The 72089-nt window shown below is 40.5% G+C and overlaps 1 protein-coding gene across 1 annotated transcript; it reads right to left on the bottom strand.

Moving 5' to 3' along the window:
* Positions 1–519: 519 nt before the first annotated feature.
* Positions 520–52468, bottom strand: irak1 (interleukin-1 receptor-associated kinase 1). The gene is given in 14 exon segments (XM_034171835.1): positions 520–2374; positions 4047–4145; positions 11073–11784; positions 12010–12104; positions 12175–12262; positions 13078–13146; positions 16727–16934; positions 29208–29320; positions 33431–33516; positions 33519–33541; positions 33626–33690; positions 39261–39424; positions 42839–42927; positions 52437–52468. Coding segments are annotated over 12 exon segments (1755 nt in total). The 5' UTR covers positions 39399–39424; positions 42839–42927; positions 52437–52468; the 3' UTR covers positions 520–2315.
* Positions 52469–72089: the final 19621 nt, after the last annotated feature.

Genomic DNA, 72089 nt, shown 5'->3' on the forward strand with positions numbered 1-72089 from the left:
CCTCGTTCAGATTGAACAATACCTCTGAATCCTTGCAGTGGTTTTCCAGAAGTTTTGAGCTGCAGCCAATATGGTCTGGTTCCAATTCTGGAAATTTCCAACTTTCTTGTGCAGGATGAGTCCTTTAATCCATTTGGTGTTTCTATTTTTAACATCCATACTGTAATTTTTAAAACAAAAATTTCTCCAATAAATAACAATTTTAATAAAATTTGAGATTGAAATGACACAAAAGCCATTTAAACAGACACCCTGAGTGCTCTACACACGATATAAATGTACCAGTTAATGTTCATCTGTCTATGACAATCAATCCCTTATATTTTACTGATCAATATGTGCTTTTGGTCATCCATCTTGGCTTCTTGGTTGTTGAGACATTCACAGAAAAAGGTGTTTTCTTGACCTCTGATCAAACTACAAAATCTCATCACTTCTGGATATTTGTCCTGTCTAAATTGCCAGATTACTGCTGATTTAAAGATAACGGATCACATGGACAATAAATATCAACAAAGACTCTTTTAAACATTGTATTTGGCATTTGTGACATCATCAGTCATCCACGACACATTTTAAACATAGTGAAAAAAATTCCTACAATATGAGAGCTTAAATAAAAAACAAAATAATGACAAGACAAAATCATGGAATGCGGACCCATTAAATAAACGTTAAACGTCACATGTGTCCATGGTGGAACAGGGAAGGATTTTCACGCAAAACAGTTCAAATCTATGCTGGATTCTCCCATGTGCCTTCTGACAACCTATAGCTGAAATTTCCCTTGGTGATGGCCTGGAGTCTCAGCCAGGGGGAACCATAGAGCCTCATCCGTTTCAGAACATGACTCCAGAGATCAGCACCGGCACCACTGGACCTCCAGCCTGTGCAGGAGTAACTCCTTAAAGAGCATCATCTTAGAAATTTAACAGTTTAACATCATCAAATAAAGTGTAAAAGGCTGAGAGGTGACATACGTATGTTCAAGCACCATTGGACATGTGACAAAGCAGGACTAAGGAAAACCGCACTGACGATGTCACCCACTGGCGTACCTGCTAACTCTGTTTTATCTGATGAACAGAGTTTGTGTGTTGTCAGGAGAAAAATCCAGATGGGTGCATTCTCAGCTACAAAAAGACCTTATTTTCACTGGCTTGTTAACCCCCAAAACATTAATCATCTGCAAATCGTGAAATATCCACAAATGGTGAATACTGAAAAATATTTACAAAAACGTAAACATATCTCTTGCAAAATGTGACTTTCTTCAGAATTTGGTCTCTGTGCTTGTCTGAGGAGGTCAACAGTGGGAAGCGACCATCTGTGGGATTCTGAGTGTATATATATATATATATATATATATATAAATAAATAAATAATATATCATGAATGATATTCACGTTTTGCAACTTACATTTTGTGAGACCTGTGTTCAGGTTTTGTGGAATATTTTATTCACGGTTTGCAGAAAAATTATTCATGTTTTGTGCATATTCATGGTTTGCGTAAATTTTCATTAATCATTTGTGGATAACTCAAGAATTGCAGCAGATTCATGTTTTGGGGGTTAACAGGCTTTACATGACACAAAAACTCTTAAATGAGCTTTAATCAGGTTAAACTAGAGATAACGTGCTTTACAAATGTTATTAAAAAAAAGAAACTTTTTATGCAATGGATTTTAAAACCAGGTAACAACTGCTTTTTAAAAAATGATTCAAAATAGCGTTTAAGAAAATATTTAAAATAAGCATATCTGTGAAAAAAAAAAATAAAAAAAAAAATGGTTTGGTCCAGATGTCAAAAACTGAACAAATTAAAAAGGACCATTTTCTAAAAACAAGTTCTTTGAATTCATCTCATTTATCATCATGGAGTTTTTATTTTTGTTTTGTTTGTTTTTGCCAGTGATGTCATCTAATGTATTAAGTGATTAATGGTAGAAATACTGAGTGTATTTTGTCATTCAGGTCTGTTTTTCGAGGTGTAGATGTTAAGTTCTCATGAGTTTGTGGCACGATGCATTGTGACCCTTTTTCACAGAGCATCAACACTGTAAGGCTCAGCTGGAGACAGTTAATGGATTCTACAAAAATCAGACTTTCTGCACAAACCCTTCAGGAAGCAGGAACACTGAGGCGTGTTTTCACCAGCACAGAGTCTCAATGTTCCTCTGGAGCTCACAAACTGTGCATTTAAAAAAAACACTGCAAGGCAAGAAGATTGCCACCTGGGGGCGCTGTGTGTCAGACAGCAAAACTTTGGTCTCATCTTCAGTCCAAACGGCCTGATGCATGTGGAGGATCAGCTCAGGTGGGTTTGGCAGGACGGAAGTCCAGCTCGTCACTCTCTTCTGGTCCTCTCACATCTGACAAACACAGGAGACAAAACATGCAGTTAAATTATAGATGAGACCCAATGAGATCAAACAAAATTGACCCCATTCCATTCTGGCCGTGATTCCTTGCACACCTCCATACTGTCGGGCAGAAAATGTAAACATAGTGTCTGTGCACCGTGAAGCGTCAGTTATCGCTAAAGGGAAATGGTGGTTAGTTTGTGCACACAAGCCGTTGAAATGGCGGCAGGAGGTCAGTAAGATTTGTGGCGTCCAGACAGTCAGTAAACATCCAGGATTACAGAGGAGCTTCATAGTGAGCGGCACCGGCTGCAGTTAGCCCGCCCCCACTTTCAATTTCAATTTCAACCCTGGCCGGAGTAAACAGCGTGACAAAGTGTGTCTGAGTGTTTTGTGGATTTCATGGATAATTCTGGGATGAGTAAAGTTATGCAAGATGCAATAATACAGCGACTGTGAACTCTAAAAATAGTGAAATCTGGCCATTTGTCTCTTTGTTTCCCATTACATTTCGCATACCCTGATTTGTTTTTTTAATTCACCCATTTACGACCATCAGAAACATTAGTGAAATTGTGACATTCTGCTGTTTAATTTAAAGAAGCCCAAATACAGCGTAGTGAAGGTGTCGCTAACTCGGCTAACAGGTCCACAGCGGAGTCCAAACATTAACCATCAAATTTCATCGTATAAAAAAAAATATACGGCTGAAGTGACTTCGGTCCTCAGACTGTAGCTTCTCCTTGTAGTGAGCAAATATTGCTTCATTCAAAGAACCGCTGTTGTGTGCGCGGTCTCATCAAAACTGAGGCTTACAGTAGATAAAGAATTTTCCTGCTTTGGCTTTTGTCTGCAGCGGGTTGCCTGACAAATGATGGTGTGCAATGCATCATGGGAAATGGAAAGGGGTCTATATGGTGAGATGGGATGAGAGAGCGTCAAATGAGGTGATGTGGTTAAATTATAGATGAGTCTCTCACACACACACACACACACACACACACACACACACACACACACACACACACACACACACACACACACACACACACACACACACACACACACACACACACACACACACACACACACACACACACACACCTTCAAACACTTACTCCAGTTAATGGTCACCAAGTGGGGGGGGAGGCTATCCCAGCAGTCACAGGGCATGAGGCAAGTTCACCCTGGACACCTCACAATATTTAGTTTTATCTCATTCTTATCTATAAGGGCAGCACATGGATTAGTGATTAGCAGTGTTGCCTCACAGCCAGGTCATGGGTTCGATTCCCACCTGTGGTCTTTTTGTGTGGAGTTTATGTGTTATCTCCGTGTTTGTGTGGGGTCCCTCAGGGAGCTCCGGCTTCCTCCCACATCCAAAGACAGGCTGGTTAGGTGGACTGGAGACTTTAAACAGTCCATAGGTGTGTCTGTGTTTGTCTATCTGTATGTGACCCTGCGACAGACTGGTGTCCTGTCCTGGGTGAATCCGCCTCACGCCCTGTGACTGCTGGGATAGGCTACAGCCTTCGCGGCCCTTAAGTGGAGTAAGCGGTTAAGATGATGAGTGAGTGAGTTTGATAACATAATACTGAAATGTAAAAACACGTGGAAACGATAAAATTTGACATAAAATAGAATGAAATGTGACGTGAGATTCTGGCTGTGTTTTACGTACAGAGATCATTAGAGGACAAGAGCTCAGGGGTTTGAATCCGCCCCTCCTCGTACAAAGTCTTCTTCAACAGCAAACGTTGTTTACTGGAGTTCACGTGCACTGGACAGACAGAGATGTTTCACATTTAAAGAATAATAATAGTGTTTAAACGTGTGCTTCAGCTGCCACGTTCCAAACCCTGGCAGCGGTCTTTAGACTGGTTTGACCACAGTCAGTCACAGTCACTTTATATCGCTGAAGGCAGAGAAGATTCAGTCTGATCACTGACAACGAGGAGCAGAGGTTTTAGGATGTCTGTCTGTCTGCCCGTCTGTCCATGTACACGTCTGCTCAAAAACCAGCGGGTGGACTTAATAGAGATAATTAGAGAGATATACATTGCACAAATGTGGTATAGCTGGAACTTTGAATTGTTGGACTCAAGATTTTTTTAAAGAGACAGAAGCAATGTGCAAGTGTTAACGGAACCTTGTCTACACGGCCGCACGTCACTAGTGGCATCCTCCAAGGGTCAGTCATCGACTCATACATCAGTGGCCCCATTTACATGACCATGATATTCTAATAACTGTAATAATTTGATGTCTCACTTTAACATGCACTTCAGTAATCCAATAATCTGAAAAAAAAAAACCCTCCCGGTTTATGATTTCAGTTCATTAGTTGGATTTCTTTGTAAGCGGAGAAAGAAGAAAGGGCAGTTCTTGAGGAAAAAGCCTAGACTGAAAAATAGAGAGCACAATCTCTCTCACTATCTTTCCGTCTCTCCGTCCGTCCCTCTTCCCTCTCTGTCTCTCTCTCACACACACACACACACACACACACACACACACACACACACACACACACACACACACACACACACACACACACACACACACACACTGAGGAGGCGCACAGAGTTGATGTCCTCACACCGGAAATATAACATCACGGTTTTAGGAAACTCCGCTCAACTTTAATATATTTGTGTGCAAACCAAGACATTGCCAAAACATTTGCTCTTTAGAACACTGAAACAACACACACGGCCGTTCAAAGATGCTTGGGTGCCCTGTCAAAATTTTTATTTTTTTTTTGGACACACAACAGACTCTCTGAACTTTGTGATCTGATGAAGGCTGTTCTGAGGCCTGACGTCACGGACTGAGATCACCCGTGTACCACATTTGTATATTGGCTATGTGTGCAGGCGGGATATTTTTCCTGTTGAACCTCTGGAAATGTGAGTGCTGTTTTCTTTTACAAATGCGCAAATGTAAAAGAATGAAATAAATCTGATTAATGATTGACATGTACTCAAGAAATCGGAATATTGGGGAGAAATCCAGGTGGGTTAATCGAATTTCTGATAATCAGATAACAGTTGTTATCTGATAAAGCATACATGTCCACTTAATAATCAGACAACGGGCAATAAGAGAGCAACTGGATTTTTATGTGCATGTAATGTGCCATTGATTTTCCATCGGTAATTTCAAGAAAGTGTAAAATTTTTGCAGGTGACACTAAGATTTATCATCATCTCTAATAGACAAAGAGAAAACTGATGAAGGTTTGATAGTTTATTGATATGGTCAGCAGAGTGGCAAAATGTGGAAAAATGTAAAGCTATGCATGTAGCTAGCAAAAAAAAAAAAAAAGAAGAAAAAAGCCATATTATAGTATGGAATGCATGGAAAATCACTTGATGCTGTAAGAGAAAGATTTGGGAATTTTAGCCACTGATACTTCGTCATTCTCTAAATACAGAAATAAGTAATGGAAAAAGTTTTAATCAGACATACAGATGAGCAGAACTTTATTAGCCCCCCCCCCCCCCATGAAATTTAACATGTACTTCAAAGTCTTAAGTGCTTTTTTAACAGAGAAATGAATTTTCAACAGAATTTCAAAGCATCCTAGTTTTATTTTGGACATTATCTTACTTTGCACACAGAAATAAAATTATTTCACAAAAACCAAAAACCACCAGGGACAAAATTATTAGCCCCCTTAAGAACGGACCATTTTGCTGAACCACATCACAAAGCTCTGCTGTGCAATGATGAGCTTTAACTTTGTAACATTCAAAGCTTGGAAAAAAAAAAATCAAATTAAAAATTTTTGTTAAAATAATTATTAACTAGACCCATCAGACACACTTTAAAGATTTAATCTTGTACAAGATTAAATCATTAAAAGTGCATCTGGCGGGTCTCCGGTCTGTTCTTTGCATAATTATTTTAACATTTCATTGGCGCCCAAATAGGGACCCAATACCTGTCTCCACCCACCAGGCTGCACATGACCCAATTGCTGATTTACTTGATAATTTTAATTTAATTTAACCTTTATTTAATCAGGTTAGTCCCATTTAGACCGAGATCTCTTTTGCAAGGGAGACCTGGACAATTACAAAGTTTCCAATTCACCTAACCTGCATCTCTTTAAATGTGGGAGGAAGCCAGAGCACCCGGAGGAAACCCACGCAAACACGGGAAGAACACAAACTCTACACAGAAAAACCACAGGTGGGAATCAAACCCATGACTTTATTGCTGTGAGGAAACAGTGCTAACCACTAATCCACTGTGCTGCCCAGTAAAGTAAATCAGCAATGATTCAGCTTAGTTTGTCACACAACAGCTCATTCAAGGATGAATGAGTACTCAATATTCTTAAAACACATATAGATAATAAAATCCTTATAACAATTTTGACCCTGGTAGTTTTTATGAAATTATTTTGTTTCTGCATGAAAAGTAAAATAATGTAAGCATCCAAAATAAAACTAGAATGTTTAGAAATGCTGTGTTGAAAATTTCTTGCTCTGTTAAGAAAAAGCACGGGGCAGGAGAAGCTCCAGCATTTTATCTTTTTCAAATACTATTGCAGCTGTTTGCTGCAACTTCAGATTCGCATCTGATCTAAAATTACTCAAGCGCCAGAAAAAAAGTCAAGCCTCAAATTTTCATATAAACTATGCACAGGCACAGACATGAAGCATGTTCAAGGACATGCACATTATGTGAATCAAGTTTAACTATCCAATAAAAGCCTTTATTGGGGTGATTCTTATTGAATTCGGTCAGAGTTTTCATTTATTCGTCAAGAGGGTGCACAACGGATTTATTAATGTGGCTTTTGTAGAAAAGCTGCACTCCACAGCGCCTCCACGAGGCTGTTTATCACAGGCTATGTTCACGTGCACACACATCTCCTCCACTGACTGAGGATTTTACTCTGAAACTTGTAATGACACAAAAATAATTACCCAGAAAAACAGAGAGGAAACACCCTAAATTTGAAAATCTGCGTGCTTGCACAGAGATCCTGACATGACGGCGCGGAGATCCTGACATGACGGCACAGAGATTCTAACATGATGGTGCTGAGAGCCAATAACTTCTTCTGGGTGTCTTGGTGGCTTTCCTCACTCTTTTCCTTCTTGTACAGTCACTGAGTTTTTGAGAACTGTCTACTCCACACAGATTTACCACAGAGTGCAAAACTGTATTTCTTCATAACTGATGTAAATAAAGTCTAAGACATATTCAGTGACTTGGAAATGTTCATGTATCCATCCCCTGATTTGTCTGAAGAAAAGTGGCAATAAAACTTTTTATTTACAGGTATTGTAGAGTTTGGGCTTAGTGGTTAGCACTGTTGCCCAACAGCAAGAAGGTCATGGGTTCGATTCCGACCTGTGGCCTTTCTGTGTGTAGTTTGTGTGGGTTTCCTCCGCGTGCTCCAGTTTCCTCCCATATTTTTAAAAGACATGCAGGTTAGGTGAAATGGAAACTTTATATCAATCAATCAATCCAGTTTTATTTCTAAAGCACTTTACAACAACCAAAGTTGATCAAAGTGCTGCACACAGTTAAAAACAACCATAAGATGAAACATATACTCGTACATCTAAAATATATTACAGTTGTTGGTTTCCAGGGAGTCACAGCTCTATGTGTCAAAGGCCAATTGAAACAAATGGGTTTTCAGCCTGACTTTGAACAGAAGCAGGGATGAGATGGAGCGTAACTCCACAGGAAGAGAGTTCCAGAGTTATAATTGTCAGGTCTCCCTTGCAAAAGAGACCTTGATCTCAATAGGACTAACCTGGTTAAATAAAGGTTAAATTAAAGTTAAATTAAATTATACCAAATTATACCATTACTTATGCAACCCAGCATCTTTGCTTTTATATTTTTAATTCATTTATACGAAGTTACAGAGGTTAAACTCAGTCTGAAAGACTGAGTTTAAGGATGATAATATTAGAAATTGTTACATTAAGATAAGAAGCCTGATTTACTTTTTGTATTTGAAATAGCATAAACAAATTAAAATATGTGAAATATGAAGCGGCTCAATAGTTTTGGAGGGCACTGTAAACATATTATGTATGAATTAAATTCCAAATTACCGTATCCAGCATATAAGTTGTACCTTTTCTGTAATATCAGCTCTTTAATTTATGATTTTTGTGCATTGTTATTGTGTACTTCTTATTACTGGGTACTAAGTTGGGACGTTGTGTAAAATGTAAATAAAACAGAATACTACAATGATTTGCAAATCCTCTTCAACCTATATTGAATTGAATACACCACAAAGACAATATATTTAATGTTCAAACTAATAAACTTTATTGTTTTTAAGTAAATATTTGCTCATTTTGAAATGGATGCCTGCAACACATTTCAAAAAAGTTGGGACGGGGCAACAAAAGACTGGGAAAGTTGATGAATGCTCAAAGAACACCTAATTGGAAACAGGTGAGTGTCATGATTATGTATAAAAGGAGCATCTCCAAAATGCTCAACCGTTCACAAGCAAAGATGGGGCGAGGATCACCACTTTGTGAACAACTTCGTGAAAAAATAGTCCAACAGTTTACGAACAATGTTTCTCAACGTTCAATTGCAAGGAATTTAGGGATTCCATCATCTACAGTCCATAATACAATCAGAAGATTCAGAGACTCTGGAGAACTTTCTACACATAAGCAGCAAGGCCGAAAACCAGCACTGAATGCCGGTGATCTTCGATCCCTCAGACGGGAATGCATTAAAAACCCAACATCATTGTGTAAAGGATCTTACTGCGTGGGCTCAGGAACACTTCAGAAAACCATTGTCAGTTAACACAGTTCGTCACAAATTTAAGTGCAAATTTAAAACTCTACCATGCAAAGTTAAAACCATACATCAACATCCAGAAACAGCGCCGCCTTCTCTGGGCCAGAGCTCATTTGAAATGGACAGATGCAAAGTGGAAAAGTGTGCTGTGGTCTGACGAGTCCACATTTCAAATTGTTTTTGGAAATCATGGACGTTGTGTCCTCCACACAAAAGAGGAAAAAGACCATCCAGACAGTTACCAGCACAAAGTTCAAAAGCCAGCATCTGTGATGGTATGGTGGTGTGTTAGTGGCCATGACACGGGCAACTTACACATCTGTGATGGTACCATCAATGCTGAAAGGTACATCCAGGTTTTGGAGCAATACATGCTGCCATCCAAGCAGCGTCTTTTTCAGGGACGTCCCTGCTTATTTCAGCAAGACAATGCCAAGCCACATTCTGTACGTGTTACAACAGCATGGCTTCGTAGTAAAAGAGTGCGGGTACCAGATTGGCCTGCCTGCAGTCCAGACCTGTCACCCATTGAAAATGTGTGGCGCATTATGAAGCGCAAAATATGACAACAGAGACCCCGGACTGTTGAACAACTGAAGTCATACACTAAGCAAGAATGGAAAGAATTCCACCTACAAAGCTTCAACAATTAGTGTCCTCAGTTCCCAAACGCTTATTGAGTGTTGTTAGAAGGAAAGTAAAGTTTAGCAGTTTTAACATTAAATATCTTGTCTTTGTGGTGTATTTAATTGAATATAGGTTGAAGAGGATTTGTAAATCATTGTATTCTGTTTTTATTTACATTTTACACAATGTCTCAACTTCATAAGAATTGGGGTTGTAGAACTTTGAGTCCTGGGAAAGTCTGATATAAAGAGTGACTATAATTACTATTTTGAATAACGAGTGTTTGATTTTATGGTATATAGGTTGCAGGACTTCCCAAAATATTAAAAAAAATAGAAAGAAAAAAGTGACCTATACTGTGGATAATATAGTATTGTCTCAAAATCTCATCTTTTTTCGACAACTGTATATTCCTGTCTTGTTCCGTCCTTCCAGCAAACTTTCGTATCTTAAAACTCAAGAAGTGCAAAACTCTCAAAATCAAAATTTTTATACAATATTGGGAGGTCAAAGCTCTGCCTGCAAAAAACAAAACAAAAAAAAACAAAAAAAACCACATGCATTTCTGACATTTATAACTGCTTTTTTTTTTCTTTTATGAATTTTGGGTTTCAAGTAGGATATGTACTCGATGGCCTGAAATGCTCACATCGCTCGCTAGATGGCGACTAAAGCTGCTCAAAAGGGCGGCAAGGTCTCGACTGGTTTATTAATTTGAGAATTTACCTTTTGGTGAAAATAAGACGGGCTGACAGACAATAATCAACTTGCAGTTGTGTCTTATAGACAACTTACCTGCCTGGTATTTTCAGACTGCCTTATGGCATCACAAAGACTCATATGAATGCTGCTTAGGATTCTGAGGTTTTACAGGCAGAAGCTCGGTGCTGTTCAAGCTAGACTGCTTTCACAACATCTGTATGTGTGACTTCGTTTGTTTTTCCCCGTTGTTAATCCCTCATGTGACTGCAGCAAGAATCAAACCCTAGACCATGAAGGGTTACTGCCCAACGTGAAAGGTTTCTTACCCACCACAATGAATGTGTACAGACTTAGATTTTTGGAAACTCTTTCTGATCCCCACTGGTGTCAGTATGCAAAAAAAAAAAAAAAAAACTTGCTAATTAACAGCATAATTGTAAATGTTAAGAGTCGATTTTTGGTTTCTGGAGGAAAACGTGTTTTAAACGCAGCGAGCTAAGCTAGCCACCCCCCCCAAATGGTTCAGCTAACAAGGAGTCACTACATTCTGGGTTCCTGGGATGTGGACTGAACGTACCTGGTGGTCCACAGGAAGACTGTAGTGACTCAGCAGGAGAGAGGCATGCCGGGATACTGTAGTTATCAGCTGTGGCCCCTGCTGCGATCTGCCCTCTAGTGTCCAAACTTGAAACAGCTCCATTGCGAGCGTGGGTCAGAGAAGCTGTGAGCACGTTCAGACCAATCTGTCCAGCAGAGGGTGCACTGCTCGTGGCCTGGAATGTACCACACCTGTTACTGTGCTGGGGAGGAAAGTTATACTGGTCCTCAGTGGGAACAGACGGTTGTCTGAACGGGGGCTCCGTAGGCCCGCTAGGACTGTGAGAGCAGAGCGTACCATTCGATTTGCACTGGGCTCCAGATAATCCTGATAACGGGGTGCGAACTTGGTACTGGGAGAATCCTTGACTCTCATCAGTTTCACACGGACCAGCCAATGAAGAAGAGGAAGAAGACTGGACTGACGAAGAAGAGGAGGAAGAAGAGTGGAGGGGATGAGGAGGTGTGAGGCAGCAGGAGGATAAGGAGGATGAGGAGGAAGACAGGCGGTCATACGTGGCCTCCACAGGTCCCAGTGTGGACATCTGCTGGGCCAGAGCTCCCACAGTGGACTCCAGGGAGCAGGGGGGTCTGGGGAAGGAATGAGCTTGATGTGAAGGGTTCTGGAGGGATGAGAAGGGGCCAACAAGTCCCATGGCAACACTGTATACGTCCTTGAGTTTATCAAACACCTGCAAGAAACATGAACATGAAGAATGTCTTGAACAGGAGCCCCGAGGAACATCAGACTGCCAGGATGGTCACACAGACTCAACCTGGACTCAGTAAAAACGAAGAGGACTTTTTTAACCCAAGAAGGTTTCAAGCATCAGTAAATTGATTTTAAGAGTGAACCAGAATGGACTCAGCAGAGGAAGGACAACCAGTGAGTTGAAGTTAAAAACACTGTGAATGACCTCTTTCATTGCTGGTCTGTTCTTTCTCTTGGCGTTGAGACACCTGCAGGCCAGAGCAACCACCTCCATGCACCCAGTGGGCTCTGCAGCGCCCCCTGTCACACAGCACACGTTAATGCTTCAGCTCACCTGCAGCAAGGGTACGTTCAGGCTACAAGCACAGACCTGAAAGCAGCCGACGGTCCAGGTGTGTCCTCCAGGTGGCAGCACAGGAACCGCTCGGACTCTCCTGAACCTCTTCCACCAAATCTTTCTGCATAACCAAAACAAACCCAAGTCTCAGGCAGACAAACATTTAAAACAGTCAGGCCATGCGTTCTCACCCTGACATTTCTCGACATACTCACGTTTCTAAAACTGTCTCAGATCTCTTTGAAAACATGAAAAATACAGCCAAACTCCCCCCATCATACAAAATCACATTACACAGTAACCAAATTTTAATCAGAGCCTTTTTTTTGCAGTTAGCTGAAACAGGGCCAGTCGTAGCTGTCACTGTAATTCCATTACCATAGAATTGCCCATGAGCTCGTGAAACAAAGCTGGCAGTGAAGTAATATGCTGGGTTGGAGTTTTGTAGGTGGATGGTCACTGAAAACGCAGCACTAACTACGAACAAGCTAACAGCGAGCACGCTAAGCTAATGCTCTGGGTTAACAGGTTCACTTGAAGGTTTAAAACATTTCTTAATCTGATCATGATGGATTTTCTTTCTCACGTTCCGTGCGCATAAACTACTCTGAACTGTCTGCTTTTGTTTTGTGACCGGCTGTAAATGCTGTGAAATGCTGAGCTAGCATAACAGACCTCTGCTGTATACTGGCACAATCAAGCTGGCCTGTGATTGGACGTTTCACTGAGGAAAAAAAAAAAAAAAAAAGCCATTGCTCCGTCCCTGCATTTCAAATGTACAAAATCCATTTTTAAATAACCATCGTTAATGGTGGCTCCAGTATTAGCTGGATTTAGAGGCAGAGTTACACATGTACAGAGACGGTAATTAACTTTTAACTTTTTAAAATCCTGACTGCTAAAAATACTGAGTATGAAATAGTTGATTGTTCTGACCAGGTACTTCTCTCTGAGCTTCACATCTTTCTCCAGAGCTCGACGACCAGTCAGGACCTCCAACAACACCTGAAAGACAAACACCCACAAACGGACATGACCAAAAAACTTAAATCTGTTCCACTTTCATTCATTGCTAAAGTCTGAGTCTGTTAGTTAAGCTTAGGGCTAGTGGCCAGCGATCACCTTAAGGCCCAGTCTCACAGCACTTAAAGGGCAACAAAGCCCAAGCGAAACAAGAAATCTGGACTTTCGTTGACTTTCGTTGGCATGGTTTAACCTTCGCGTAGCTTCGTTCCTGCGCCTGGCGCTTCGTCAGGATTTTTCAACTGTTGAAAAATTTGAACAAATGCCACCAATTCATCCATATTTCGTTTTGCTGTAGTTCTTGATGGTTTATCATTTGCTTACTTTTTGTAATGTTCCTCTTTCATCGCTTTTGCGCTCTTGATTCGCAGGCTATTCAGTGATAAAGATCGTTCACCACCTTTTCTCAACGATTTGTGACTTTTTTACTTTTTTCCCTTCTATCAGGAATTGTTGTAGGCCATTAGTTTTTCTTCTGCTTTCCTGTTGCTTAATGCTGAGGAATTATACCGTAAGTGCAGTTTTTCTGGCTGACTGATTCCGTTTTCTTTCTCTCTCTGAGATGCGGATTCTGCTGCAGGAACAGATCCACTGAATGGCTCGATGATGGTCTGTTCTGCCTTAATATTTTAAGTTAGCTGGACTTAAAAAGATCAGATGAGGTAACTTTTATATTTTTTCTAATATGTATATGTCACAGACATGAACAAGCGAAGCTCTTCAGCATCTATCATGTCATTTAGGGCCATCTGCACTGTAGACCGTTTGTCAGAATTCTTAACTTTCATGACCCACAGCGAGTAAATAATACATTTTCAAATAATACTGCCCAAATACATATTTGAAAGCATACTATGTAACTTGGCATCTAAGAATTCCCACAGCGAGTAATAATACATTTTCAAATAATATGCCCAAAACATATTTGAAGCTACTATGTACTTGGCAATCTAAGAATCCCACAGCGAGTAAATAATACATTTTCAAATAATACTGCCCAAAAACATATTTGAAAGCATACTATGTAACTTGGCAACCTAAGAATCCCACCATTACTTTAAAAAGTGCATAAAAATTAGAAAACGGGAGCATTAGCATGGCATGGCTAGAGCCCCCCCCCCCAAGCATTTTTCTTTTTTTTTTTTTGGCCTTTCAGCTTCTATGGGGGACCCCACTCCACAGACCGCCTAATTACAGCCCTCTTAACCCCCTGCCACTTTAAGCATTTATTTTTAATGTAGATGTAAATTAATATTCAAGGTTTTTAGCTAGTTGACAGTAGGGCTGTACAATATGGCCAAATTATCATATATTAATATTGTCACATCAGTACAATATACAATATGACTATGATTTGACTATGACTGACACAAAGTACAGCAACAGTGAAAATTAAACATTCTTAAACAAAAAAGTAATAATACTACACTCATTTTGCACTCATCATAAGGTTAGGATACTGTGCCGTCCAAAAGTACTGGAACACTTGGTATTTCACACATTGTACTTTGTTTATGCCATTTCAAATACAAGAAATATAAAGAATAAAAATTTCTAAAATTATCTTCCCAAAACTCAAACTGAAAGCAAATCTCTAAAACTTGATAATACCTGTAAATAATAATCAGTGTTACTGCTAGTTTTCTTTAGACAAACGGGATGGAAACATGAATATGTTTTGGACTTTATTTACAAACAGTTATGAAGAAATACAAAAGTTTCTTTCACCACAACATCAAATCTAGGCTTGCATTTCAAATGTACTTTCTAGCAAATTGTAGTTGAACTATCAGATCTTCTTTTTAAGAAAATCCTCCTCTACACCACTTCATCAGAAAGCTGGATTTTATAATTTTAATTAATTTATATCAAGTTATAGATATTTGCTTTCAGTTTGAGTTTAAGGAAGATTTAGATTTATTTATTTAAAGTTGTGTCACTGGTGTGTCACTCAAACAGCAAAATTAAGAGATTTAAAAATAAGTCCTTCAGAGAGCAAAAATAAGAGGTTACACAGGTTTTATACAGAACAGAGGAGGAGTAAATTACCTGTATTTCTTTCAGCCTGAGCGTCTTCACGTTATATCTCATAAATCAACACCTGCCTGCTCATTTAAAAATCACTGGAGAAACGAGTATATATAAGGCAACCCGAATTAAAGCAGAAATACCGCTTTTAACAACCTGGATCTCATTTCTGACATAAAATACAGTCGTTTACTATCCAATGTAAGTTTGGTGTCATTATTAGTCCATGGGTTCAGATGATGTGTTCAGTTAAAATCTGAGTCAAACATTTTTATTCTTCTGCTAAGGCGGATTAGAACTTTCTGTGGTACATAGCACCAACTACTGTACAGGAACCTAGCAGTCAATATGTGTCACTGATTTCAAAATGCAGCTGTTTTCAACCAGAAGTGCGGTGCCGTGACATGTCAGTCATCTGTGTTCAAAAAGATTTCAGGGGAGTCCAGTGCAACCTTAGCCTCTGCTCTAGCTCCACCCATGCCAGGGAGTGTCCAACATTTGACATTTCCTGTTTCACTGTGGACTCAAAATTTGGCACATCCTGTTTGGGACTCGCTGTACCATGAGTGAGCTTCACGCCGCTGCTCGTCACGTTGCTCGTATTATAGCCAACACAACATGACATCTTTTCATGGCTTAGTCAGAAATGATAAATCTACAGATGTGCAGTGAACAACATGTATTCCAGGAAAAAACAAACCTTTATTTGAAATTTCTTTTAACCTATTTGTAATCATAACTTTGTTGCTGATTACAGACGAGTCTGCAGAACCAGTTCACAGAAATTAAACTTTCTTCTTCTTTTATGGCTTATGACATCATAACTGTCATACTGCACTAAAGATTCTCTTGAGTTCTCTTGTGGTTGTGCTGTTTTCCATGGAGGTGCAGGACTTGCAGGTGCAGTGAAAAAGGAGCCAAAAGTGAATTAAAAAAAGTTCAGAAACTCTTCGGGTTCAGAGAGTTAATGATCAAATCTTTACATACAGAAACTCAGTCAGACATATTGTTTTGGTTTTATAACAACCATTTTCATGGTGGAGAGATATTTGCGTAAATGTGACAGTAACCTTTGACCTTAAAAAACGCAGCCCACCGTAAAAAGTTGTGAGGGTCTTGTTGCCAGATTTTTCTCTTTGGTCATTCCACATCAATTAGCAGCCAAGTTATAAGCTGCAAAATTCTAGTTTTGCAGCTTGTAGAATAGTATTTTTCTGGGATAAGAGAATACTTTTTAAAAATAATATCACCTTCCATAGGGCTTAAGATAACGTGTCAAGTACACAATTGGTATGAGTATTTTTGAAGTTATGGACATAACTTTCATTTAAATGCTGTAGTACAGAATTAGACCAATTAAAAAAAGAAACCATTGATGATGGTAATGAATTCACACGTGCATCATCATGACTTCACTGTGACAACCATCATCATATTGTAAAAGAATCCCTTTTTTACATTTTTACATTATTTAATGTGTTGACAAAGTAAAAAAAAAACACTACATTTCCCATCAGCCCATGCGGTATCTCACCACTCCAAAGCTGTAGACATCCACAGGGCGTCCCAGCTGCCCGTTCCTTATGTATTCATCTGGAAGGTACGCCAGCGTTCCTCTGATTGTGGCTGTCTTCATCGTCGTCGTCTGAACCGCTGTGCATCCAGATGAGACACGTGCGAACTGAGCCAGACCAAAATCTGCTAACTTGGCCTCTAGGTGGTGGTCCAACAGGATGTTTGAGCTGCACAGAGAAATAAAATGCTACTGCTGTTTGTCCTGAAAATGCAGAAAGTCAGTTTGCTTTCAGCAATTTATCAAGTAAAAATTAATTCAAACTTTGCCGATTTACTCGGTTTCTTTATTTTGTGTCTGTGCATGTTCTGTTTGTTATTTTAGTTGTCTATGACAACATGTTGGTGCTCACAGAGCAAACATCAGCATCAAGAGGAATCTAACTGTCATCAAGGAAACAGATGAGCTCCTCTGTTTTCCATTTGGCAGCACGTTTTCTCTGTGACCTCTATTAATGTGAGATGATGTTTGATGTTTAGGCGAAGGCATGGATGGATGAGATTTAGTGTCATTATCATTACAAGTGCAACAACGAGATTACTTCCAAACTCACACTTCCATAGACAAACAGCAAGTAATGGCACACATCAGAATTAAGACAACGCATATACATTTGACATTGTTTATGTGCACTAAACTTGAAACAGTCCGTTTTCCAAATTGAGGCGATGTGAGTGTGTGGTAGCCGCTGCAACAGGAGTCGCGCCGCCGCTAGCTTGGGGGGAACGGGGACCTGCCGCAGCTAAAACCGCACAGCCCCCAGAGGGGAAAGGGGTGGTGTGAGCAGTGGCTGGGATGGGGTGTGTGGTGGGGGACAGGAGGGGAGGTAGGAGGGAAAGTGGGAGATGGAGGAGAGAGGAGGAGATGCGACCGCCCTCGCCGGAGTCCCAAGCCGGTAAGAAGTAGCTGAAATGTTTATGAAGAGGGATGTTTCATTTAGGGATGGCAGAGGGCTATGTGTGTGTGTGTGTGTGTCTGGGGTGGGGGTGAGGTGGGGGGTTGCCTACACACTCAAGAGCACTGTCACACTTGACGATTTATTGGACATATGCTGACAACCCCGTTTCCACAGAGTGGTTCGGGTCAGTACTGCACAGTGTGGTTTGGGTCAGAACAGTTAAGTCTGGCTTCGTTTGCGTTTTTTTCCCACCGGCAGAACCCTTTCGTTTGGCAGGTGGAACACTTAATTGATGAGCACGTCATGGAGTGCGTGTACACTGTTGTGCGGCCTCTCCACTCCACACAGAGGCCAAAAAGAGTAATTTAAGTTTTTTAAATTTAATAAAATTTTTTGTCTTTGTTTTCATTGCGTGCAGAATGCTGAAGAATAAACTGATGTCTGTGATAAATGCTGCCGTGGCTGAATGAGGCGCTGTGACTCTTTCAATCTTTAAAGCGCCAGTGACAGTCTGATCAGGCTGAGACACCGGCATCCTCAGGCTCAATAATGCACCTGGAGTCAAGAAACCACAGCGGGACTTGCTTTAAAACGCTACGTTTCTTCAGCCACAAGGAAAAACCACTGAGGGACTTACTAATGAACGAGAAGCTGCTACTCTTTCAACTTTTAAAATGAGTTAATTATAAAAATAAATAATAATAATAATAATAATAAGTTAAAACAGAAAACATAAAAAGTAGAACAGTTAGAAAACAATTAATAAAATTTAAAAATTATTAAAACTGATTGGCGACATGTTCACTAAACAGTATCTGGGGAAATTGTTGGCTAAAAAGGAAATTATTACCATACTCATTTTATTCAGTCAGACTTAAAACATGCATAATAACAGTCTATAGAGTTTTGTGCACAGCCTCATCCTTGCTGGTTTGGAGGTGGTCACCCTAATATATGTGTATGTGTGTGTGTGTGTATTTTCAGATAACACTGTGAGTAGACTTGGTGTCCAACTTACATGGTTATTTCAGCTTTTCGTAAAGTTACAGCTTGCAGTTATTCTCATCATATAATATTAGTGAAACATTTCTTTGCTGAAATAGATTATTTTTTATTGGCAGGTAACCAGAGAAATAACACTCGTGACATTAATGTTCCTCTCTAGTCAAGCCAGACTGTTGAAATGGGAGTGGAGAAGTCACAGGGAGATCAGGCACCTTCAGACTATTTTAGCCGCCCTCATTCCACAAAGAGGCAGGAATTCTTTAAGTTTCACCCACAACAGGATGCCACAAACCCTGTCGGCCAGAGAGTCTTCACTTGAACGGACGACACGGCGTGGAAATGGCCAGAGGTGTCAAGTAACGAAGTACAAATACTTCGTTACTGTACTTAAGTACACTTTTTAGGTATCTATACTTTACTCCATTACTTATTTTTCTGCCTACTTCTGACTTCTACTCATTACATTTTCACCCAAGTATCTGTACTTTCTATTCCTTACATTTTTAAAACAAACAGCCTCGTTACTCTTGGCTTCAGTTTAATGTTTATATACATATATATTTCACATCATGTGCGCCTGTAATCAACTTTTCTGCAGCGCGGCTTTGCTTTGAACCGTGAACCAATCGAAGCAGTGGTTCGCAGATTGAAGCAATGCTTCGACCATTGCTTTGTTTATTCTTTCTTTTTTCGCTTAATTTTCCCCCGCTAAAACCCTAAAAAGCATACTTCTGTGAGTATTATTTACCTTTTCTATGTTAAACCGACCTGTTATGGTCTTCTGAAACAGTTGATAGATGTATTTTATAACTTAAAAACGGGAGCGACGCTAACGCATTAGCATGTCTATGGCATTTTCAATGTTAAAACTTAGCACTAACCAGTTGCAGCTGTCATCACGTTCGGGTGCATTTGTTTTCAAATTGTAATATTTCTTAAATTTATTTTTGTTTATATATTAATAATCTAATGATTATTATATACAATTCTAGAGAAAGAGGCAAAAAGAACCTGAATAGAAACACAACAGAAAATATAAAAGCAACTAACAATGAACATACGTAAATAAATCAAATCAAATCAATTTTATTTATATAGCACCAAATCACAACAAACAGCTGCCCCAAGGCGCTTTATATTGTAAGGCAAGGCCATACAATAATTACGGAAAAACCCCAACGGTCAAAACCACCCCCTGTGAGCAAGCACGACAGTGGGAAGGAAAAACTCCCTTTTAACAGGAAGAAACCTCCAGCAGAACCAGGCTCAGGGAGAGGCAGTCTTCTGCTGGGACTGGTTGGGGCTGAGGGAGAGAACCAGGAAAAAGACATGCTGTGGAAGAGCAGAGATCAATCACTAATGATTAAATGCAGAGTGGTGCATACAGAGCAAAAAGAGAAAGAAACACTCAGTGCATCATGGGAACCCCCCAGCAGTCTAAGTCTATAGCAGCATAACTAAGGGATGGTTCAGGGTCACCTGATCCAGCCCTAACTATAAGCTTTAGCAAAAAGGAAAGTTTTAAGCCTAATCTTAAAAGTAGAGAGGGTGTCTGTCTCCCTGATCTGAATTGGGAGCTGGTTCCACAGGAGAGGAGCCTGAAAGCTGAAGGCTCTGCCTCCCATTCTACTCTTACAAACCCTAGGAACTACAAGTAAGCCTGCAGTCTGAGAGCGAAGCGCTCTATTGGGGTGATATGGTACTATGAGGTCCCTAAGATATGATGGGACCTGATTATTCAAAACCTTATAAGTAAGAAGAAGAATTTTAAATTCTATTCTAGAATTAACAGGAAGCCAATGAAGAGAGGCCAATATGGGTGAGATATGCTCTCTCCTTCTAGTCCCTGTCAGTACTCTAGCTGCAGCATTTTGAATTAACTGAAGGCTTTTCAGGGAACTTTTAGGACAACCTGATAATAATGAATTACAATAGTCCAGCCTAGAGGAAATAAATGCATGAATTAGTTTTTCAGCATCACTCTGAGACAAGACCTTTGTAATTTTAGAGATATTGCACAAATGCAAAAAAGCAGTCCTACATATTTGTTTAATATGCACATTGAATGACATATCCTGATCAAAAATGACTCCAAGATTTCTCACAGTATTACTAGAGGTCAGGGTAATGTCATCCAGAGTAAGGATCTGGTTAGACACCATGTTTCTAAGATTTGTGGGGCCAAGTACAATAACTTCAGTTTTATCTGAGTTTAAAAGCAGGAAATTAGAGGTCATCCATGTCTTTATGTCTGTAAGACAATCCTGCAGTTTAGCTAATTGGTGTGTGTCCTCTGGCTTCATGGATAGATAAAGCTGGGTATCATCTGCATAACAATGAAAATTTAAGCAATGCTGTCTAATAATACTGCCTAAGGGAAACATGTATAAAGTGAATAAAATTGGTCCTAGCACAGAACCTTGTGGAACTCCATAATTAACCTTAGTCTGTGAAGAAGATTCCCCATTTACATGAACAAATTGTAATCTGTTAAATAAATATGATTCAAACCACCGCAGCGCAGTGCCTTTAATACCTATGGCATGCTCTAATCTCAATAATAAATTTTTATGGTCAACAGTATCAAAAGCAGCACTGAGGTCTAACAGAACAAGCACAGAGATGAGTCCACTGTCTGAGGCCATAAGAAGATCATTTGTAACCTTCACTAATGCTGTTTCTGTACTATGATGGATTCTAAAACCTGACTGAAACTCTTCAAATAGACCATTCCTCTGCAGATGATCAGTTAGCTGTTTTACAACTACCCTTTCAAGAATTTTTGAGAGAAAAGGAAGGTTGGAGATTGGCCTATAATTAGCTAAGATAGCTGGGTCAAGTGATGGCTTTTTAAGTAATGGTTTAATTACTGCCACCTTAAAAGCCTGTGGTACATAGCCAACTAATAAAGATAGATTGATCATATTTAAGATCGAAGCATTAATTAATGGTAGGGCTTCCTTGAGCAGCCTGGTAGGAATGGGGTCTAATAGACATGTTGATGGTTTGAAGGAAGTAACTAATGAAAATAACTCAGACAGAACAATCGGAGAGAAAGAGTCTAACCAAATACCGGCATCACTGAAAGCAGCCAAAGATAACGATATGTCTTTGGGATGGTTATGAGTAATTTTTTCTCTAATAGTTAGAATTTTATTAGCAAAGAAAGTCATGAAGTCATTACTAGTTAAAGTTTAAGGAATACCCGGCTCAATAGAGCTCTGACTCTTTGTCAGCCTGGCTACAGTGCTGAAAAGAAACCTGGGGTTGTTCTTATTTTCTTCAATTAGTGATGAGTAGTAAGATGTCCTAGCTTTACGGAGGGCTTTTTTTATAGAGCAACAGACTCTTTTTCCAGGCTAAGTGAAGATCTTCTAAATTAGTGAGACGCCATTTCCCATCCAACTTACGGGTTATCTGCTTTAAGCTGCGAGTTTGTGAGTTATACCACGGAGTCAGGCACTTCTGATTTAAGGCTCTCTTTTTCAGAGGAGCTACAGCATCCAAAGTTGTCTTCAATGAGGATGTAAAACTATTGACGAGATACTCTATCTCACTCACAGAGTTTAGGTAGCTACTCTGCACTGTGTTGGTATATGGCATTAGAGAACATAAAGAAGGAATCATATCCTTAAACCTAGTTACAGCGCTTTCTGAAAGACTTCTAGTGTAATGAAACTTATTCCCCACTGCTGGGTAGTCCATCAGAGTAAATGTAAATGTTATTAAGAAATGATCAGACAGAAGGGAGTTTTCAGGGAATACTGTTAAGTCTTCAATTTCCATACCATAAGTCAGAACAAGATCTAAGACATGATTAAAGTGGTGGGTGGACTCATTTACATTTTGAGCAAAGCCAATTGAGTCTAATAATAGATTAAATGCAGTGTTGAGGCTGTCATTCTCAGCATCTGTGTGGATGTTAAAATCGCCCACTATAATTATCTGAGCTAAGCACTAAGTCAGACAAAAGGTCTGAAAATTCACAGAGAAACTCACAGTAACGACCAGGTGGACGAGAGATAATAAATAAAACTGGTTTTTGGGACTTCCAATTTGGATGGACAAGACTAAGAGTCAAGCTTTCAAATGAATTAAAGCTCTGTCTGGGTTTTGGATTAATTAATAAGCTGGAATGGAATAATGCTGCTAATCCTCCACCTCGGCCCGTGCTACGAGCGTTCTGGCAGTTAGTGTGACTCGGGGGTGCTGACTCATTTAAACTAACATATTCATCCTGCTGTAACCAGGTTTCTGTAAGGCAGAATAAATCAATATGTTGATCAATTATTATATAATTTACTAACAGGGACTTAGAAGAGAACAGGTGACTTAGAAGAGAAAATACATACATAAATAAATAATTGTTTCCTGTGAACACCTAGTGACTCTCACACCTCCACTTCATCCCTGTCTTATTTAATGACAGTTTGTTTCGGTCAAACCATATTTTCAATGTGTTAATTTCTTCAGTGATTTTCTCCAGAACTATCTGCCAAACTAGAAAACTGCTGCATCCTAGTAAGAGCAGAATACTACTGGAATGAATTTGAATAAGGAAAGTTGTGTTTTTTTTTGTTTTTTTTTCCTTCACTAAATGGATGCTGTATTCACTGCAGTTTATTGTCTGGAATAGTCCCAGATTGCATTTCAGAGCTTCTAGCATTGAAACATTTTCGTGCAGGTGGTGTTGGGTGTAATTTTGGGTTTTGGGTCTTGGGCCACATGTAGAATGAATCAGTTTTTAAATTAAGCTTTCAATTCATATAGTGTCATGTACCTTCTTTTTTTTTTTTTAAAGGTTACTTTATACTTTTATACTTTAAGTAGGTTTTGGAGCACATACTTTTTCACTTTTACTTGAGTAAAGAGGTCAAGTTGATACTTCAACTTTTACCAGAGTGTTTTTAAGCTGCAGTATCTATACTTCTACTTAAGTAACAAATGTGTGTACTTTTGACACCACTGGAAATGGCCGACTTATTGTGGTCAATGCCACGTTTTATTTTGTCTTGTTTGTGTTGCTTTTCACAAGCTCAATGATCCACGTACTTTGATTAGAAGCCTGACAGACTGGAGGCATGTGCACCAAAGAATAGAGGAGCATGAGAGAGGCATGGCACATAGACAGTGTGCTGAGGCATATTTTTTAAACTGCTCCAGAGCAAAGATTGGTGACCTCCTTGAGAGAAAACAGCTGACACTACAAACGAAAAGACGTCTCCAGCAGTGTTTCTTTGATATCCACTTTCACTTCAAGATGGCAGTTGTGACACTGTGGCCACCTCTCCCTTATTGAAAGTGTCTGTGTGTACAGAAAGAGCGTATCAATTTTTTAACATGGTTTTTTAAGATGGGGAGGTGATGGTTTAGTGATTAAAGTGGATATGACACCTAAAAAATTAGGTAAAACTAATATAAATATCAAAATATACATACAGTATCGTCAGTTGAAAGTGGTTTTAATCATTATCACTGAGAAATAATGTTTGTACAGTTTCTCAAAAGTGTGTTTCTTGGATCCTGAGGATGTCACAGCAGTGATTAGACCCTACAGATTGGAGCTGTATGTTTCGGACGAACATTCAAATCAGGAGCATTCTGGCAGCAAAAATAACGCTGACGGTGTTTATGGCGGAGCCGAAGCAGAGGCAAGAGACGTGCCAATTCCGATGGATTTTGAAAGGCTGGAGAAAACGGAATAGTAAGGGAGGCTTTGATTTTTGTTGCTGCTGTTTATAACACTATAATTACTGTATAGCATTTTCGATTCGAGCATCTGTTTATTGCCTTTGTTATTTTTACGGAGCTGCAATAGTGTAGCTGCTTCTTGCGGACCACCATCATTACCTTCGGGTTTTTGCCGTTTGAGTGCCTGGCATTGCATTCATCTGTGTTTAGTTATGTTATTTTCATGAAAGAATAGGAAATAAATGGCGAAAATTTCGAAAAAGATTGCCGAAAACAACAGTGAACATGACGCCGCCGTGTTTACTACGTAAGTTCCTTGACCATTTCAAGATTATTGTGAACATATTATTTGGGGTTGACATTTTATGTGTACCTGTGAGCAGTGCAAGAACATGGAGACGGTAGAGGAAAGTGCCTGCTGTCTGGAGCAAATGTGTGTGTGCACGAGCAGAGCGAGCTGCAGCCGGACATTTCGTGTATCACACCACACCGCGGCTTTCTATCAATCTGCCTGGACTTGAAAAGGCTAAAACCTTTCACCCTTGTGTTTGTGCAATATGCTGCGGCACACTGGTCAGGCATATCGACAAACAAGTCCCTGAGAGCTGTGTTTAATCAATGTTTCTGCCGCTAAAAAAGTGTAAACAACGGCCGCCAGGTGCACAAGCCGATACGGTCTACACGTAGTGACGTATTTTAGGCTTGGTGCTCAGCAGGAAGCTGGTCACGGGGCGTGCACATTTTTCAGTGGCGGGATGTTCAAATGTTGTATATAACGGGAGAATCCGTCCATTTTCCCAAAACGCTTAGGTTGACCGAATTATATAACCTTTGTTACATGTAATAAGACTATGTTGTCTTTAAGTGTCATATCCACTTTAAGCGCTGGGCTTCAGACCAAAGGATCATCGGTTCAAAACCCAGCCTGACTGGAAAATTACTAAGGGCCCTTGGGAAAGGTCCTTAATGCCCTAGTTGCTCCCGGGGTGTTGTGAGCGCGTTGCATGGCAGCATCCTGACATCCGTGTGTGAGTGCGTCTGTGTGAATGGGTGAATGTGAGGCATCATTGTAAAGTGCTTTGAGCATCTGATGCAGATTGAAAAGCGCAATATAAATGCAGTGTATTTACCATTTACTCTCTTCCATGTAGGCTGCTGCACTTTAATTTTTGAAATAACATAATGTGCACATAAATACTTTGGTATGTTGTGTACCTTCACATATTGTATAAATAATCATTGTGGGCCCCCATGGCCAAAAATGCCAAGGCCGTTTTTTGGTCCCAGCCCAGCCGTGGTGATGACATTACATTTTGCCAATGATGTGTGATGTTCTGGTGATGACCTGTGACTAGAGGTGTAACGATACACAAAAATCACGGTTCGGTACGTACCTCGATTCTGAGGTCACAGTTCGTTTCATTTTCGGTACAGTATAGGAACAAAATGCAAAACTTAAATTTGCTTGTTGTTTAAACCAACAATTTATTGTAACATTAGACAAACAGTTAAATAAAATAATTGCAAAGTGCTGCCTGGTAATAAGTTCAATAAAATGTTCTCAAATAAACAACAAATGTATGAAATATTATAAAAAATACATTCCTAGTAAACACCTTTTAACAAAACCTTTCCACAAGTAAAACACAGCACGGTTCCAGCATGAAGCCTGTTCAATTTTATTCAACCTTCATATTTTTTTTTGCCAGAAATTTAAAAAAATAAGTTGACCAAAACTGTCACACTCTTTAAGGAATTTTTTTTTTAAGAGAATTAATGTTAAAGAATCCCTTTACTTTTGTAGAATTTATTTTCTTTTCTATCTCTTCCCATTCTCTTTCTAATCATGTTCATTTAATGTTTATTAATATACCTTTTGAAATAAAGTTTTGAAAACAAAAACATTGTGGAAGAGGCATAAAAGTGAGTAAAACCACCTTTAAAATATTCAGAACCACAAATAAACTTGATTCTTGCTTTATTTATTCTGCCATTAAAATTGGCCATCATTTATTAAAATAAAATAACTTCTCAAGGCCAGGGATTCTCAAAGTCTGGGGACTATTTAATCAGAGCGCAGCAAACGAGGTCAGTAGGCTGAGGGAGTCCGAGTCCCTCTTCTCAGTGCTTGCAAGCTGCTGCAGCAGTGGAAGAGGAGGGGGAGACCCTCTGCCGCTCAGTGACAACAAAGACTTTCACTTTCAGTCGCCAAACATCAGAAAAATCTCCGGCAACGCCAGGAAAAGTAGTCAGATTTGTCGCTCGTCGCTTTTGAGAAAATAAGTTGTCAAGAGGGTTTGGAAAGTGGCCAGATTTAGCAAGAAAGTTGCTAAGCTGGCAACAATGAATGTAACGCGAACACGCAATGCGAACTCACCCGTGCACAGCCCTGCAGTGAACCGAATGTCCGGTACCGAAATGGTTCAATACGAATACATGTACCGTTACACCCTTACCTGTGACGCTTGGCAATGACACGTTTTGGAAATGAGATGTCATGTTATGGCGATGACGTGTCATGTTATGGCGATGACGTGTCATGTTATGGCGATGACGTGTCATGTTTTGGCGATGACGTGTCATGTTTTGGCGATGACGTGTCATGTTATGGTGATGAGATGTGACGTTTTGGAGATGACATTTGATGGTTTGGTAATGATGTCATGTTTTGGCGATGACGTGCGATGTTTTGGTGATGACACAATGGTTTTGCTATGAGATGTGATGTTTAGGCGATGGTGTGACGTTTTGGCGATGACGTGTGATGTTTTGGCAATGACGTGTGATGTTTTGGCAATGACATGCGATGTTTTGGCGATGATGTGATGGTTTTGCTATGAGATGTGATGTTTAGGTGATGGCATGGTGTTTTAGCGATGTCGTCATGTTTTGGCGATGACGTGTGATGTTTTGGCTATGACGTTATGGTTTTGGAAGTGAGATGTGATGTTTTGGAAATGAGATGTGATGGTTTGGCGATGACGTGCGATGTTTTGGCGATGACGTTATGGTTTTGGAAGTGAGATGTGATGTTTTGGAAATGAGATGTGATGGTTTGGCGATGACGTGCGATGTTTTGGCGATGACGTTATGGTTTTGGAAGTGAGATGTGATGTTTTGGAAATGAGATGTGATGTTTTGGCAATGAGATGTGATGTTTTGGCAATGACGTACAATATTTTGTCGACATGCAATGTTTTGGTGATGACGTGATGGTTTTGCTATGAGATGTGATGGTTTGGCAATGATGTGTGATGGCTTGGTGTGTCATGTTTTGGTGATGACATCAGGTTTTGGCAATGAAATTTGATGTTTTGGAGACGACATTTGATGGTTTGGTAATGATGTCATGTTTTGCCGATGACGTGCGATGTCTTGGTGATGATGGTTTTGCGATGAGATGTGATGTTTTGGCAATGATGCCCCCCCCAGAAACTTTTGAGAATACAAGTGCCCTGTGGTGCATTCTGGTGCATTCTTTGGTCTAAATTTGGACCTGAAACAGCTGTTAAATTTCTCTTGTGATCTCATGCAGGATGGCACAACATGTGGCTTTTGAATGCATGTTGTGCATCCTGTAGGAGCATGTACAGAATATAACACAACAGTTTACAAATATAGCTAAATCTTCATGAAAACTTTATTTAGACTGTTTGTGATTGGGCTCAAAGACTAGGCAATTAAAAATCATAACTCTCAACTAAAATGTTATAAGTAACTTCATAACTGCTTTCAGACGAGGTAAAGAGATATCATATCATAATATCATACCATAATACTGAAGCCACTCGATTACTACTATTCATGCAATAATGCACAACAATAAAATGTTAAACTTGTTTAAATTATCCATCTCAGTCTGAGCCCAAACACCTCCAAGAATCTGAACCTGAATTAATTTATTTTTTATTTTATACAGAAATGTATTTATTGATTAACATACCTTATAGTAAAAAAGCCACATATTCTTGTGTAAATTCCTGTAAATCCACTCAAAGCCACTGTCTTTTTCCCATGAAAAACGTCTACATTAATAAAAACTCATTTACATTCTTGTGTAAATTCATGCAGCCTAAATCCATTCAAAGCCAGTCTTTTTTCCCCAATGAAAGAGTCTAGATTAATGAAAAAAGTCACATAATCTTGTCTAAAATCCTGTTTGAACAGCACAATGTTTATTTTCCAGAGAGAGAAAAATTCTTACCGTGTTTCCTGAGAGGGCACAGTTTACTTTTCCCATTTCTTTTATCTTTCAGGTGTGTTGATGAAGCCAGCGACAATTCCACAGATTCTTGTCCTTATCATCTCCCGCGGTCTTATAAAACTTGCACGATGTCGTTAAAAAAAGAACACTTTGCGATAGACATTTTAAAAACTCAGTAACAATCATGATTACAGAGTAAAACACTAACACCTCCCCACGATGAATCCGCGGAATTTCGTGGATCCATGGATTTTTCACAGTCCTGCATTTCTTTTAGACGGCAAGAATTTACAAAAAGATGGAAAACCGTCCAAAGACGGCGAACAAGCATCCCTGCAGACTGATCAATTCTGTCAGGTCTGCAGCAACCTCACAGACTTTTATTTTGAAATACAGGCTTTTATTATGGAACTGTGATATGACCAGGCTTGATGTTTTAAAAAATTACTGATTTCGCAAAAAATATTGGTCCGATCACTTTGCTGTTTTCACGACTTGAATCCTCATGAAGAAAATACACAAGAATGCCAAAGGACGAAAGTCAGCTCTTTCTATATTTTAACTGATGCTCTGGATATGCAAACACATAGAGGCCACACTCCTTTAATTATATGAATGTTCTGGAGATGAGATGTGATGCTGACCTTTTGACATCTCCGTGGATCAATGGTGTGTTGCCAAAGTGCAGGAACTGCAGCGCTGCAGACGCTCCTTTAACTACATTGACTCTCTGCCACCAGGAGAGGGTGCCTCTGTCCTACACACACACACACACACACACACACACACACACACACACACACACACACACACACACACACATTGTGCAGAAATGTTCCAGGTCATACAGGCACTTCCAATAAAGGTCAAAACATTCCACAAGAGTTTTATGGCCTGAGTGGGAAATTTTATCTTCATGCACATGAACAAATATGAGATTTTAAAGTCAGCTGCAGTGAATTTGAAAGTTACCAATTTATTAACAATGGGAAAGTGTTAGCACATGCAGCAGCAAAAGATGGAGAAGTGACATATTTCATCATGAGGCTGAAAAAAAGCATCACAGTATAAAAATACATTTTGGCTTCAAGGCCACAATGTAATTTTAGCAACTGTTCCATGTATATTATAATAGCCAAGTGGCCTCTGTGTGTGTGTGTGTGTGTGTGTGTGTGTGTGTGTGTGTGTGTGTGTGTGTGTGTGTGTGTGTGTGTGTGTGTGTGTGTGTGTGTGTGTGTGTGTCTTTGATCATGCAAAAACCGGGAAAAGCTGATATTTGCCATTTGGTTACTTATGTATTTTGGGTGAAGGATGAACGCTGCGAAAACGGAAAGATCAGACAAATATTTTTGGAGAAATGAGCCATTTTATCTCACCAGTAAACAATGGACATTGTGGTTTAGTTTAATGAGTTGTCTCTGAGAAAATCAGGCAGGTGGTCATGTAGGTGTTCGGATGGCCCAACTCAGATTTTGATGACATTTTCACCACTTACCCTTCAAATAGACTGATCCGGCACAGTAAAGTTTGTTGTTGTTGTTTTTTTGTTTTTTTTTTTATGTCAAAACACGCAGAGAATCCATTACATTAAAACATATCGTAAAAATGGGGACTGTCCGCAGAGGAAAAGATGAAAAGGCGAGAAGTGTGTTTTGGTCCCAATACGGATATTCTGGATGATTTTCTCATAGATAGTACGACAATGAACAGCAGCTAAAGCAGCCAGCTTGAGGACGCACTGCCGAATTTGGAGAGCAGCGCGCGCGCCAACTGAGACAACAAAAGTTAAGTGAGCCAACTTTTTATGTACGTGTTACGTGTTGTGTATCTCAGTAAAAAGTGATAACGACAGATATTCGCCCGAGTTATATCTCATTTTGGGCGACTGGGCATGAATGTCGGACCTCTGAAAATGCATACCGCCCTCCAAAAGCATGTTATTGTATTAATATTTTGTCTATTTCAGTAAATAAGGCATCGTTTGATGTGTTTTCCGATATGGGGAGTTCATTTATGCAATTAGTTTTATGATCAGAGGTCAAGGTCATTGACAAAGGTCAAAGCCAAGATTCTGCAATTTTTTTTGCCAATTTTTCATATTCACCAGTTTGTATTACCACCAGAATTGATAAAAGCAAGCTTTTAGTGAATCAATGTGATAGAAGAGATTATTGCCTTTATATTAATATGCAATATGACTGGTGTTTAACAGATTTCCAGTCTTTAAGGTTGGCAAAGTAAGGTTCTTTGAAACTGCGCTCTATTTTATCAAATTTGAATCTCATTATTCCAGTCAATACTTTACCTACTTCAGCAACCAGCAAATCAATTTATATGTTTTCAATTTACCTTAAAAAAAACTGTTTACCTGGCCTTGTTTGGTGTCATTTTTTTCAGCACAACCTCACCTGTGTGACTTTACAGTTTTTCTTTCATTCTGACATTCTGCATTAAAACAGTGATGCAATATTCACCCCAAAACCTAAAATTCGAATCAGAAAAAGTTAGTTTTTTTACTGTGAAAACCATATTTTTAACGAACCACTTTCAGAACTTAGAATGTAAATATAAATTAGAAAATTTATGTAAATATATGAAATATATGAAAATATATGTAAAAATGTAACAAACAGTTTATATACACAATTCACATTAAAATGCAGGAAATGCTTCAGGCGTTTTTTTGTTTTGTTTTGTTTTTTTGTGGCTATTACATGCAATAAGTTGCCACACTATTATCTTTGTGCCACTCAGGAAAAACAGTTCCTGTCCAGTGCACATCAGAAGCTCCAAAAATTTGTACAGATATTCCACCTCAATATCCATGTGTATTTTTTCCCTAATTCCTTGTTTTTGAAGCATTTTTTATTGGTGTTGGTGCAGACTGTCCTGACTGTGTTAGTGGCCAAAAAACAAAAATGAAACAAAACAAAAACACTCATGTGAAAAAGGTGTTTTGGACTTGGGGGGGGGGGGGGGGTTGTTTCTACCTGAACTTGTTTGTTTGCCAGTTCACCATCTTAAACTAACATGAACTGATTTCAATGAATGTTAGTTCAATGAATGAATTAGTTAGTGAAGTAAACCTGCAGCCAAGGAAGAACAGAGTAAATAAATTCTGGTGCTGAACTGAATCAAGGCACAAAACTTTGACTGTGATCACTGATCAAAGATAAGTAAATGACTCACACTAACTAACCAAGTGAAGTAATGATTCTGTTGGCAGTAACTGGGTAAAAGTGACTGTGTAAGTACATAAAAATAGCTTCAGTTACACATAGCACCATTTTTGTTTTACTCAATGAACCAGTGAAGAAGGAAAGTGACTTACTGAGATCCCACATAACGAGGGCAAAACTGCATGCCCAAAGGTTTGCACGTTGAGTTGGTGAACATTTTGAGGGTGACTTACTAAAAATAACTGCACCATCAACAGCAGGTGGCAATGTGACGTAAACAGCAGTATGTCAAAGAGGATTCTGACCAGAGGTGTCAAACTGATTCCAGAAAGGGCCAAGAGGGTGCAGCTTTTCTCTGCAACCACCCACTCCACCAGGTGATTTCACTGATTATCTGGCTCCATCTGCTCCAAATGATGTTCAACAGTTTCATGTTGTGTTTTGTAAATGAGGAAAAGCACCAGTGACCGTCCCGAAAACGGTTTGTGCGTTCAGAGCGGGTGTGCCATCTAGTGTTCAAGAGATGAAACTTCATCCACTGACCCAACAATAAATAAAGTTATTTAATTCTAGGCTTGCATCTTAGCTGCATCTTCTGGCAAATTGTAGCTGTAGTTTTGAGAACAGCAGAACAAATGTTCTCAAAATTACATTATATCTGTTTTGGGGATTTTTGTTGTTGTTTTGTTATATTTATTTATTTATTTTTATCAATTTACCTTTGTTAAGGGCTCATTCAGAAACACATAATTTTTACACTATACAATTATACACTTTTGATTTCGATGTACCCGTGATTATGCGGGCCTAGTCAGGATGGGACCTAGTCAGCCTCGGTGAACCCTATCCTGAACACTGAAATCAAAAGTACACCAAAATCAAAAGTCTATAACTGCTTTATTATATGGTAAACAAGAAAATTGGGAGTTTATAAAACATGCTAAATCTGAAAAATCAATCTCAGGTTTCAGCTCTTTATTATTACTGTCATACTGCACCAGCTGACATCCCATCGATCGACTGTTAAGTCCATGACGAAGAGTCATCAGGCTTGTTTTTTTTTTATATAAGTTCGCCATTCGCCTGTCTAGTTTCCGCGGTAAACTCAACCGAGTACTCCGTCAAGCATCCGTCTGTCATAAATTTCAAAGTTGGGTGCATGTCCCTTTTCAGTGATGTACTTGCAAAACAGGTTGGCTGCTGACTGTGTATCTTCTACGGGTGTTCTTCGGCATCTTTTTTCATGTAAAATTTGTTTCAAGTCAGCGTTGCTAACAGACGCAAACCTGTCTTCTGTCATCTTGTCAACAAACTGACAGCCAAAGTAGACGTATCGCGTTATCTGATTGGTTGTTACCGATAGAAGGCATCCCTCAATTAGCTAGCGCTACGCTGCATGCGAGGTGTACTCGTTTCGCAAGCGCCGTCTACTCGGCTCCACCAGCGGTCAACTCGGCATGTGGTTCAGCTCAGAACGTGGCAAATGGGCCAATCAGAAGTTGGCAAAATTTCATACCATATAATAATTGAGTTTATATCGCATTATATACTGTTACCGTGAAGGGATTCAATTTATACCGCAATATGAATTTCAGGTCATATCGCCCCGCCCTAATCTGCAGGTGCTTTTCTCAAAAATTAAACATTGTAATAAAGGTGTGTGATGTGACTGTGTTTGCGTGTTTTACTTGCTGCAGCTGGTCTTCCAGTGATCTGTTCTCCATGTAGCTGTAGATCAAACAGAACGATCCTCCTCCTTCAGTGAAACCAACAAGTCCACAATGTTTGGATGTCTGAACCTGAAATTTCAGAAAGTCTCATTACATCACCAGCACAGCTCATGGTTCTGTTCTCAGTCTTTATGGTGAGAGATGACATCTTACCTGGAAAGTTTCTCCACCTCGGTCTTAAAGCTCTCCTTCAGCAAACTCCAGTCCAGTGGAGAGTCCTGTCACCAGCACAAAATATTCATCATCAGTCACATGATTAAGGCAGCCAACAGCAAACCTGACATGCCGGATCTGGATCTTGGGCCAAGCTTTGCCTCAACACGGTGACGCTGTGACTAACAATTCATGCACTGCATCATAAATTTAAAAAAACTGACACTGTTAGATGTGATAGTGATCCAAGGGGAGGTGATGGTCTAGTGGTTAAGCGTTTGGCTTGAGACCAGAGGATCCTCGGTTCAAATCCCAGCCTGACCAGAAAAAATCACTAAGGGCCCTTGGGCAAGGTCCTTAATCCCCTAGTTGCTCCCGGTGAGTACTGAGTACCTTGTATGGCAGCACCCTCACATCGGGGTGAATGTGAGGCATCATTGTAAAGTGCTTTGAGCATCTGATGCAGATGGAAAAGCGCTATATAAATGCAGTACATTTACCATTTATTTGATCCATAATTATTCCAGAGTTCAGATGTTAAATATAAAGGCCAACTCAGATCTGACATCAAACCACACGTTTAATATTTCAGCAGCACACCGCCATCGCTGAAATGTAAATATATTAGTGGTACACATGACTGGATTATCGCCATCATCTGGACATTTGAAGTCCTGCCTGCTGTACTGGCATGAAACAAATAGTTCCACTCATTCATTCATCTTCAACCGTTTTATCAGTGATCAGGTCGCGGGGACAACAGCTCCAGCAGGAAACCTCAGACTTCTCTTTCCCGGGCCACATTGACCACCTCTGACTGGGGGATCCCGAGGCGTTCCCAGGCCAGTGTGGAGATATAATCTCTCCACTTAGTCCTGGGTCTTCCCCGGGTTCTCCTCCCAGATGGACGTGCCTGGAACACCTCCCTAGGGAGGCACCGAGGAGGCATCCTTACCAGATCCCCGAACCACCTCAGCTGGCTCCTTTCAATGTGAAGGAGCAGTGGCTCTACTCCAAGCTGCCCACGGATGACCGAGCTTCTCACCCTGTCTCTAAGGGAGACATAAGCCACCCTCCTAAGGAAGCCCATTTCGACCGCTTGTACCCGCGATCTACTTCTTTCGGTCATGACCCAACCCTCATGACCAGAGGTGAAGAGTAGGAACGAAGACTGACCAGTAGATCGAGAGCTTCGACTTTCGGCTCAACTCCATTTTCGTCACAACAGTAGGGGAGAATGCGAATGCAACACTGCCCCAGCTGCACCAATTCTCCAGCCAATCTCAGGATCCATTGTCCCCTCATTCTTGGAACAAGACCCTGAGGTACTTGAAGTCCTTCACTTGGAGCAAGACCTCATTCCTTACCCAGAGTAGGCAATCCATCGGTTTCCTGCTGAGAACCATGGCCTCAGATTTGGAGGTGCTGATCCTCATCCCAGCCGCTTCACACTCAGCTGCAAATTTACACAGTGAGTGTTGGAGGTCACAGGCCGATGTTGCCAACAGGATCACATCATCTGAAAAAGCAGCAATAAGACCCTCAGCCCCCCGACAACTCCATCTCGCAATCCTGAATCCATGAATATCACAAACAGGATTGGTAACAAGGCGTAGCCCTGGCGGAGGCCAACCTTCACCAGAAAGAGTCTGACTTACTGCCGAGCAACCCGAACACAGCTCTCGCTTTGTGAGTACAGAGATTGGATGGGCCTGAGAAGGGACTCCCTCACTCCATACCGCAGCACCTCCCACAGTACCTCCTGGGGTACCTGATCATACGCCAACTCCAACTCCACAAAAGTCATGCAGACTGGATGGGCATACTCCCAGTCACCCTCCAGGATTCTTGTGAGAGTGAAGAGCTGGTCAGTTGTTCCACGACCAGGACGGGACCTGCATTGTTCCTCTCGATCTGAAGTTCGACTATTGGCAGAACCTTCCTTTCAAGGGGTAGACTTTACCAGGAAGACTGAGTAGTGTGATGCCCCTGTAATTGGCACACACTCTCTGGTCCTCTTTTTTAATATGGGGACCACCAGCCCAGTTTGCCACTCCTTAGGCACTGTCCCAGACCTCAATGCAATGTTGAAGAGGCGTCTCATCCAAGACAGTCCCTCCACACCCACAGCCTTCAGCATTTCTGGGTGGATCTCATATCTCAGTGACTTCCACCAGCGAAATTGATGGTAATCCCCCATCAGCTTCCAGCTCTGCCTCTATTACAGAGGGTGCACCAGTCTGATACAGGAGTTCCTCAAAGTGCTTGTTCCAGTGACGGATTACCTCCTCAGTTGAGGTCAACAGAGTCCCATCCTACCTGCAAACAGTTTGGATGGTCCCGCATTTTCCTCTCCAGAGGTGCCACTGGGTCCTCCAGAAGCACCTTGTTGTCAACCAAAAGTCCTTCTTCATGGTTGCACTCCCCTCACACCCACTGCTTTGTCTCCCCCACAACAGAGGCTGCCGCCCTTCAGGCCTGTCGAAGCCTTGCAATTACCTCAAGAGTCCTCTGAGATAACATATCCCAGAAACACTCCTTCAGTCAGACAACGTCCCTGACCACCGGTGTCCACCCCTGACAACTGGTGTCCACCACAGTGTTACCGCCCCTTGAGGCACCTAAGACCTTCAGTCCACAGCTCCATGCTACAGCAATGGAAGCTTTGAACATTGCCCATTCTGTTTTAATGTCCCCAGCCTCCACAGGGATGCCAGAAAAGTTCCAATGGAGGTGTGAGTTGAAGAACTCTCAGGCAGTGAACTCCTCCAGATAATTCCCAGTTCACCAACACTGCCCGTTTGGGCTTACCAGGTCGGTCGAAAGTCCTCCCCCATCCTCTGATCCAACTCACCACCAGATGGTGATTAGTTGACAGCTCTGTCCCTGTCTTTACCTGAGTGTCCAGAACAGTGATGCCGGTCAGATTAGAGTAACGCGTTACTAAGTAACGCGTTATTCTAATCTGACCACTTTTTTTAGTAACGAGTAATCTAACGCGTTAATCTTTCCAAATCAGTAATCAGATTAAAGTTACTTCTCCATGTCACTGTGCGTTACTATTATTTTTCATTGTGGGTCAATAGCAGCATTAAACTTGGTCTGTGGGCAGGAGGTCGGGGTTCGACTGAACTGTCCACTTTCAGTGAGCTGTGAGCTTTTCATCCGCGTTTTTTTTGCAGCTGCTCGACTCGTCCTCACCTCTTAAAGCGCGGTGATCAGCACACCTGCACTGAGCTTTACAAAGACATTTTTATACTTTTTTCCCTCCTTTATTTAGAATTCTGAGCTGAGCAGCTCTGTATCGTCTCGTTAAAAACAGCTGATCCTCCGCGACGCGTCAACAACTAACACTGTTTTCCACTCAAATGCACCTAAACTCTCTTTCTGAGGACCACATGATGTGAAAACGCAATAAAACTTTCTTACCTGTAAATCTGGTCCTGTTTTCTGCATAAATAAATGTTATCCATTCTTTGTGCTCAAACGCCAAAGCAGGGGCGAATCCAGATGGAATGGGGGCGTGGGGCAAGGATGTGCCCCCCTCCCCCACAACACCCCTAGATTAAAGGTCCAGTTTTGAAGCCGTTTTTTACTACAACTACTAATACTGCTTAAAATAATAATAATTTCGACAAGTAAAATGTTTAGAGAATTTAAATGTTAGAAAAATGTAGAATTTAATAGTTACATTTATAAACAATGTAGGTTTGAAATTGCAAGTTTTACTGTTACAGTGCTGTCAACAGTTAAATATGAGGTCAAGACAGAGGTCTTTATTTTACTTTTTATAAAACAAGTATTTGTTTTCATTGAAGTCAAGAAAGGGTGACTATAAAGTGAGTTTGGCAAAACAGGTATTGTCATGTTGACGTGGGTTGTTGTCGGCAGCTGGGGAAAGTAACTAAAAAAGTAACTAGTAATCTAACTTAGTTACTTTTACAATTGAGTAATCAGTAAAGTAACTAAGTTACTTTTTCAAGGAGTAATCAGTAATCAGTAATTGGATTACTTTTTCAAAGTAACTGTGGCAACACTGGTCCAGAACATGTGGCCTCAGATCAGATGATACAATTACAAAATTGATCATCGACCTTCGGCCTAGAGTGCTCTGGTTCCATGTGCACTTATGAGCATCCTTATGTTGGTTATTGGACTTCTGTGTTAGTCACTGACACCATGTTCAAACAACTGCTCTGGTTTAGATCAGGGAGGCCGTTCCACCCAATCATGCCTCTCCAGGTGTCTCTGTCATTGCTCATGTGTGTGTTGAAGCCCCCAGCAACAATGGATTCCCCCACTGGAGCCCCATACAGGACCCCAGCCAGGGACTCCAAGAAGGCCGAATACTCCGAACTGTTGTTCGATGCATACGAGCAAACAACAGTCAGAGTTCCCTACCCCCGAAACCCCAAGGCACAGAGAGGCAACCCTCTCATCTACCAGGGTAAACTGCAATGCAGCGGCGCTCAGCCGGGGGCTCGTGAGTATCCCCACACCCGCCCGGCGCCTCACACCCTGGGCAACTCCAGAGAAGAGTAAGGTTCAACCCCTATCAAGGAGAGTGGTTCCGGAGCTGGCATGCATGGAGGCGAGGCCCACCAGATGTAACTGGTCGTGCTCCACCTCACGTACCAGCTCCAGCTCCTTCCACCACAGTGAGGTGACGTTCCACACCCCCTGCCGCCCAGGTTTGGTCGGTTGGGGCCCTCGACTTTCACTGATACCCATGAGACAGCACACCCAACCCCAGCGGTTCCCCCTGTGGTTGATGGGCCCACAGGGTGAAAATAGAAAGTCCACGTTGCCTCTTCAGGCTGAGCCCGGCCAGGCTCCGTGGTAAGCCCAGCCACCAGGGACACGGTGACAGTCCCTCCATCCAGGCCTGGCTCCAGACAGTGGCCGGGGCTTCCTCCGGGCCAGGTGACGTTCTCTCTGCATTGCTTGCCACCTAAGTCTTTGTGAACCATTCTCAGTCTCGTCCCTCACCTGAGACCAATTTGCCATGGGGAGACTCTACCAGGTAGCACAAAGGGTCAAAACAACACAGCTCTCAGGTTCATAGGGACATACAAACCTCTCCACCATGACAAAGTGATGGTTCCCGGAAAGAAACCATTACCTCTCCATGGGGCTAATAACATGGGCCGATTAAAAATGGGCCCATGTTATTAGAGTTTATTTGAATAAAAACACCAGCTGCTGGATCATGTGATGAGCTTGTTAAAGCTTCTTAAACCTTCTTACAGCTTGTTAAAGTTCATAAGTGATTGTGATGTCTAAATGAAGATGAACAGGCATTACAAATCATTGAGTTAGATTTCTCAGAGCGTTTATCTACATTTATTGATATGTGAAATAACTGCGGATTGGGGATATTGATTATGCTTCAGGTTTGGTCTGAGAGATTTCTGTGGCTGCTGTATTTACATTTTCTGTTGCTGTGAAAAACAAACTAACAAATGTAAACCGAAGGTGATTTCAGGCTGAATAGCACCCATTTGTCTTTTCAAGGAATATGATCTTCAATAAATGTTAAACCATTTTATCCACATACAAACAAATAAAATTAATCAACAGAACACAACATTGTGAAAATGTCCAACTGGGTCAGGCTGTGTGCTGACTGGCCAACCTGTTTGAGTCTCTTAACGGCGCAGGTCGTGTTCCTTAGGGTGGCTCTATAGACGATCCCAAACCCGCCCTCGCCAACCTGTAGGGACGGCGAGAAAACCCTCCGTCCCTGCATAAACCCTTCACAGGGCCAGAACATTGCCCCGGTGCATGTCACGTTAGGGCCTGGAGGAGAGACGTCATTAGCATGAAGTAACTGACACAGAGACTTAACAAACTGACCAAGAAGGGTGAATCTGTGGAAAGAAAGGAAATGGACAACTTGGGAATTGTGAGAGAGCAGAGAATGCTGCCTGGACTTCAGTCAGTTATCAAAAATGATAACTACCCACTTTACAGTGTTATAATTGGTCAGAGAAGTATTTGAGTAGAAGGCTAGCTAGCATTAAGTGTTCCACTGAACGTTACAGGAAAAACTATCTCCCACCAGCCATTAAACTCTACAAAGTTCTCCTCCTACCATTCACCCACATCAAAATTGCCCCCCCCCCCGCCCCAACTTACTGTATCTCCTCAGTACACAATATTCACCCACATAAAGCTGCTCACTTGCTACATTACTAAGAACTCTTCCATTTTCAGAATGTGCAATAAATCAGTTTTTGTATGTGCAATATAATCAACACTATTATGTGCAATAATTAAGGCTCCGCACTCAAGACTTTTGTAATGTCGTCTTATCTGGACCCCTGTCCTCAATTTATTTTCTTCAAATATTACCATTTTTCTGATATATATGTTCAATATGTTGTCTCAATCTGTCCAGTACTAACATAAGAATCTGTCTGAGATTAACTGTCTTTTGATTGTCATTACCATCATCATCCATGTTTTCAAAGTGACCATCACAGACAAAACCACTTCTTTCACAGGTTTAATTTTGGTTTCCAACACATTTTTATTTTCCATAGGGCAACCAGGTAGTCTTTTATTTATTGCCTCTTTTTTTTTTTACTTCACTAAACACACACACACACACACACACACACACACACACACACACACACACACACACACACACACACACACATAGTCCAATTAAGGGTAGCATGGGGTTGGAGCCTATCCCAGCAGTCAAAGAGCATGAGGCAGGGTTCACCCTGGACAGGACGCCAATCTGTCTCAGGGTCACACACAGACAAACAAACACAGTCACACCTACGGACAGTTTAATGTTTCCAGTCCACCAAACCTGCATATCTTTGGATGTGGAAGGAAGCCACAGCACCCGGAGGGAACCCACACAAACATGGGGAGAACACACAAACTCCACACAGAAAGGCCACAGGTGGGAATTGAACTGACCTTCTCGCTGCGAGAATGTTTAATGTTTTTAATAGCTTGATAAAACAGTTCCTTGTTGTAAAAGTATGTCTGTATGTTGATGTCTGCTGTATGTAAAAGTATGTTGATTTAATATCTTGTTAATGGATCACATGACCTCCGCTGTGTGTGCGCACTGAGGCAAGACCTGAGAGGCTATTTTTGGAGCGGCTCTCCTCTTGCGCACACAATTCCACCTGCTCTGTGCGCTGGACTCTATATAAAATAATTATTTTGTAGCGGATTAATCAATTTCTGTCAAACCTTGGATGCTGAAAACACCTCTAATCACTTCTGGAATTAATGGATCACCTATTCTCCGCTGTGTGTGCGCACTGAGGCAGTGACTCATCATCACGCTTCAAACGAGCATTTAGGCAGAACGCCAACTCACAAAAGAGTGATATTTCAGTCAATACTGGACGAACACAAAGTTAAAATTTGGGTGACTGCGTGAAAGTGGATGTGTGTTTAAAGCCATGGAAGATAGTTACTCCAGTGAAGCAACTAAGAGCAGGAGCCGTGCGGCAACACAGGTGGAGAGCGCGCAAAAGACCGATTTTGAAATGATCCACAGCAAGCCAGCAAGCCATGGATGGAAAGGAAGCCACTTAGAAAGAGCACAGAGGCGGCTGTCCATGAAAGGACAACAGCAGAGAGTGCGCAAAAGAGCGATTTTGAAGACATAACACAAAGTTAAAAGTTGTATCATGGTGACTTGTAAGCTGCGGAAGAAACAAAGATATATATATATATATATATATATATATAAATGATCCACAGGTGTATATAATAAAACGGCCACCTCATTCTATATGCAGAACGGCACGGCGCGCAAAAGAGCGCTTTTGCAGAAATAAACGGACGAACACAAAGTTAAAAGTGGATTCACACTGTAAAAATGATTGTGTTTAAAGCCAGGGAAAAAATAAAGCCAGCAAGCCACGGATGGAAAGGAAGCCACTTAGAAAGAGCACAGAGGTGGCTGTCCATGAAAGGACAACAGCAGCGCGCGCGCAAAAGAGCGATTTTGCAGAAATAAACAGACAAACAAAGTTTTGTGTGTTTAAAGCCGCAGAAGAAAAGCCAGAGAGCTGCGGAGCCAGCAAGGAGCACAGAGGCGGCTCTCCGGGAACCTGTGGTTCGGGTCTAGCTGGTCTGGTGCATTACAGGTGGACAGCAGCCTGGCGCACAGCGCACAACTGCGGAACTGTGCTGGACTGTCTATTTTTGGACTGCGTTAAAAAAAAAAAAAAAAAAAAAGAAGGGACATCTTAAATGCTTACTGTGAATCTGTGAATTGAAAACCCACCACTTGAAGGGACTAGGTGGGAGGGCTGGAGGTCTGGACCAAACTCATGCCTAAACATGCGCCAACATGGCGTTATCATGGCACTACGTGGCTTAGTGTGGCTGATGCGAGCCATTTGAGGCTGTAATGACAGGTCAGTCGTGGCTCACTAGAGGCTGCTACGCGGCACATGCGGGGTACAGAGAGGCACATAGTGGCACCTTCATAGTGGATACGTGATAGATGAAAACGTGGGTCATTCTTCAAATAATCACCCCACACCCATGCGTGGCTCCTTCTTCAGGCTTCATTATTCGGTGGGACCAAGGCTTAACACCTCTGGAGTGATTTACAGACATTAAACGGACGTCAGTGTCACGCATCGCATCAAGGTAACGTCCGGCCTTTTCAAAAGCTCACAGACACACGCATTCCTGCAGACAGCGTTACAAAGACAATATTTGTTATGGAATCCCCTCCATCCCCAGATAAATATGTTCTCTTCATTAAAATGAGCTGTAATTTTACAAGACATTTCTAAAATAAACTGACATTATAATGCTGGGATTTCAGGAGAAACTAATTTGGTCAGTTCAGTGACAAGTGGGTGACCTGATTGCTTTAAACATTTTTTTTTAACCTCGATGAAATGACATTATTTCTTTTAGGCTTTTGCCAGCTAATTATTTTTTAATCTGGTTCTGTCTTACCAGATTTCTATGTGAATAAATAAATTAATTTATTTAATTAGAAAATGTCTGTTTTCAGGGACCAGCCAGGACACACATGATGAAGTTTATAACTTGGTAACTGATCTGTTTATTAAAATAAAATAGAAAAACAGTACATTTTGGATTTTGTCAGAATAAGAAATTATTTCTTCCTTGGGGTCAACTTTGTGTGCCTACAGTGTTGCCCTGGTTACTGCGTTAGTGGTTCTGTCTGATGGTCGGCCGTTTGCTTACCTGTGGCACCTCAGGCACTGAGCCTACAACAGATATCAGACTGTCAGGGGGCGGAGCAGGTTTGGGGAGTGACTGCGCTCCTTCGCCTTCTGCAAACAGAAAAGCGTAACAGAAGCTGTGATTAATGTGACTCTTTCTCTCCGATTGTTCTGAGTTATTTTCATTAGTTACTTCATCCAACCATCAACATGTCTATTAGACCCCATTCCTACCAGGCTGCTCAAGGAAGCCCTACCATTATTTAATGCTTCGATCTTAAATATGATCAATCTATCTTTATTAGTTGGCTATGTACCACAGGCTTTTAAGGTGGCAGTAATTAAACCATTACTTAAAAAGCCATCACTTGACCCAGCTATCTTAGCTAATTATAGGCCAATCTCCAACCTTCCTTTTCTCTCAAAAATTCTTGAAAGGGTAGTTGTAAAACAGCTACTGATCATCTGCAGAGGAATGGTCTATTTGAAGAGTTTCAGTCAGGTTTTAGAATTCATCATAGTACAGAAACAGCATTAGTGAAGGTTACAAATGATCTTCTTATGGCCTCAGACAGTGGACTCATCTCTGTGCTTGTTCTGTTAGACCTCAGTGCTGCTTTTGATACTGTTGACCATAAACATTTTATTACAGAGATTAGAGCATGCCATAGGTATTAAAGGCACTGCGCTGCGGTGGTTTGACTCATATTTATCTAATAGATTACAATTTGTTCATGTAAATGGGGAATCTTCTTCACAGACTAAGGTTAATTATGGAGCTCCACAGGTTCTGTGGTAGGACCAATTGTTATTCACTTTATACATGCTTCCCTTATGGCAGTATTATTAGACGGCATTGCTTAAATTTTCATTGTTACGCAGATGATACTCAGCTTATCTATCCATGAAGCCAGAGGACACACACCAATTAGCTAAACTGCAGGATTGTCTTACAGACATAAAGACATGGATGACCTCTAATTTCCTGCTTTTAAACTCAGATAAAACTGAAGTTATTGTATTTGGCCCCACAAATCTTAGAAACATAGTGTCTAACCAGATCCTTACTCTGGATGGCATTACCCTGACCTCTAGTAATACTGTGAGAAATCATATTAAACAAATATGTAGGACTGCTTTTTGCATTTACGCAATATCTCTAAAATGAGAAAGGTCTTGTCTCAGAGTGATCCTGAAAAACTAATTCATGCATTTATTTCCTCTAGGCTGGACTACTGTAATTCATTATTATCAGGTTGTCCTAAAAGTTCCCTGAAAAGCCTTCAGTTAATTCAAAATGCTGCAGCTAGAGTACTAACGGGGACTAGAAGGAGAGAGCATATCTCACCCATATTGGCCTCTCTTCATTGGCTTCCTGTTAATTCTAGAATAGAATTTAAAATTCTTCTTCTTACTTATAAGGTTTTGAATAATCAGGTCCCATCTTATCTTAGGGACCTCATAGTACCATATCACCCCAATAGAGCGCTTCGCTCTCAGACTGCAGGCTTACTTGTAGTTCCTAGGGTTTGTAAGAGTAGAATGGGAGGCAGAGCCTTCAGCTTTCAGGCTCCTCTCCTGTGGAACCAGCTCCCAATTCAGATCAGGGAGACAGACACCCTCTCTACTTTTAAGATTAGGCTTAAAACTTTCCTTTTTGCTAAAGCTTATAGTTAGGGCTGGATCAGGTGACCCTGAACCATCCCTTAGTTATGCTGCTGGGGGGTTCCCATGATGCACTGAGTGTTTCTTTCTCTTTTTGCTCTGTATGCACCACTCTGCATTTAATCATTAGTGATTGATCTCTGCTCCCCTCCACAGCATGTCTTTTTCCTGGTTCTCTCCCTCAGCCCCAACCAGTCCCAGCAGAAGACTGCCCCTCCCTGAGCCTGGTTCTGCTGGAGGTTTCTTCCTGTTAAAAGGGAGTTTTTCCTTCCCACTGTTGCCAAGTGCTTGCACACAGGGGGTAGTTTTGACCGCTGGGGTTTTTACGTAATTATTGTATGGCCTTGCCTTACAATATAAAGCGCCTTGGGGCAACTGTTTGTTGTGATTTGGCGCTATATAAATAAAATTGATTGATTGATTGATTAATTCCAGTTTATCTGGTCTGAGATCTGAGGTTGAGTTCCAGCCGTAGCCTCTGTGGCACAAAGGCAAGAACATTCCAAGGCACTCTCCATAATGTCATAATGTCATGGCATGGTCATGTTAGAGCTCAAAACAAATCCTGACATAGTTCAGCATCAAACCATCAGAGTCAAACTGATGTTGTGAGAACCAACATGTCCTGTTATTGAGGTCATCCACCAATAAAGATCCTCCACGTGGACAAACAGAGCTGTGGAGGCAAAAGTAACAAAAACACTTGGCTCTGATTTACTAAGATCCCAGGTAACGAGGGCCAAATTGCGTGGGCAATCCAAACTTCAATGTGTTGGGGGTGGAGACTGTTTTGTGCCTCATTTATGAATAATTGTGCAACTGACACAAAGAGCAGTATACGAGGTCTGTTAGAAAAGTATCGGACCTTTTTATTTTTTGCAAAAACCTGATGGATTTGAATCAAGTGTGCTTGCATGAGCCAACCTTGAACCTTCGTGCGCATGCATGAATTTTTTCACGCCTGTCGATTGCGTCATTTGCTGGTAAGCAGCCTTTGTGTGAGGACATGTGTAGTGCTCTCGGCGGATTTCATTGCAAGGAAAATGATGGAACGACTGGAGCAGCGCCGCATCAAATTTTGCCAGAAACTGGGCGACAGCCAAGTGGAAACCATTTGCAAGATTCAGACGGCTTTCAGTGGCGGGCATCATTTTTCGGAGCCCAGCATGTCCTGAGACTTCAACACGGAGGTGCTTTTGCTCCACTGTTAGGAGCTTTGCCACGAATTTCGTTGCCACTCTTTTCATGGCCAAATCTTCTGTCACAGTGGAATGCACCGAAAAAGTGCTGATGTCCACCTCTTCCGCAATTTCTCAGACAGTCACACGATGGTCCCGCATCACCACAGCATTCACTTTGGAAATGATCTGGTCATTTCAGCATGTTGATGGCTGACCGGAGCATGGCTCGCTCTCCACCGTTGTGCGAACGTCTTTAAACCAGTTGTACCGCTCCTTAATCTGTGTGCTGCCCAGAGGATCGTCACCGAAAGCCGCCTGAATCTTCCGAATGGTTTCCACCTGGCTGTCGCTCAGTTTCTGGCAAAATTTGATGCAGCGCTGCTCCAGTCTTTCCGCCATTTCCTTGCAATGAAAAGCCGCCGAGCGCACTACACATGTCCTCACACAAAGGCTTCTTACCAGCAAATGACGCAATCGACAGCCGTGAAAAAATTCATGCATGCGCACGAAGGCTCAGGGCTGGCTCATGCAAGCACACATGATTCAAATCCATCAGGTTTTTGCAAAAAACAAAAAGGTCCGATACTTTTCTAACAGACCTCGTACAAATGAGAATTTTGTGCATTAATTCCCTTAAGAGCAAAATGAAACGCAATCAGCTACTTGAACATATCTGCCTTCATTGCACAACGAACTCTGACACATAACTGTTCATACGCTGGCCATTTAAAAAACACACTCACTCCTATTTCAGACATCTAATTATTGTTCCATCCACAGTATTGAAGCAAACTGATTAACAAAGCAAGTTCTGTTAATCAGTTTGCTTCAGCGCATCAGCGTGTTCATGTGCTGTGCTGTGTCCGATATGCAGGTCTATTCATTTTGCGTACAAAGCGTGACAAATCAATGACCATTATCATCAGGTATTGGACTAAAATATACTTTGTGCTCAGTGCAGAACTAAAGTCCACGTGTTACAGATGAAGACGTTCATTACTAAAGACACAAGCACAAAATAAACCGTTAACTCGTTCAATATGCCTGACGTTTACAAAGAATGATTCATTTACGTGTTAATTTATAATCTGTGCAGCCAGTACTGGAACAGCAGTCTGTCAACCACAGTAACTTCACACCAAGGTTTCAAACACACAAAATACAGACACTATCAGCACCCAGTTTTGACTTTGAGCACACAGTGTGCAAGCATCACCTCTTTGCATGTTACTCTCCCACACTTTTGCACACTCAGGTAGACAAACCCCATATTCATGAAAGCAAATGCGCTAAACTTTAGTGGCTAAATGGACAATAGGAGCTATTAACAGACAGAATCAGGCTCTTTTTCTGTTTCACACTGGTGCGGTGGTTACTGTTGTTACACTTGCAGCAGTCCGTTGGCTTTAAATCCAGCCATGTTTGATGAGTTTTCGGTGGGAGGTGATGATGGACCAGCTTATCTTGGAGAGTAGGACATCTTCTGAAACTGGTTAATGGTTATCAAAGGAAGCTCTGACTGAGAATGCCATCACTTTTAACAATAACCAAGTTCCTATTTATCATCTGTTTAATATTTCCTGCTTCTCTACTGTATGTTGTTACAAATTCCAGTCAGTTTTAGTTTGTTTCAGTCAATCTTTCCTGATGTTTGGATTTTGGAGGATGGCGTTTCTCTCTCCTTGTTCCTGAAAGCGTGCCTTGGATTTGGCCTCAAACCCCTTTTCCTGGTCAAATATTCTCCTCTGTCGTTGGAACTGGCATGTTTAAACCACTTAGGATGAAAACTTCTGGAATATAACAGTGTTTTCCAGGCTTCTGTCGGTTTGCTAAATATGGATGCATGCAGAATTCCTTGAAGGTCCTTAATGACCTTACCATCTATAAACTACTCGGCATCAACCTACCTACAAGAAAGGTTCCAACTTAATTGGGAATCACTCCCTGAATTACTTGGGTATAACTCTCACTAGGGACATATCCATAATTATGACCCTCTTTCCTTAGCAATAAAATCAGACCTAAATAGATGGAATCTGGTCCCATTCCCCAATTTAAATTCAAGGATAATGTCAATAAAAATGAATGTCGTTCCGAGACTACTTTATTTATTTGGAACTTTACCTATTGAAGTAAGTGAGGCACAGTTTGGGGAGTGGGACAAGTGGATCTCCCGGTTTATATGGCAGGGGAAGAAAGTAAGAATTCGCCACTCAGTGTTACAACTACAACCCCTGGCAAAAATTATGGAATCACCGGCCTCGGAGGATGTTCATTCAGTTGTTTAATTTTGTAGAAAAAAAAAGCAGATCACAGACATGACACAAAACTAAAGTCATTTCAAATGGCAACTTTCTGGCTTTAAGAAACACTATAAGAAATCAGGAAAAAAAATTGTGGCAGTCAGTAACGGTTACTTTTTTAGACCAAGCAGAGGGAAAATAATATGGAATCACTCAATTCTGAGGAAAAAATTATGGAATCATGAAAAACAAAAGAACGCTCCAACACATCACTAGTATTTTGTTGCACCACCTCTGGCTTTTATAACAGCTTGTAGTCTCTGAGGCATGGACTTAATGAGTGACAGACAGTACTCTTCATCAATCTGGCTCCAACTTTCTCTGATTGCTGTTGCCAGATCAGCTTTGCAGGTTGGAGCCTTGTCATGGACCATTTTCTTCAACTTCCACCAAAGATTTTCAATTGGATTAAGACCCGGACTTATTTGCAGGCCATGACATTGACCCTATGTGTCTTTTTTGCAAGGAATGTTTTCACAGTTTTTGCTCTATGGCAAGATGCATTATCATCTTGAAAAATGATTTCATCATTCCCAAACATCCTTTCAATTGATGGGATAAGAAAAGTGTCCAAAATATCAACGTAAACTTGTGCATTTATTGATGATGTAATGACAGCCATCTCCCCAGTGCCTTTACTTGACATGCAGCCCCATATCATCAATGACTGTGGAAATTTACATGTTCTCTTCAGGCAGTCATCTTTATAAATCTCATTGGAACAGCACCAAACAAAAGTTCCAGCATCATCACCTTGCCCAATGCAGATTCGAGATTCATCACTGAATATGACTTTCATCCAGTCATCCACAGTCCATGACTGCTTTTCCTTAGCCCATTGTAACCTTGTTTTTTTCTGTTTAAGCGTTAATGATGGCTTTCGTTTAGCTTTTCTGTATGTAAATCCCATTTCCTTTAGGCAGTTTCTTACAGTTCTGTTGGGAAAGTGTAAGTACACGGACCCACAACAGGGGGCGCAAATGAACGGACAATGGAATAGGTCAAATAACAACACTTTACTGTTGCGAACGTGCACAACAAACACAACAGATCACACAATAGATCGAAGGTCAAATTACAAGGTGTCGTGTGGGCAGGCTCGAGGATAGGAGACGCCTGTCCAAAGCAGAACCGGAACCACACGATTTCCTCCGCCACCAGACCCCGGGAATACTGGAGCCGCCAAGTCCCAAACTCCCAGGTGGCCACTGCCTCCGCGTGTTGGACCTGGTACTGCTGGCGAGGAACAAAAACACAGTTAAACGTGGGTGCGTCTGCACCCAGCAATCTGCACGGCAGGGAAGCTACCTCCACCTTCTCGTTGGAGAAAAAGTCTGTTATCACTCACAAAATCACAAAAAAAAGGCTTTCAATCAAGCTGTCAGGCTGAGGATATTACCTTTCAGGTAGAACGATATCTCGGCAATGAGGTGGAGATGCCATCTTGCTGATATACCATTGTGGATCTGATGAATGATGACAGCTGTCGTCGGTGATAAGCGACAGCTGTCACCCCGGCTGCTCCTGTGAGGCGGCAGCGCCCTCTGGTGCCTGGAGCCCGCACTCCAGGCAGGACGCCCTCTGGTGGTGGTGGACCAGCAGTACCTCCTCTTCAGCGGCCCACACAACAAGTTCGGTCACAAACATTGACTCCAGTTTCCTCCCATTCATTTATTTGTTTTGTTGTGCATTTTCGATTTTTGAGACATATTGCTTTAGGTTTTCTGTCTTGACGCTTTGTTGTCTTCCTTGGTCTACCAGTATGTTTGCCTTTACCAACCTTCCCATGTTGTTTGTATTTGGTCCAGAGTTTAGACACAGCTGACTGTGAAGAACCAACAGCTTTTGCAATATTGCGTGATGATTTGCCCTCTTAAGAGTTTGATAATCCTCTCCTTTGTTTCAATTGACATCTCTCATGTTGGAGCCATGATTCATGTCAGTGCACTTGGTGTAACAGCTCTCCAAGGTGTGATCACTCCTTTTTAGATGCAGACTAACGAGCAGATCTGATTTGATGCAGGTGTTAGTTTTGGGGATGAAAATTTACAGGGTGATTCCATAATTTATTCCTCAGAATTGAGTGATTCCATATTTTTTTCCCTCTGCTTGGTCTAAAAAAGTAACCGTTACTGACTGCCACAATTTTTTTTTCCTCATTTCTTAAAGCCAGAAAGTTGCCATTTGAAATGACTTTAGTTTTGTGTCATGTCTGTGATCTGCTTTTTTTCTACAAAATTAAACAACTGAATGAACATCCTCCGAGGCCGGTGATTCCATAATTTTTGCTAGGGGTTGTAGGTAAAGAAAAAGGAGGTGTAATGCTCCCATGTTTACAATATTATTACTTTGCTGCACAGATCATTCCTCTGTTGCAATGGTGTAACCCATACATGAAAGCTAAATGGAAAACAACAGAATTTAATTCCTGTCCTGAATTCCCACTACACGATGCCATAGCTGACAGGAAACTAGCAAACAGATTAAGAGGGGAGGGGCTATGGGTAGAACATACACTGAAAATATGGTACAAAGTAGTCAAAGGAGGTAAATTGGAAAATATGCTAAAACTCAGATGGTGTGCATATGACACTGATTTCAAACCTAACTTAAATGATGGACGATTCAAATTATGGACAAAAAAACGGACTAACAACCTTTCATTCTTTTACACACAAGGAAATACTCAGCAGCTTTCAGTCACTACAAACAAACAATGGTTTGGGGTGGTATGATTTCTTCAGATTCCTACAGAGAGACAATTTTAACAATCAATGCAACATTGCAAAACTTACAAAAGAAGAGTATGATTTCTACAAAATTATGAAAGCGTCGTACGAGGGCTCCCTGTAAAAAGCTATCTCCAAGTTATATACTGCACTCCTAAATGCTAAAAATGACAATACTCTTCACATTAAGAAAAAATGGGAAATGGAAGCGGGAGTAGCTATATCTAATGAGAACTGGGAGAAAATTTGTAGTTTCCAGTGGTATTCCACTAGTTCACTATCCTGGAGAGAGCACTGCTGGAAAAATATAATAAGATTTTTTAGAACACCCCTGCAGAGTAAATATAAAAATTTAAATGCAGAATGTTGGGGAAAATGCAGCTCTCTAGAGGCAGACCATTTCCATGTGTTTTGGTCTTGCCCGATTTTAAATCAATACTGGTCTGGAATGCATAAGGCTCTGAAAGATGTATTCAAGGTTCAAATTAATAATGATTTAATAAGCCTATATCTTGGTTTGATTGTGACTGTTGAAGGAGGAGTGGATGTGAGGCTGCTTCAGGCTCTTCTAGCAGCCAGTAAAAAAAAAAAAAAAAAATCAATTACACAGAAATGGTTAAATCCAACCCCCCCAACATTAGAAGACTGGTTTAACACTGTTTTAGAAATATTTAAATTGGAAAAATTGACATTTTCCTTAAGAACCCAGAAAGAAAAATTTTATAATATTTGGAGGGGGTGGATCAGGTTCATATCCCGGTATAGAAGTGATTTTATATAATGTTTGAATCCTGGTGGCATTGAAACTCTGTATCAATGTCCGGAAACTGTAATAAGATGACTGGACATAGTTCTTTCTGTATATGTAAAAAAAAAGTACCTGTAATTCTCAGTTAAAGCAACAATGTTGTTTTGTTCATTTATTCAAAAATGTAAAAGCAAGAAAAGGACGCATCTTGTATGTTTAAACAGACTGTAATGAATGCATCCTTTTCAATAAAAAAGTGAATGGGAAATCAAAAAAAATGACCTTACAATCTAAACAAAATAAGCTTTCCTTATGTTGCTACTGAGATATGGTACTACTCAGACAACTTAGTAAACCAACATACAGTGTTTACACCTCCAAACTAGTCAGAATTGGTTGAATCTGTGATAATTACCAAGGTTTTCCACTAGACACCACAAACTTACTAGTAGATTGGTTAAACAAGGGTTTCTGTATGACAAATTGGTTCTTCAGTTTAAAGGGTTCTTTAACAGATATCCAGAGATAATATCTAAGTTTGGGGTTTCCATTAGAAAGCGTGTAGAGGATGGAATTTGTTTGCCTATAGTAGCAATCCATACCCTAGCTAGCAGGGTGAGCTTTAGATTTTGTAGTTTAGCCAACTAGCTATAATTTAGTTTTACAGCAAGTCCATAGACTAGGAAGATGTAGACTACAACCTTCTCCTGTATGAATACCTAGGATTTGTTGTTTACTGCCCTGATTGTGTACAATGTAACTTGTGTATGTGTTCCCCCAGAGGAGCTGGGGGAGGTGTGTGTGGTTCGGGAGGTCTGGGCGGCTTTGCTTGAGCTGCTGCCCCTGCGACCCGACCCCGGATGAAGTGGAAGAAAATGGATGGATGGATGGATGGTTAAGTGGCCGTTGATCTGAAAAAGTCTAACACATCAACAACATTCCACACAGACCAAGGCCACTCTGAGCACTCATATACACCTCCAACAATTCTTACCCGCTTCAAGTTTGCGTGTGGGCAGTGCAGGTGAGGGTCCAGATGCTTTAGGAGGGACATCAAACTGATCACGCAAGTCAGGAGGAGGAGGGAGGGGAGGATCTACCTTCAGGGGAAGAGGATGTGACGGAGGCATGAAAGTCTTCATACTGGAAATCCCTACAGGGAGAGAAAGAGTGAAAAACATTGAACAGAGTAAACAGAATGTTGCCATTTTGTTTGTTATTGTTGTTTTTTGTTGATTAATAATTTGTCACCGTCCGTCCCCTCAAAATCACTAATCTTACCAAAATGCACATTTTATAGGAGGCACAGTAAAAAAAAAATTAAAAAAGGCTTAATCACCAAAGTGTTTCAGAAGCACAGCAGTTAGCACCGTTGCCTCCGAGCAAATAGGTCCAGGGTTCAAAGCCCAACATGCCTATTCAGCATGTACATGTGGATTAGATTTAAATTTCTTTTCATGGGGCCCAAAATCCTTGGCAGCACACCTGATCACGAGTCCAAGGTCTCCAATAACCCGGATCCTATGAGTCCTTTGGCTGGCTGCTGCTAAGTACACAAAGCGAGTTAGTGGACTCATCAGAAACACTACAGACTCAGATTGCTGTGATGTGTCACTTATCTATATGTTGGTCCTAATTTATGGTTTGTTCTTTGTTTGTGTGCTGTTGGTGATTAGTTTCTGTCTGTCCTTTTGTTTGTATCCATTGTGTTCACTCCCCTGTCCTTGTCTGTCATCTGTGTTTGTCGTCTTTGTGGTCTGTCCCCTCCCCGTCTTTGTCGTTGGTCTCATTGTCCTTGTGAGCTGTCCCTTGTCCTTGTCTCTGTGATTTTTGTCAGTCTATCCTCAGAATGTGTTCTCTGGTTTATTATGTTTTGTTCCCTGTTTAGCACTGTTTAATTTTGAGTTCTATGTTAGTGTGCTGCATTTGTTTTCTTGGTTTGTTATTTGATTGTTTGGTTTAAGTTTGTATATGATTATCTTGTTGGTTGTTTTAGTTCCACTTACTCCCAGACTTTGGTGGAGTTCTGTATCACCTTGTGTTTGTTAGTTTCTGTGTATATATTCTCGTGTCTTTAGTTCTGATTTCCCATACTGTCACACTCTGCACCTGTCGTGTTTTGTTCATTAGCGTCTGTGTATTTAAGCCTGCACCATTTCCCCTGTTCAATTGTTAGTTCCTTCTCTCTTGTTTCTCTCTCATTTGTCCTCACGCGCACTTATTTCAAGTACTCTGTTCTCTTTGTTATCCTGTAGTTATTGCTGTGTCCACTTTTTGTAGTCTGTTTAATTCCTGTCGCGTCTATCATTATTGACAGCATGTGAATTTTGGCTTCGTGCTATTTTACTCCCATTTTTTCCCTGGGTTCTGACTCCGTTGGTTGGACTGTTTTTCACAAGTTTGGATGTTGTACTCACATTGTTGCTGGTTTGGTTTTCATGTGCAAGGACAACAAATCATCTGTTATTTCACCATACCCCCCGTTTTGGCTGCCTGCATATTGAGTTCTCTTTGGGACTGCTAACCTAACACAAATGATTTGGTTCACTGAGTTCACTCCAGTCAGCAAATCCAACTAATAAGTTAAATTTGCAATAAACAAGTGGTTAAACACACTGGTTGGTGTGCATTATGTGGCTGACACATTTTATGCACATGCTATGATGATGATGGTTATTATTATTATCAGTAGCGGTGGCATAGACTAACAATGCAGCATATTTTATTGTGAGCAAAACAACAAACTATAGTTATCAACTCAATACAAACTTTATTTATAGAGCACATTTAAAGCAACTGGGGTTGACCAAAGTGCTGTACACATTAAAACAAGATCATCAATAAAATGCAGCAGTTGCAATAAATAAAAAAATACTAAAATACATAACAAAGTGCTATAAAATAGAATAAAACTAAATTCAGCTATATTATTAAAATTTTTAGACGACAGACAAAAATGCTTACAGGCTACTTTAGGACTGTACCACTTTTGTATATAGTTATATACTTTTTGCACATTTTGCATTTATGTTCAGTTTGGTTGTTTTTGTTTATATAGCATTTTAAAATATATAATTCTAATCTGTGTTCTATTGCACACTTTGCATTGTTGTTGCATTTCTTGCTATTTTTATATTTGTATTTTATTATTATATATTCAACTTATATAACATTTAAACATTTTGCATTTTTTGGTTCTATTTGGTTGTTCTACATTTAAAATATTTTAATTTTGGTTGGGAGTCACATGATGAGGTACCAGGGAATGGCTGCACCGTAGATGTTCTCTGAACTCCGTCTAACTAATATTATCTTTAAACTGCTTACTCTCTCCCAAAACAACCTTCGCCTGGATGGTAATACTGCCTTGAGCTATTTTGCGTGACATTTTCTGAAAAATGACCACAGCAACCAAGAAAAAGACTGTTGAAAGTTGCTTGCACACAGTTACGGTGGGGGATGCTAACGCTAGCTCAAATGATAGCAATACCAATGCTAACTCTAGCCATGAAGGCGAACAAAAATGGATATAAGTGCCTTGTTCACAGAAATGACTGAGGTTGGGGCAGTTCTGAATGGGGTTGCAGCCAATGTATCACTCATTAAGTCAGACATGGTTGAGTTGAAGAGTGCTATAAACGCGACCCAAATCTGGATAACTGAAGCTGAGGGCCGCATCTCAGACATGGAAGGTAAGTTGAAGAGTATAGTTGACGACAACGGTAAATACTTCAGAGAACTCAAACAACTCTGGGCCCGTGTTGACGACCAGGAGAATAGAAGCCACAGGAATAATATCCGGCTTACTGGGCTGAAAGAAGGTTTGGAGAAAGGCGGTACTATGACTGACTGTGTGAAGAAAATACTGGTTGAGGGCTTGGAGATACACGAAGATGAATTTGAGATTGAAAGAAGCCACAAAAGTCTGAGATCGCGCCCTGGCCCTGGCCAGCCCCCTCAAATTGTTCTTGTGAGATTTCATCGCTTCACTGCACGACAGAAAGTCATTGCAGCCGCCAAACAGAAGAAAGGAGTGCACTGGCAGAATTGTCATCTGTCTTTCTACGAAGACATGACTGCAGAGCACGCTGCACAAAGAAAACTCTTCCACCCAGCGATGAAAATGCTGTGGCAAAACCAGGTGAAACACACCCTTGCCCAACCAGCTACACTCAGATTCACATGGAGAGATCAGTAGAACAGCTTTGATGACGCAGAGGAAGCAGAGACGTTCATACGGGAGAACATTTTGGGTGAAAATGCCTGAGGAGCCAATGTATAACGCAGATGGGAGCGAGTCGATAAATACGTTTACAAGATGGGACGGGATGGCTGAGGTGTCACCTGGACAGCAGAGGAGATCGCTGTCTGCGGGACCCACACGGACCAGAGACAACATAACCGTGCCGAGAGGGCGTTTGCGCTGTCATGTTCTTTTTTTAGTACAGCGCTATATTTTTATTTCTTTTTTCTTGGTTATGTTAAAGGTTTTCTAAGTGAGGTATTCATCTTATTCACATCCTGGTATACACAAAGCTGTCAATGTATGTTTATTTATTGTCGATGGAGAAACACAGGGCACCTACATAATTTGCTGAGGAATATTAGATACAATGGCTGTTAATATTGTATCATGGAATATAAATGGATGTGGCACACCTATCAAAAGGAAAAAAATACTATGCTATCTCAAATCTCTTAACACTGATATTGCTTATATTCAAGAAACACTTTGAAAATGAAAATGAGACTTTAAAGTTGAAAAAGGACTGGGTTGGGAAAGTATTTCACAATTCGGTATCAAGCAAAAGCCGTGGGGTTATGACCCTAGTCAATAAAAAACAAAATTTTGTTTTGTTAAATCTGATTAAGGATGAAGATGGACGATTGCTATGCCTTCAGGATTTAATCAATGGAATTAAAGTTGTCCTGTGTAATATTTATGCCCCAAACAGGGATGAACCTAATTTCATACATAAAGTTAATAAGATACTCAAAGATACAGAGGGACATATTTTATTGGGTGGAGATTTTAATAATGCACCAGATGAATGCATTGATAGGAGTGCCACTAATGTAACCATGGTGACTAGAACAGGGTTAGCATTAGATTCACTAAAAGAAGAAATGGGCTTAATTGATATCTGGAGACTTGTAAATCCTTTTGAAAGGGAATACACATTCTACTCCCACTCACACAAAACATATTCCCGAATAGATTATTTTTTGATTTCCAATTCAAGTGCTAACCTGGTTGTAAACTGTGAAATAGGTGTTACTGCCATAACTGACCATGCACCTGTGGAACTACACATAAATCAACAGTTTGAGAAAAATCGGAAAGGTAGATGGAGATTAAATTCAAGCATACTGCAAGATGAACAATTTGTTTCAGCATTGAAAGACATTAAAAAATTTTTGGAGATAAATGTAGGATCTACTGAGAGACTTTCCACTGTGTGGGATGCTCTTAAAGCCTTCGTTCATGGAAAATGTATAGGTTATAGCTCCAAGAAAGTTAAAGAAAATAAGACTAGAATTAAAAACTTGGAAAAGATGATTAGTGAATTGGAAAAACAATTAGCAATGAAATTTGATGATAATAAATTTAAAGAAATTTGTCAGCTTAAGTTTAGTCTCCATGAATTCTATAACAAAAAGGCAGAGTACGCTCTTTTTCGCCTGAAAACAAATTCCTATGAAAATGGGGAAAAAACAGGGAGATTACTGGCAAGACAGCTAAAAAAAAAAAAAATGGAAAGCCAGAATGTTATCACTGCCATTAAATAGGGAGAAATAATGAGAAATTAATTTCTTCTTCCTCAGACAATATGGCCTTTAAAACATTTTATCAAAATTTGTATACATCTGAAACTAAGGCTAGTAACGAACAGCTAAATAACTTTTTTGATAAAATATCAATACCAAAGATTTCACATGAGTTCAAGGACAAGTTGGAAACTCCTATAACAGAGGTTGAAATTAGGAAAGCAATCTGCACAATGAAAATTGGGAAATTACCTGGAATCAATGGATTCATGGCTGAATTTTATCAGAGGTTCATTGACTTACTCTCCCCTTTCCTAACTGAAGTTTTAACCTAAGCTTTGAATACAGAACACTCCCTGAAACTTTTAACCAGGCAGTAATTACACTAATTCCAAAAGGTGACAAAGACACAACCGAGGTAGCCAATTATAGGCCAATAAGTTTATTAAATACTAACTGTAAAATATTATCTAAGGTTCTAGCAGCAAGATTAGAAATGGTTCTGCCACAAATAATTCATATCAAGATCAAGTTGGATTTATAAAGAACAGATCGGCCTCTGATAACATGAGGAGATTACTACATCTCTTATGGTTAAATAAAAATAATGTTGAACCTGTTCTAGCTATATCCTTAGATGCCCAAAAGGCGTTCGACAGGGTAGAGTGGAGTTTTTATTCACTGCCATGAAAAAATTTTGGTTTGGAGATCATTTCTGCAGATGGATACAAACCTTATACTCTGGGCCAAAGGCTGCAGTGTTTACCAATGGCATCCTTTCTCAATTTTTTAATATCTCCAGATCAACTCGACAGGGGTGTAATTTAAGCCCGCTTTTGTTCACAATTTTTTTAGAACCCTTGGCCATTCAAATAAGAGAAGACCCAAGAATTACAGGTGTAATCGGGGGAGGCAGGGAACATAAATTGTTTTTGTACGCGGATGACATTCTGGTGTTAAGTAAAGATCCTAATAATTCTATTACCACTTTATTAGAAGTAATTGACAACTATTCAGTGTTCTCTGGGTACAAAATTAACTGGTACAAATCTGAAGCGATGCCAGTCTCCCACACTTGCAGTGCTTTATTTGGTTCCAAATTTAAATAGAGAAAGGAATGAAATATTTGGGAATTGAGTTAAACTCAAATGTTGATAATATCATGACTGACAATTTGGGAAAAGTGCTAAACAAAATTAATGTCAATTTGGATAAATGGAGTAAGTTAAATTTGACATTGTGGGGTAAAGTAAACAGTGTAAAAATGGTCATTGCTCCACTTATAAATGATTTTTCTGGAATGCTACCTCTGTGCATCCCACCGTCAATGTTACCAAGTTATAACAATATGATAAAAACAAAAACAAAAAACAAAATAAGCACTACAGTATTTCTTTTGAGATGTCCAGATTGGCCAAACATTGGGCAGGGAAGAATGAATTGGATTGGATCTTAATAGAACAAGAGCTCACGTCCCCATTTACTCCAATTGAGGCACTCTCACAAAAGTTAACTGAAGACTATAAGATGCAAAACCCTATATTGAAATTTTCAAAAATGGTATGGAGGGAGGTACATAAGAAATACAAGCTGAGTCCATATTTGCAAAAATATGCCCCCTTGTGGCATAATCCTAGAATTAGAATTGGTAAGCAGACTGTCTTCTGGGCAAAATGGTTGAGAAAAGGAATCCGAACTGTGGGTGATTTATTGGAGGCAGGGGTATTCATGTCGTATGAAGATATTAAAATTAAATATAACTTTGAGGGTCAGGGGTATTTTTGGAAATACTTACAAATAAGAGATTGTTTAAAAGAAAAGGTCAAGTTGTTACAAGTAAAAAATCCAGTCAAGCTCTTTCTACAACTACCCCCATTGTTGTGCAGAGCCTCAAAATGGTACAATACTTGCCCTTGGAGTAAAGATAATACAGGCAAGAGCCTGAAAACTATTTGGGAAAAGGATATGAGGTGCACATTGGATGATCTTACATGGGATTCAATTATTTCAAATAATGGGTTGCACATTAGAGAAGCTAGAGGTAAATTTACTCAATACAAGATTCTCAATCGATATTATTACACTCCCTCCAGACTTTTCAGGATGGGTGTTAGCAGAAATTATCTTTGTTGGCAATGTAAAGTTACTAAAGGTACTTTGATGCATGCCCTTTGGGAATGTCCATTGGTTTCGGTGTTTTGGAACAACGTGCTGAACTATCTTCAGGGCTGGATATCTTTTGCCCTGCCAAAATCACAGAGACTTTGCCTGCTTGGAGACAGAAAAGAAGTTCCACTGCTAGACAGATATACATTTGTTGTGCTAAATACTGCATTTGTGACATGTGCCCGCCTTATTCTAAAAGTTTGGAAAAAACTCTCGTAGCCCAACGCTTACAATGTGGAAAGAAAAAATGGTCGAAAATGTTGCCTGTGAAAAGATGTTGGGAAGATTGGCTAAATGTAAAAATGAAGTCAGACTGGAACAATGGGATCATTTTTGCACCCTATATATCCACAACTTAAATTGTACCACTTTGTTAAATGCAAATATCTGCACGAAACATCACTTTTTACTTTTTTTTTTTTTATGGTTTGTCTGTTTATGGTTTCATTTAAGTTGTTATAAAATGTAAAACTTCAATAAATATTTGAATTACAAAAAAATAAAATAAAATATTTTAATTTTGGTTAACCTATGACTGACTTGCACATTTTACATTTTTGTTCCACTATTATTATTGTTATTTTTTGTGTGTGTTTGTTTTTCCCGTGTGTGTGTGTTTTTTTTTAAATAAATATCTGTAGCCTAATAATGCATGTGTGGATCCTTACCATGGGTGAATTCACAGTGACAGTTATTTATTTATTTATTTTTTATTTTTTTATTATTTCATTTCTTTGCCATAAGAGTTTGATACAAAACACACACAAACACATGTAAAGGCCTCGTGACACGGCATACGGCGATAGCTGAACGAAGGAATATAAGTCACAAATTGCCGAGAAAAAGTGGACAAATGAGCCTGCACTTCTCCCATCATCGAAAAGCCTGCTAGTGCAGAGCGCATAAAAGAATGAAACAAACAACAGAAAAAGAAGTGAATGGCGACCCTGACCCTTAAAACAAAATGTAAAAAAAAAAACATTCATGATGACGTGATTTGACAGCAGGTATCAGACCGGGCGCAGCCTGTGATCATTTCTGCAGCCAGTCTGTGGTGTCCACGGCACCTGCAGCTGCGAGATCTGGTTGTCTTGACAACAGGTCTGTCTTCACAAAAACATTTGCGCACACGCACCTTCACATGCTGTCTGTGGCTGGACAGCATGCAAACATGTGCACAGCCATCTGTGGGGCACAGCCGTTTGTGTGTGTGCGTACAGCCTCTCCATCCAGACAGCATGTGAACATGCATAAATAGTTAAAGAAGTTGATAAAACGTTCTTGCCGCTGTTGTTTCTGTATGACAACATGGACGAGTCACGTTCAGCATTGGATCTTTAGTTACTGATCCATTCAAATACTGTCAATGTTTGTGCAAGACGTCAGACTTAGGAGGTTGGACGAAGTTGGATGACAGTCAAACAGAATGCTGACGGTATGGGAACTATGCAAACGATGAGGAAGACAGAAAGCAAAACGGAATATGGATGAATTGAAGTTGTTGGGATTGGTTCACATTTATCAACAGTTTGAAAATTCTGACGCAGCGCCAGCTGCAGGAACGAAGCTGGACAACGGTTAAACGATGTCTCCGAAAGTCAACGTAAGTGCAGATTTCTTGTTTGGTTTTGGTGTCCTTCGTTAGTGCCCTGTGACCAGGGCTTTAGATTTACACATAAATACCATGGTTTCTGAGCATTTTCCGCCATGTCGGAGGGGGAGCCAGAGAGATACCAGCCAGCATATTTCACTGTACCTCTCTACTCTGATTGGCTGCCACCGTGTGCTTCCCATAATGCTTTGCACAAGTCTGGGGAAGTCCCCACGTGATCTGTGATGTCACTGTCAGACTGTATTGGTCTCAACCATTACAGACGTAAGTACTTCAAGTCCGTCTGTTCTTCTGAAAATTTATCCTTCGGGGTTACCACAGCAGATCTGAGGTGGATCTGCATGTTGATTTGGCACAAGTTTTATGCCAGATGCCCTTCCTGATGCAACTCCAGATACATGGAGAAATGTGGCAGGGGTTTCATTGGATGGACGTAAAATAAAAAAGAAAGAAAAAAAAACAAACACTGGCAGAAGAAAAGTGCATGTGCAGCCTGTCTTCATCACAATGCTCTGACCGTTAAAGGTCAAATTGATGTGGAGTAACCCGCCACAAGTATACATATATAAAATAAAAACAACTCACAAGCATTCAAAAGGTTTATTCAAGAAAAGTGAGTAAATTGATCTTTTTTTTTTAGCTGGGAATTTTTTTTAAATTGTTTATTTGTATTTTTCATTTTTTATCAACAATTCAAAGGATTCAAACAACAACAAACAAAACAAAACAAAAAAACAACAATTGTGTGGGGTGCTGTTCTATCACATTTACAATTCTACGGTAAATTATATTATTTGACAGGTCATCTTTCAAGCTTTGCTTATATTTATGCCATTTAGATCATTTTAACAAAGATATGACCTCTATGTCGAAGACTAAAAGTTCATTGCTCCATCAAATAAATGTCCTCTATTATGTTTGGCCATTGTTCTATCGGGGGGGGGGCTCCTTTTTAGGCAGTTCCTTGTTACTGCTTTCTTTGATGCAATTATGAGGATTTTAAGGATGTACTTGTCTTCACCAAAATCACATACCCATACATTATGATTTATTTCTCAGCTTGTACAAGGTCAAAAATGCAAAAGTTTGGATCAGCTAAAACACAGGTCCTAGGGGATGTCGTGGATGCAAAAAAATGGAAAGTAAATAATACTTGCTAGGAGTAAATGAGGGTTTTTTTTCCCAAAAAAATGAATTTCGATTTATGTCTTTATTTGCTTGGCGTTTCAGCTGTGATTACTTGATATGTGATTGAAGTGGATACTTTTGTAGAGGAGACTTCACTTGACATTTTGATGTATAATAAGTGTATGTTGGTGTCAGCATTGGTTAGTTATGAGTGTTCAAATGTTCCAAAACAGGGCAAGTCCCCAAATTTGGGGACTCTAGAGTTTAAGAGGTTAAGAACTGTCTCTGTGGGTATCAGACCCATAAGACAGTCCTTCATTTCAAACACACTTTCCCAGAATAGCTTTAGTTCTGTACATGTCAAAGATATGAGAGTAACTGGCGTTCGAGTAATCACACTGTCTCCAACATTGGTGAGGCCCCTGGAATTTGTTTATTATATGAGGAGTAATAAAAAACCTTATCAGACTTTTCCACCCAAATTCCCTCCATCTTTTAGAGGTAATTGATGTTTGTTGTGTGTTGCACATTGTAAGCCAATCAATGTTTGACAATGCAATCTTCAGCACCTTTTCCCATTTAGATTTTACATATAATGTGTTGTTTCCATTTCGGGCTTGTAACCCTCTATAAAGCTTAGACACCGTTTTGGTGAGTAGACATTTGTAAGCTTCTGAAAAAACTGACAAGATCAATAGTGGGACAGGATAAACTTTACTCATTTCTTTGTCATAAAAATGACGCACTTGCAAATATCTAAACAAGTCCTTATTCTCCAAATTAAATTCAGTTTTTCAAATAAGTCATTTTTCAAATGACTTAAATGTGCCTCCTTCAACAAACAAATACAAGGCAGTTAAACCCTTTTCAATCCAGACCAAAAAATGTGGGTCCAACCTACCAGGTGGGAACCACTGCTAGAAAGGAGGCCATGTCAAAATTTTTATTTCCTTTGCCAAATTGTATTTTTGGATGATGTCGTGCCAGATCAAAAATATGTTTTTTTGCAATACAATTTCCTTGATTACTAATCTTTATTTTTTTCTCCTAGCTGTAATTGGGGTGGGGCCTCTCCCATGCCTGACTCAATTTGTTTCCACTGAGCATCAACTTCAGGAGAGCACCAACCAACTATGTATCTCAAATGGGCTGTAAAATAGTACTCCTTCAGGTTGGGGAGAGCAAGGCCCCTGTGATTCTCAATGATTTGGAGCCTTTTAAATTTTATCCTTGGCCTCGCTCCTGCCCAAATAAATCACGATATTAATTTATCCCAGAAATTAAACTGCAAATCAGGAATTCTAAGAGGTAGTGACATAAAAGGTATAGAAATCAGGGCAGCAGATTCATCTTCACAATTTCTATCCTTGAACTAAAATCAAGGGCCAGTGAGGTCCAGTGAATTATGTCCTGTTGAACTGAATGTAAAGGTTTGTCAAAATTTAAGGTGAAAAGGCTATTGAAGTCCTGAGAGATGTAGACGCCTAGATACTTCATCTTTTTTGCATCCCATTTGAGTTTATAGTTTTGTTTTATAAAGTTGTTTGGGGAGTAGTTAAGTGTTAGAATTTGTGTTTTTGTTATATTTATCTGATAACCAGACAGGTGCCCAAATTCTTTCAGCATTGTCATGCCAGTGTTCGATAAGGTGATTCCCTTTAGTTCAGCATTTTGCCTTATTGCTTGAGCCAGGGGTTCTATGAACAAGGCAAAAAGGACGGGGCTAAGTCCACATCCCTGATGTGTACCTCTGTACAGTTGAAAATTAGTGGTTAGATGTACATTTATCTTTATCTTGGCCAACAAGTTACTGTATAGTGATTGTATAAAAGTAATAAATTTTCTATTAAATCCCAAATGTTCCAATACTTTAAATAAAAAGGACCAACTGACACGGTCAAAAGCTTTTTCTGCGTCAAAGCTTGCAAGTACTGCGTTAAGTTTCTGATTGTTTCCTCTATAGTATGTAGCATTCGTCGTATACTGTCATGAGTTTGCCAGCCCTTTATAAATCCGGTCTGGTCTTCGTGTATTAATTCTACCAATTCTACCTTTTGGAACATACTGATGTAAATAGTTTGTAGTCTACATTTAGAATAGAGATCCGATAAGTTTTGCGATAAGATTCACAAAACTCTTTATTTCTATCCTCTTTATGACTGATATGGTCACCTCTCGCCAAGATGGTGGCATTTCAGCCCCATCAACAGTCCAACTGAATGACTTAAGCAGAGGTGGGGCAACTTCCTCTTTAAACAGTTTGTACCACTCGCTTGTAAATCTATCACTTCCAGGGCACTTGTTATTTTTTTAAATAATTAATTGCACTATCCAATTCTTTTCTTGTTATGGGTGTGGTTAAAACTTTATTCTTTATAACCCTATGGATGTTAGGTCTAAAGATGAGAGGTACTGAATAATTTTGCTCTCTTTTATTTGTGTTGGGTTCAAATACAGTGATTTATAATAGTATTCTCTAAAGATTGTGTGAATTTCTACTGCATCATAGATCAATTTACCTGTTGAGGAGTCTCTAATTTTGAGGATGGCATGTTTTAGCTCTTGTTTCCGGAGATGTCTGGCTTGCTTTTGGGCCTGATTCATAGAAGGTCTGCTTGCAAAATCTTAATTTCCTTTCCAACTGCTCCTCCATATAAATTTTAATTTTGTTCTTAGTTGTTTATATTTCATTGATTAAGTGTTGGTCCCCGTTGTTTTGCTGAAATTGCAATTCCAGGTTTCTAAGATCTTTTCTAAGTGATCGTATGTGTTAAGGATTTTATATATATATATATGTTATCACTGTTAAACATTTGTACCTTTGTCTTCTTTCTTATGAAAACGTTATTGTGCTGTTATGCACCTGTCTTAAAAGTAACCCTGAGAATGTATTTGTTATTCAACTTTGTTTTAGCATGCTGGGGTCAATCTGAACTGGGAATGAAGAGCTGGATGTGCTTATTATTATTATACAACTTGTTTTTGTAGCCGCTAACGACTGGGAGTGAAGCATGACGGGGTCAGTCATGAACTGGGAGTAATAGACCTGAAGGTTGTTTTGACTGTTGTGATGTGATGCTTAGTGTGAAGACCAGGACACTCCAGGCAGATGCACAACAGCTGATAACTGCAACAGACGAACGAGATGTGCTGACCTCCGACGATAAGAGTAAAAGAAAGAAACTGTTTTTCCTTACAGCTGCGCTTATTGACGTATGTGTTTATGTTACGGGAAGAAACTTGTCTCGCGTTGTCCCCCCCCCCCCCCCTTAGGACAAGTTTTATGATGTAATGAGGGCTTCTCTAATAAAAAGAGCGGGAGCACAGGCCAGACTTTAGTGTAGCCTTGGTGTACAGCCTGGACTGCACTCCGCGCGTGATTAATTTGACTTTCTGTCTCACTGGTGTTTCTTGACTCTGTTTGTCTTATCAAAGGTTTTAAGAATGTTTGGAGGAGAAAATACCCAACATTGACTGGGGGCTCGTCCGGGATCTCAACAATACCAGAGGTGTCCGGCGGAGGTCGTCAAGTCCAGACGTAAATCCTTGGCCAAGGTCCGATCGATTGATCGTGTCTGCAATTGTCGACCACCGTTGGCATCGTCTGGTTGACGAGATTTTCCCGAAGAAGACAGACAGGAGGTCGAGTCAGTGAGTAAAATTTCTTTGTAACAGTACTGAGTGAGTGGTGATCAGATCACATAAAACAGTTAAACTCCGTAAGCGATGGCGTGGAATCGTCTGTTAATGTAAAGCAGTTAAAATCCGCGAGGAGGGCGGACTCCTCTACGGTTGCGAGGGACGCCCGTAGTTAAATTCCGGAAGGAGGATACGGACTCCTCTGTTTTAATACGTAAAGGAAATCCCGGGTAGAAATACGTGCACTGTAAAAAAGCAGTTAAATTTGGCAGGGACGGCGGAGTCCCCTAATGCAGGACATTAGTTAAATTTCACGGGAGGGCGAGCTCCCCTGGCATAAGAATACGCGTACGATTATTAAAAGTGTTTCTATGTGTAAATAGTGTTTTGTGTAAGTGTAAATAACTGTGTGAAAGTGTAATACTTTGGACAACGTTAGTGACAACCGTGTGTGGATGCGAAGGCAAGTGATTCCGCTTCCTACGGGGAGGTGAAAGGAATCAACCACACGACGGCAAATTAATTGTCACGTCCAAAGAAAGTGAAAACTTCAGATTTAGAACACCCTAGGTGTGCCCCCGTCTGAAGTCCAAATTATAACAAGGGATAATAAAAATGGGGGGTAAGACGTCTAAAAATAAGGAAAATTTATCAACTGACGACTGGAAATTTATGGAAGCAAAAAATCCAAAAGCAACAAGGAAATTGGAGACCTGGATAAATAAACATGACTTTGACGGACGACTGAACCTGATCAGTATACAGAAGCTAAAGAAGGAGTTAGAACAGGAACATAAAGGTGATGAGAAAAAGATGCAGAAAGTAGGGGCAGATTTAGTGGCATTTTGGGAGGAGGAAGCAGAGAACAGACGGAAGGGAGCAGAGAAGCGACGATTAGAGAAAGCAAGGAAAAAGAAAGCTGTAGGTAAGGCAGAAGAAGATGTGATAATTCAGCACAGAGAACCAGAACAGCCTCAACAACCACCGCCGGCTGGATCGTCGGTGACAACAACACCTTTATCTCCTCTACCAGAGGATGACGATGTACCGCCACCACAGTATGATTTGGCAGTAAAACCTAAGGTAAAAAGTGAAAAACCAGAAAACCAGAAAAACCACAAACACGCAGTCAAGCGAAAGTGCCCACAGCCCCTCCCATGGTGGAACACAGTGACCAGGGAGGTGCCTATCCTATGATAGAAGTACCAAATCCTCGTGCAGGAACAGCAGGACAGCGATCAACCATGCTCGTATATCGAACATGGAATGCTGATGATATCAAAGCAGCAGTCGACATGATACCATCGCCACATGTCGATATTGAGGGATTTATGCAGGATATAGAAAACATTAGAAATTCTTACCACCTTAATGGACCTGAAGTCCAACAGGTGTGGATGAAAGCATGTGGCCCTAAATGGAGTCAGATACGCGGAGACTGGAATCCTGCAGACCAACAAGGCGTACCACTGACACATGATGATCTAGTCTTGAAAACAAGAGTGGAAGCTATGATTACACGTGCAAAAGGTGTGTTAGGACCAAAGATAAATTATACTGAAATTACCAGGACAGCTCAGAAAGAAGGAGAGCCATGGACAGAGTTTAGATGCAGATTTGAGAGTGTATTTAAGGTCCACAGTGGCATATTGCCAGGAACACCAGTGTATGAAAAACAAATTGAAAAACATTTCACCTGTGAAGCTGACAATGACAGATTTGATTCATGATGGGCAACTCAACAGCCGTCATAACAGTGACAGGTGCCACTGAAGATGTTTTAAAATTGAGATTCACAGGTATGCCATTACATGTGTCACTTTGTAAACCATATTTGACAGAATGGTAAGATTTGGGACTGATAGTCATGACAGCTTTGTCAGCCACTGATTGGAGCAGAGTTGGACCACGAACGGAGTTCAGTCCATCAACTAAATTGTATAAAGTGCCAGTTAATGTCCCATTGGTGCTGACAGCTGGAACACACATTGATGTGTCCACTTCACAATCCTGAGTGTTTCAGTTGAGTCCTGAAGAGGATGATCTTCTCTCTTCTGTACCATCAGGATTGTGGACAACAGGTCCTTCAGACGTAGGACTGATAAAAAAATGCACAACCTGTAGTTATAAGACCAAAAACAGAATACAGACCATGTGTAAGACAGTATCCATTGAAACCTGATGCAATTGAAGGAATCAGGCCAGTAGTAGAGAATTTATTAACAGCAGGAGTAATAGTGCCATGTCCAGATTCACCATGTAACACACCCATATTTCCTGTGAAAAAGGCTCCGCCCTCAGTGGGGTGGAGAATGATTCAAGATCTGCAGGCAGTAAATGCTGCTGTGATTAAAAGAGCACCATGTGTCCCAGATCCACACACCTTGTTAAATTCGCTGAGACCAAATTCTAATAGTTTCTCAGTAATTGACATAAGTAATGCATTTTTCTCTGTGCCAGTACACCCAGATAGTCAATTCTGGTTTGCTTTTACCTTTAAAGGACAACGATATACATTCACCAGATTACCGCAGGGTTACGCAGAAAGTCCAACTATTTATTCTCAAGTCATGTCAGCATGTTTAGCCAATTTCATTCCACCGGCAGATAGCCAACTATTGGTGTATGTTGATGACATTTTGATTGCCTCTGACACACGAGAAAACTGCATAACTGACACAGTAGCATTATTATGTTTCTTATTTGATAATGGCCACAAAGTGAGTAAAAACAAAGTTCAGTTGTGTAGGGATAAAGTAAAATATTTAGGACATGAATTATCAGCCACAGAGCGCACGATCCTGTCTGACAGGAAGGAAGCAATTTTACACGCTCCAAAACCACAAACCAAAAAGCAGATGATGTCATTTCTTGGACTGACTAATTACTGCAGGGCATGGATTCCCTGCTATGCAGAATTGACTAGTCCACTTTCTGATTTGATGTACAAGGATGATATTTCAATGTCAACTGTGTTGGAATGGAACAAAGACGCTGAGGAAGCCTTTGTAAAAGTAAAACAAACAGTGTCATCCACAGTTTTGGCACTACCAGATTATAGTAAACCATTCATTCAAACAGTTGATTGTAAGAATAAGTTCATGACTAGTGTTTTGGTTCAAGTGTATGGCTCAAAATTAAGGCCAGTTGCCTACTACTCATCTAAATTGGATGCAGTAGCAAGTGCTCTACCACCATGTGTACAGGCTGTTGTTGCAGCCTCTATGGCTGTTCAAAGTAGCAGTAATGTTGTTCTATTCCATCAGCTGACATTGAAAGTTCCACATGCAGTTTCTGCACTTCTGTTGCAGACAAACATGAGCCTTTTGTCCCCAGCAAGACATCTTTCGTGCATGTCCTTGCTATTATCACAACCACACCTTACGGTAGAGCGCTGTACAACATTGAATCCATCCACATTGATACCCTTACCTGAGGATGGTGAGCCGCACAATTGTCTTGATGTAGCCACAGTCTGTACGAAAGCACGCCCAGACCTCCAGGACACACCCATCCCAAACAGTACAATTGTGTATGTGGATGGTTCTTCCACTAAAAACGCTTATGGACAAACACAATCTGGATATGCTGTTGTCACAAATTCAGAAGTATTGGATTCTGCTTCATTGCCATCGTCATTTTCAGCACAAGCAGCTGAATTAGTTGCTTTAACTGCAGCTTGCTATCTGTTTAAAGGTACGGCTATAACAATTTATACAGACAGCCAGTACGCTTTTAGCACAGTGCATGTGTTTGCAAAACTGTGGGAAGAGCGTGGAATGGTGACATCATCTGGAAAGCCGGTGACTCATGCCACTCTCCTAACTGCACTACTGCAAGCTGTGAAATTGCCTCAACAAATTGCTATATGCAAATGTGCGGCTCACACCAAAGGCTCTGACAGTGTTTCAAAAGGGAATTATTTTGCTGACAGAGCAGCAAAAGAGGCAGCAGCAGCTTCTTCTATTTTTGTTGTACAGGAAACCACTCCAGATTTGCATTTAGGTCATACACTGCTTGCTGACATGCAACAGCAGGCAACTGAAAGAGAAAAACAGATGTGGATAAATAAAGGAGCTACGTATGCAAATGATTTGTACGTATGACCACAAAAGAAACCCATATTGCCAAAAAATATGTTTAAATGGGCGGCTATTATGAGCCATGGCGTGACGCATGTCTCATCAGGGGGTATGATATCGCAATTGCAATCTATTTTTTGTCTTTATGGGTTCGATGCATATGCAAAACAGCATTGTAGAGCATGCATGATATGTGCAAAACACAACTCACAAGGCAATTTGAGACCCCAAAGAGGCAAATTTCCAACACCACAATATCCCTTTCAAGTGATTCATATGGATTATATACAGCTGAGTAAACATGAAGGGAAGGAATTTTGTTTAGTCATAATTGATGCCTTCTCAAAATGGGTAGAATTGTTCCCTACAAAACATGCAGATGCACTTACAGTGGCTAAAGCATTGTGCAAAGACATCATTCCACGATTTGGAATACCAGAAACAGTCTATTCAGATAATGGAGCGCATTTTGTTAATACAATAGTGCAATACGTAGGAGAAGCGCTACAGGTTAATCTCAAAAATCATTGTGCATTAATATCATTATTGTTACCAGTTAAAGCTATACCCATGACCCCTGAAGACGTTACGACATATGCAGCCTCTCTTATTCCTGAAGATTGGCAGAAAGGCATAGCCAGACAGAGTAAAAAGAGAGTGGAAAGGAGTAGGAAATCCAACATATATTGATGCAATAGGAGTCCCCAGAGGAGTGCCTGACGAGTATAAACTGGTTGATCAAATAGCAGCTGGATTCGAATCTTCCATCTGTTGGTGGTGTTCAATTAATAAAAACGTGGACAGAATAAACTACATCCACTACAATGTACAGAAATTAGGAAATTGGACTGAGGAAGGATTTAAGGCTGTCCATTCACAGTTAGAAGCCACGTCCCTTATGGCCTTCCAGAATCGTATTGCTCTGGATATGTTGTTGGCGGAGAAAGGAGGTGTTTGTGCCATGTTCGGAGAACAATGCTGCACATTCATTCCCAACAACACGGCTGCAGACGGCAGTCTCACTCAAGCCATTGACGGGCTGAGGACGTTGAACAGGAAGATGAAAGAGCACAGTGGAGTAAACACCGAAGGCTGGGATTGGTGGCTGGAAGGGATGGGAAGATGGAGGTCTTTGATTTCTTCACTATTAGTGTCTATAGCAGTATTTGCTGCAATTCTAACATTGTGTGGATGTTGTTGTATTCCATGTCTCCGAGGCCTTGTAAATAGAATGATAACCACAGCAATAAGTCCAGGACCAGGAGGGGGACCAGCATCATATCCACTCCTGGGGCAAGACGACACCGAGGAGGACGATGACTCCCATGACCTGTACCCAGACCAATGGAAGTATGATGACCCAGACACCGATGATGGTGACAATGATGACATCACCTCTGGGGTGTAAGCCTATAGAACATACCATGATGAACCTCTTAGTGAAAATCTCAAAAAGAAGTGCTAAGCTAGGTGATAACTACTACTATATGTTTAACAGGCGATAAACAGGTGGGAAATGTTAAGGATTTTATATATATATATATATGTTATCACTGTTAAACATTTGTACCTTTGTCTTCTTTCTTATGAAAACGTTATTGTGCTGTTATGCACCTGTCTTAAAAGTAACCCTGAGAATGTATTTGTTATTCAACTTTGTTTTAGCATGCTGGGGTCAATCTGAACTGGGAATGAAGAGCTGGATGTACTTATTATTATTATACAACTTGTTTTTGTAGCCGCTAACGACTGGGAGTGAAGCATGACGGGGTCAGTCATGAACTGGGAGTAATAGACCTGAAGGTTGTTTTGACTGTTGTGATGTGATGCTTAGTGTGAAGACCAGGACACTCCAGGCAGATGCACAACAGCTGATAACTGCAACAGACGAACGAGATGTGCTGACCTCCGACGATAAGAGTAAAAGAAAGAAACTGTTTTTCCTTACAGCTGCGCTTATTGACGTATGTGTTTATGTTACGGGAAGAAACTTGTCTCGCGTTGTCCCCCCCCCCCCCCCCCCTTAGGACAAGTTTTATGATGTAATGAGGGCTTCTCTAATAAAAAGAGCGGGAGCACAGGCCAGACTTTAGTGTAGCCTTGGTGTACAGCCTGGACTGCACTCCGCGCGTGATTAATTTGACTTTCTGTCTCACTGGTGTTTCTTGACTCTGTTTGTCTTATCAAAGGTTTTAAGAATGTTTGGAGGAGAAAATACCCAACAGTATGTTGCCCTTTTAGTCTTCTTTAA

Source organism: Thalassophryne amazonica, chromosome 6 (assembly GCF_902500255.1).
Source record: "Thalassophryne amazonica chromosome 6, fThaAma1.1, whole genome shotgun sequence".
Classification (NCBI taxonomy): domain Eukaryota; kingdom Metazoa; phylum Chordata; class Actinopteri; order Batrachoidiformes; family Batrachoididae; genus Thalassophryne; species Thalassophryne amazonica.